Raw genomic sequence first — 55,414 nt, forward strand, 5'->3', positions numbered from 1 at the left:
TCATCTGGTCGCGTCATTTGGTCGCCGGCCGTCGCCTCTTCTCCGTCGGGTAAGTGACAGAACTCTGAGATCTTCATTGTTGGCTTTGATTTTGAAGGATTTGTGATAATTTTTTATTCTGATTCTGATTCCTAGGATTCTAATGTGTTAAATTGTTGATTCTGAAATTTTTATTCCTTACTTTGATTCTGAGTTAGGTTAAGTAAAATTTTTATTATATCCTGCATATGTATACAAGAGTTTGTATATTGCTGCATTGGCTCATGATTTGTGTATCTCATTTTGAAATTCTAACTTCAATTGATACAAAGACGTTAAATAAATTTGAATTTTGTATTAAAGTTGATGTGTTGATGGAAAGAGCATTATGCTGAGATTTCTGTAACTTTTGTTTTCTGTATCTAGGTTAGTGGCTAAGTGACAAATTCAAACCTATCGATACTATATAGGAGTTTGTGTGTGCTGTGAACTCATAACAATCACTCAGTGCCTCTATAATGACCGAGTGGTCCATTGTTTAGGTGTTGTAATTTTTCTAGTTGATCCTCAATGTTGTGTGAAATCTTTAGTTTTTTGTTTTATAACAATTTGTCATAAACAACTCTAGTGTTCTATTTATTCCACCTGGCTACAATTATTGCTGAGCATTACAAAAATGGTACAAATGTTGAGAGGTTTTTATATTATTGATTTATTGAATTATTATATGATTTTAACTTTAAATTGTTTTCTTTTCGATGTAGAATTTAAGTAAGTCAGAATCTACTATCACTACCATTACGGGATAAAAGGAGGATTGAGATTTGAGAATTATGTTTTTACAATGTGATGAATTTTGTTTGGTTGTTCATGGATATGGTTGGTTATAGATATGTTTGGATGTTTATGTTTGTTGTTATTGCTATTTAAGTCATTAAATACTATGGATATTATGTTTGTAATGACAATTGAGGATATCTTTATTTTTTTTTAATTTTTTTTATTTTTTTAATTTTTATTAGTTTTTACAAAAATTCGCGAAACCCAAGTCTTCGGCAGATACGGGGTTCCGTTACCCATCGTGGGGACGGGGCGGAGACGGAGACAGATATTGGGGGCGGGAGGCATGTTCCCGCCCCATGGGACCCGTTGTCATCCCTACTACTTTTACTTGGAATGTATGAAAATTTTCTAGCCTTTTACGACCACACATAATATCATCTATCTTTCTCTAATTATAATTTATTTATTTATTATGTCTCTCATTATTACAAATAAAATATTGCTAACTTATTTATTAATCATTGAAGTTGTCAATTGATACGTTGTGGCTCGAGTTTTGATAACTAAAAACTATATACATACAAAACCGAGAGATATAAAAGTAATTGAATAGGATGATGAGCTACTCACATACACAATAAAATAATAATCAATAAATGCATTATACAAGCAACCCAAGCAGAAGAAGAAACTAGAAGAACAGAGGAACAAAGATGATGAACAAAGGTGAGAAGATCGGTGAAACAATAAGGAGGCGAGCGATAGGAAACGAGGAGCATGATCGAGGAAGAGACGAGAACGACGAGGAAGAGAATAGTGCAATCGAGGAACATTAGTGGCGAAATCTCTGACGTGGCGGTGCAGAGCATGAACGAGGATGATGGTGGTGTTCGGTGATGGTAAGACTGTAACTTGGAGAGGGAGTGAGATGTAGTGTTGAAATGCAAAGCGATTTAGGGTTTGTTGGTTAGGTTAGGCTATATTATATTTTAACTATATATATTATTTATTTATTGCAGATATACGGATCGGATTCATGGGTATCCATCTCAAATCCGTGATTTGATCATTTGAGTATGCGGATTGGATCGGATCTGATTTAATGGCTTTGCTAATCGGATCTTATCCGTAATTTTCGAATCGAATAAAACACTACGGACCTACGAATCAAATCTAATTCATGTACAACCCTACCTATCAATTCTTCTTCTGGAGGCAAATTATATTTGCCATCGCAGTTAACACATTTGCTATTTATCACATTCCCAGATAGTACATTGTTCAATCAAAAGAATTATCGTGGCTAAGGTTGTGTTCTAATGACAAAGTTGTTTGCCTCCGAAGATGCTATACTAGGTTCGATATCTAGCCGGGGGTGATCAAAGAGCCATATATTTTGTGTGTGTGTGTGTGTGTATGAGCATGTGTGGGTTATGACAAAAAAAAAGTTACCATCCAAAGCCATATTGCTAGAAAACTCCATCGTGTTCTTTCTGGTTTTGTCCCGCTCAGACATAGTTTTATTATTTTTTGGGTCTCGACAGACATGCTCTCACTCGAAGCCTTCATACATTACACAAAATTTGTCAAATACCGTCAGATTTAACATCTCGTGTTACTGACGAATTTATGGACGATTTTAATATAGAATTCGTAGCGTCAAATTGTTACCGGCGGATTCACTTATCCGACGGTAAATTCGTGGGTAATACTTGGAGGAAAAAAGGATGGAATAGGCGCGAACTTCATCGTGGAATTTACCGTCGGAAAAATTCGACAGTAAGCCAGTTTAGTGAAACGACGCATTTTGGTGACACGCTATGGGTTACTGTCGGATAAATCCGAAGGTGAATTCGACGGTAATCAGCCCTAAAATTGAGATGGAGGGGTTCAATGAGGAAGAGGAATAGGGTGTAGCCGCTTAGGGTTAGGTTACAGCGTTAGACATTTCAGTTCTCACTATTATGCTTCGGGATTTTTTGTTTTAATAAATAAAATAAATATAATAATTACTAAAATAAATAATTTTAAATTTTATTACCGAAATCCATCACCCTCTCTTATCTCGTTTACACTGTGAATGAGATAATTTTACATGTATCTCGTTTACAGTATAAACGAGATAAGACACGTGGAAGTGACACGTGTATATCTCGGTTACACTGTAAACGACATACATGGAGGATTATCTCATTCATAGTGTAAACAAGATACGTGTAAATGTATCTCGTTTACAGTGTAAACGAGATACAGTGAGACCATTTTTCACCAGCTATAAAAGGATGTCTAATCCTTGGCATTCTCCACATTCATCTCATATCTTCTTCTGTCCCGTTTTTCTCACAAAAAGAAGGCAACAATAGTCAGTAATAGCGTATACATAGTTGTGTGTTTTTACCCCTATTGTCGTATGAGAAATGGCGACAATGGGGTGATATTTGGGTGTGAGAATCCGATTCTGTTGCACACTCAGCATGTAAGTTCGTTGTCCGAGTTGAAGAGTTTGATTTTGTGCAACCTTGGTGGCACAAAAACGAGGGAGGTCAGAAGGGTGGGGTATAGGTTGCTGGCAACCGTTGGGTAATTGAGTTTTCCGGTTTCGACTATTTTGGCTTCTAGGGGACGAGCATGTGCAACTTATGTTTGACATTAATGGGAGAATCATGGCGGAGCAAGTGATTGAGCTTTCTCCCAAGGTTGGAGATGTTGGTGGTGGTGGTTCTGTACACTTGACCTATGTACAGGACGACCGACCTCTCGCACCACCACCCATTCATGTCGTCATTCCAATGGAAGACATGGAGATGGGTGAGGAAGACTCTAACAAAGATTACGTTGCCGATAGTGGCAACATTGATTCTTTTAAGGGGGTGATGACGAGGAGTTTGTTTCAGAGACGCCCGCCGAGGCAGCTGTGCGCTATGTTTTGCCCCCTCCCCCCACCCAATTCTGGCGCTATCAGATGTACCAAGTCACTATCATACGTTGAATCTGGATGCCATGCATGAGAGAACTCCCTTTTTCCAAATGGGAGAGGAGGATTACAACCTAGACGGTGGGGTAGAGTTTTGGGTCGGCCACAGATTCAAGTGCCGAGATGTAGTGATGTAGGGTGTGAAGAACTACAGTATTCGCCAGAGTGCAGAGTATTGGGTGATCGAATCGAATCGATTAAAATACCATGTGCAATACCGTCAAGCTGCAAATGGCTGTCCATGGAGTCTCTATGTTGTCCTTCGACAGAACATCGAATACTGGTGAGTTCAAGTTTAATTGAGGCGTACTTACTCATTTATGGTTGCCATATATTAAGTACTTTTGAACCATGACGCCTAAACATGGCTGTTTTATTTCGTCAAGGAGGTCTGGAGAGTTGGTGGAGTGCACACTTGTTTAGCACCCACCATGTCCCAGGACCATCGACAGCTGGATAGAAGTCTCATCTACAAGGTCATCTTGCCGTTGATACAATCCAATCCCTCCGTCAGCATTCCTGTCCTGCAAGGTACGGTCCGACAGAGCTATCACTTCAAACCCTCCAACAGAAAGGTGTGGATGGTGAAGAAGAAGGCAATTGCTCAGATCTACGGGGATTGGGATGAGTTATACAACAAGGTGCCGAAACTACTTCAAGCGCTGCAGAGTTATTTCCCAGGAACTATTTGTGAGCTACGGGCAGTACCGTACTACGATGGTCACCTTCTGGAACATATTTAGAACATAATTAGATATTTAGTTACGTATTTTTTAGAAAAATATTATTCTGTTAGTTTTAATATACTTGACATAAAAAAAATCTAATTATAAAATTAAAAGGAGTATAATAACTAAATTAAAAAACATAAAAAATCTAATTATAAAATTGTCGAAACTAAAAGAAATAAAATAGAGTTCCAAAATAAAAATTATGTAGTAACAACCTAACACAGGTGAAATAAAACAGAGTTCCAAATTTCTACCAGTGACCTATTTCTAACTATACAAACAATATTCTAGTTCTTTACGACTACCCTAACCATGACTACATACACACATATCTATATGGGACTACATAAAATTCAACAAAGCAGAACTCACCGCAAAGTCGGCTGCCCCAGCGTAATGTAAAGTCTCGTTCAGCCTGTTGATGTCTCCGTCGTTACCAGCTACGCGCGCCATCGTCGTATTTATCGGTTATATGGTCAGAAAGGGGTAAAAGGGAGGAAAAAGTGGTTGAAAAATTCAAATTGGTGCCCGGTCAAACGCTGTCAACGAGTTGTATATATAGCCGTCGCCCTCTTTTATCTCGTTTATACTGTGAACGAGATATGTAACACCCCAACTTTGACACATCATGACCAATGTCAATTGTTTAGGTGTTACTTGTCGTAAGGACCTACTTGGCTCTAGACTCGGATTTCATAAGCAAATAGTAATATAAGCTTTTATCGGTTCAGTGTAATTAACTTACTTATCATGAAAAATCATTCAGTTGCTCGCAAGGTTAATACTTAAAGCCATATCATAGATAAATACATGGTAACAGCAAATATCATATATACATATATACAAATATACACATGAGTAAGTTTGGAGATACATGTCATTCTTCATAAACCGAGAAATACACCAAGATATATATACATATATAAAAGAGGAAGTCAGACCCAACCCTCATACAGGTTTTCTAAACTGGAACCAAACTACTAAGAGGTCCTACCCTTCTAAAAGTACGACAAAAGCGAGGGGAAAGTAATACTACTGATCATCAAAAGGAGTAAAAAGTCAGCTAGGTCAATCTCCGAAATGGTCTTCAACTAGAGTGAACATGTACGACATGCCGGGATCAAAATGTGGGCGATGTACCAAAACCCAAAACTCAACAGACTTCTCTGCCGATCCCATCTGGGGAGGGGAAAAATAAAGAGAAGAAGGGTGAAAACCTAGAGTTCCCAGCAAGGTAAAAAGGGGAACCTAAGGTTTTTGTCTCTAAGTTGTCGTGAAACAGAAAAATAGAACAAACACAGAAACACAAGGCACAAAATATATATATAACAAGTAAATAGAATAAACAATCAAGAAATGGCAATAAATAATTCATAAGAAATTCATATGCGCAAACAAGATGATGCATGCCTATTCCTAGCGCAGGCCATGAGCTCATGCGTCGGTTGTCTACCCGCAGCCCGATATTATTCAGGGCGAACCCCAAATATGGTCTCTTTACTGTGTCAGTTAGGCACAATTATCATCATGAACAAACCCATGTCAATTAGGATATCTTGGCATCACGGAAAGAGAGAGGCTATCAATTAGGCAAACATTCTCGCATTAGCAATCTCAGGCTATCAGTTAGGCGGGCACTTCTGCTTTAGCAATTTGGCACAAGGCCCATTCAATATACAATTCTCAACTTTCGTTCATTCATTGTTTCTCGTTTTCTTTTATTTTCTTTATGCCTCCACATCATCATTTACTTATACTTATCTCCGCATCACCGTTTCATCATACGTACCTCTGCATCACCATTTAACATCAACTCTTTTAATATAAAACCTATCATTTTCTTTTCCTTTAAATAAGGACATGTATGCTGCCAAATCTGGACATGATCCTTTGAATTGAAATTAAAGTTTTATCGTATTTGGATTTTAATTGGATTTGGTGGCAAACTTAATGAAAATCTACTACTGCCTTAAGAAGATTTAGAAAAAATATAGCAGGCAGCTCTATTTTTGAAAAATTTATGATAAATCCAATTCTAATATGATACTTCCAGATTTTGGTGAGAATACACTTAACATCCTCAAGTTTTAGGACAAATAAATTCCAGATCTATAGCACCTAGTTTGGTTAATTAAATGTCAGTTGGAAGTGCCACCCTGTTTCTTTAAATTGGTTCTGAATTTCTTGTGAACATCTTAGCTTCCAAGAGACATAACTAACTCTACAAAATAGCAATGGATATAAAATTTGTACTCACTTAAAATACACTGGTAGGTCTTTAAAATTCTTTTAAAAGAAACTCAAAATTTCAAATAAATCAAAAGTTATAGCAGCTGGAAGTTGGTATTGTAGAACCAGAAAACTTGAAAATTTTGCAGCAACCACTAAACTTCAAAATTTCATATCTTCCAAACCACTTGGCCAAATTTCTTGAAATTTTTATGGAGTAATCTTGACTTCTTAAAATTTGATAGAAAAATAGATTGATTCAAAAATCATATCTAGATTGCTCCCATTTTTATTTTAAGTTGCTGTTCAATATGTTTAAAAATTTCTGCAGCAAAGTTTCTTGATTTTCACTAACCAAATTCGACCCCCTAAGTTCCTAACTCATACCAATAAAAAATTCTCATTATTTATTTCCATTTCTACAAGAATTATGTCCTAATTTTTTCCAGGAGCATCAGATCTATAAATATAAAAAATTTATACGATTCACATAACATGATCACATTTTCACAACATTAAAAATATGCACTACATTCAGCAATAATAATTCAGCCACTTAACAGAATTTTCAGCAGCATCAATCAAGTTAATTTGTCATCATCAATCAAGATTACATCTAACAATTACCTATAACTAATTTACATTCTTAACCCTTACCTTTTTTTGAAGTTAAAAATTCTATTTCTGCTTCTTCCCTTAATCAAAACCCTAGCCACACAGAATTTGACCTTCGACCTCTCCTTCAAGGACAAACAGTCGACCTCAGCTTGAGCAAGAGAAGAGTTCTTGTTTATGGTTACTACTGTTGTAGCAATAATTGAAATTAGAACGGCATTGGTGGAATAAGGGGAAGAAGAAGAAGAGGAAAAAGGAAAGTTGCTGGTTCTCACCCAGCAAGGATGCTTCGAAGATTCAGAGTGATGAGAGGTGGGGCGCCTATCTTCTTGCTGTGGATTGCTCTTCCTTCCTTTCTAGCTTCGTTTTGCTCTCTTCTCTGTTCTTTACCTTTGTTTTGTGTGTGTCTTCTATTTGAAGAGAATGAAGAGCATTAGATTCATTAGGTGGAAGAAAAGGAAGTCGGGTGAGGTGGTGCAGAGACTTCGTGTCTTCTTTTCGTTTCAACACAGCATCAACGCAAGTCTTGAGGAGGTGTAATCAGAATTTCAAATGGTGCTGAGAGGGAAGGCAATCAGGGTTGGGCTTAATTAAAGGAAGCTTGGTTCAGTTGAATCGGGGGAAGGAAAAGAAAACTGTGACTTTGAAAGAGAGGAAGAAAAAATCGGGTTAATAGTTGGTAACGCATTTAGGATAATTTTTCTACTAATTCATTACTTATAAATTAGTAAGAGGTAGTTAATTTTAAAAGAAATAAATTAACTGTAGCGGTAATTATCTAATTACCAGGATTCGTCACTCGGAAGCACTAAAAAAAAAATTTTAGCGCTACGTGTTTATTTAATTTTAATTCGTTATCTATGCTATATATATATAGCATATGAGAAATCACAGGCCTCGTGGGGTAGGGTAGTTACAAGATAAACCTTCACATATCTCGTTTACAATGTAAGCGAGATATACACGTATCACGAGATACGTGTAAAATTATTTCGCTCACAGTGTAAACGAGATAAGAGTAGATAACAGACTTCGATAATAAATTTTAAAATTATTTATTTCAGTAATTATTATACTTATTTTATTTATTAAAATAAAAATTCATTATGCTTCGTCACTGGCATCTTTGTGAATATTACCTATTTGCAAGATTCTATTTTTTTTTATATATATTTCAAGATTCTAAACTTCTTTTATCTTTTGGTAATCCAACGAAACAAAAGCCCAAAAAAAAAAAAAACTATTGGGCACTAACTATCCCAATTTTCTAATACAAAAAAAAAGATTCTAAATATCTAATACAAATCAGAGCGGAGAAAAAATCATATAGGACTAATTCCCATCAAGAAAAAAAAATATTCTTGCTCGGCATACCTAATTTTCTGTTAAAATTGCAAAAATATAAAGTAAAATAATTTCTATATAAAAATATAAAGATATTTTATATACACTCAAATTTAACTATAATTTATTTATGTATATTTATTTAGAGTAAATAGTCATTTTGGATCCTATAAAATTTGCTTGCGAACAAAAATAATCATAAAAAATTTAAACTAATGATGTACCATAAAAGATGAATATCATTTGATAAAAATAACTAATCGTTAAAATTAAAGTTGACTCCGTTAAATTTATTTGAAATTTTTAATGTTGCGTTGTTTTGTGGATAGGACATAGAGATATGAACAGTAAATATCTAAAAAGTATTTAAACAGAGAGATATAAACACCGACATAGTGTCTTTAGGAAATTTTTCTTCACTTTTGTGTCCACTTTTAAACAAAAGACAGTGATGATCATGAAATTTAGCAAAATAAACACGAATTTTTTAATAATTTTTTTTCCTTTTTACCTATAGATATTTTTATTATTCCACTATTACCTTTTTTTATTCTCTTACTAAAAAAATCCTAATTTAAACTTTTTTCTGCAATACTATTCTCAAAGAGGTACTCTCTTCTCTATGCTTTGTCTCTATCTCTATCTTCTTCTTCTTTTTTCCCAACTACTTTCTTTTTCTTGCTCTCTCTCTCTCTCTCTTTCTCTCTCTCTGTTTCTGTCTCTATATTCTATATTCTGCTTTGTTCACTTCTTCTTCTTTCTCTTCTTTCTCAGGTAATGTCTTTTCTTACTCTCTATCTCTGTCTTCTTCTCAGTTTTTTTTCTCTTCTGATTCTATATCTTCTCTTTTCTAATTCTATATCTTCTTTTCTTTTTTTTTCTTCATTTTTATTCTGTATCTTCTTCTCTTTTTCTTTTTTTTCATCATTAGTTTTTTTGTGTGCAGTTAATCTAATAACAGGATTTCAGCCGCCAATTATTGATTCTTTTTGTTACAATTTTTAGAAGCCTCTTGTTCTTCTCTTTCTTAGTCATATAATTAGGTATTACTCTGCCTCTTCTCTTCTTATTTTTTTATTTTTGTTTTTATTTTTCTATTTAAAAGAATTTTGTTTCTCTTTATCCTTATCTTTTTTTTTTCTATTTTTTATGATTTGTTAATCTAAAAATTATATATGAAGATGAGCTACATTTTTTTCTTTTGACAGAATCTTAAATTTTTGCAATGATACTGTGAATGAATGAATGAAAAAATTGTTTTGGATTTTAATATATTGATGTATTTTGTTCATAATGAAAGAATGAATAAAAAATATTGTATTGAATTTTTCTCTTGTTATTAGTTTGAACTAAAAAATAAAATAATTAGTGGGTTATGTTGTTCTTATGGTTGCTGTTCTTATTATTGTTTATTATTTTTAATATGTGTTAATTTAATAATTTATGAGTTTTTTATTTGTTGATTAAGGAAGAATGGAACTAGTGGATCGCTCTGAGTAATTTAGACAATTTTTTTATTTTATGATTCAAACTGAGCTTTAGCCTTCAACGCCGAGCTATAAGTTGGGATGAGCTCTTCGTCCAGAGGGATATCACGTCACGGAGAGTATGAACAAATGGGGAGTGTACCTGCAAAAGGCACTCCGATACTTAAGTTAGTACTGAGAATTCTGTGTACCCTTTGAGGATAAAATACCATACCTTTATAGGTGAGGTGAAATAGGTCAGTTACGTTTCTGATGATCATCTGAATTGAAGAGCAGTTATTAGGTTTTAATGAGTGATAATGCCTGGTAGGACATTTTTATTCCAGGATGTAGTCCGTTGAGTCTGATTGTAACGTATAACGCCGAGTTATAACGTAAAGTGCCAAGTTATTGTATATAATGCCGAGTTATGACATCGGATTTGTAACGGCTGTATCATATCCCTAAGCTTAGCCTGGGAATATGTTTTAATGAAGCAGGTTGAGCTTTTAATGAATCATAAGTCGGCCATTGAGTGAGTACATAACTCGGCCATTGGATTAGCCTTGGAGCCTCCAGTTCAAGATGCTTTATTAAAACAAGGAACAAAATCTTTTGAATTTCAGACGTTATTTGAAGTTAACGTGTATTGGAAAGTGTAGTAGTATTTGTCATTGATTGTGCCTTTGGTCTTTTTTTTCAATGTAATTTTGAACCCTTGATTTAATAGATGCAATGGTTAGGGTTTTTCATGGAACTGAATGGTTAATTGGTTGGGCGAGAATATTGCGTTAGTTCACCTTTGTTTGGTGATTTGATTGAAGATTAAGTTTGATTGTGCATGTGTAAACGATGCGACTTTGAATTGAAAAATTATCGCGAATGGCGATAAGAATGAATTGGTTGGGTGAGAATGTTGCGTTAGTTCACCTTTTTTTGGTGACTTGATTGAAAATTGAGTTTCATTGCGCATGAACTTTGAATTGAAGAATTATCGCAAATGGATAATTGATTGAAGATTGAGTTTGATTGCGCTTGTGTAAATGATGCAACTTTGAAGAATTATCGCGAATGGATAATTGATTGAAGATTGAGTTTGATTGCGCATGTGTAAAGGATGCGACTTTGAATTGAAGAATTATCGCGAATGGATAAGTGTTTGTGCTTGTATGATATGTGATTAATTGAAGATTGTTGATAGTCATAGTTCGGAAGATAGTTGATATAGATCTGATGATAGTTGATATAGATTTGATAATGACTGATAATGATTGATATAGAAATGATTGATATAGCTCGGATAATGATTGATATAAATCTGAAAACAGATAATAGATATAGATTTGAAAATAGAAAAATAGATATAGATCAGCAAATAGAGATAATAGATATAAATAGAAAAATAGATATAACAGATATAGATTGGAAAATAGAGATAACATATGTAAATCAGAAAATAGAGATAATAGATATAGATCGGCAAATAGGGATAACAGATATAAATTGAAAAATAGAGATAACATATATAGATCGAAAAAATAGAGATAACAGATATAGATCGGCAAATAGAGGTAACAGATATAAATTGAAAAATAGAGATAACAGAGATAGATCGGCAATAGAGATAACAGATATAAATAAAAAAAAAATAGAGATAACAGATATAGATCGGCAAATAGATATAATAGATATAAATTGAAAAATAGAGATAACAGATATAGATCGGCCAATAGATATAACAGATATAAATTAGCAAATAGAGATAACAGATATAAATTGGCAAATAGAGATAACAGATATAGATCGGCAAATAGGAATAACATATATAAATCGGAAAATAGAGTTAATAGATATAGATCGACAAATAGGGATAACAGATATAAATTGGCAAATAGAGATAACAAATATAAATCGGCAAATAGAGAGGATAGATATGGATCAGAAAAGAGATATAACAGATATAAATTGGCAAACAGAGATAACAGATATAGATCGGCAATAGGGATAACAGATATAAATCGAAAAATAGAGTTAACAGAATAGAGATAACAGATATAAACCGGCAAATAGGGATAACAGATATAAATTGACAAATAGAGATAACAAATATAAATCGGCAAATAGAGATGATAGATATAGATCAACAAATAGGGATAACAGATATAAATCGAAAAATAGAGTTGATAGATATGGATCGGAAAATAGATATAACAGATATAGATTGGAAAATAGATATAACAGATATACATTGGAGAATAGAGATAACAAATACAAAGCAAAAAGTAGAAATAATAGATATAGATCGGCAAATAGAGATAACAGATATAAATTGGCAAATATAGATAACAGATATAAATCGACAAATAGAGATAACAGATATAAATCGGCAAATAGAGATGATAGATATAGATCGAAAAATAGATATAACAAATATAGATTGGAAAATAGAGATAATAGATATAAATCGGAAAATAGAGATGCCAGATATTGATCGGCCAATAGATATAACAGATATAGATTGAAAAATAGAGATAACAGATATAAATTGGGAAATAGAGATGACAGATATTGATCGGCCAATAGATATAACAGATATAAATTGAAAAATAGATATAGCAGATATAAATTGGCAAATAGAGATAACAGATACAGATCGGCAAATAGGGATAAAAGATATAAATCGAAAAATATAGTTAACAAATATAGATCGGCAAATAGGGATAACAGATATAAATCTGAAAAATAGGGATAACAGATATAAATCTGAAAATAGAGTTAACAGATATAGATCGGCAAATAAAGATAGCAGATATAAATTGGCAAATAGAGATAACAGATATAAATCGGCAAATAGAGATGATAGATATGGATCGGAAAATAGAGATAACAGATATAAATAGAGATGATAGATATGGATCGGAAAATAGATATAACAGATATAGATCGGCAAATAGAGATAATAGAGATAATAGATATAGATCTGCCTTTTTCGGGCCTTAATGATTTAAAATATGACCTTTGTTTACAAAGGTGCAGGTAAGTTTGAAGCCATTAGAAGGAAATGGGGCTTATAAAAAGAAGGGTGTTTATGTCGAGGCCCCACGGTGGATGCCAATTGTTCTTGTGTACGTAACCTGGACGTAACTCGGTTTCTGAGATTCGACGCCGAGTTGTTTCCTTCAATGCCGAGCTATAGACTTGAAAGATCCGAGCTCTTCGTCCAAAGAGATATCACGTCACGGAGAGTGTGAACAAAGGGGGAGTGCACCTGCAAAAGGCACTCCGATGCTTAAGTTAGTACTGTAAATTCAGTGTATCCTTTGAGGATAAAATGCCATACCTTAATAGGTGAGGTGAAATAGATCAGTTACGTTTCTGTTGATCATCTGAATTAAAGAGCAGTTATTAGGTTTTAATGAGTGATAATGCCTGGTCGAACATTTTTATTCCAGGATGTAGTCCGTTGAGTCTGATTGTAACGTATAACACCGAGTTATAACGTAAAGTGCTGAGTTATTGTATATAATGCCGAGTTATGACATCGAATTTGTAACGGCCGTATCAGTTACCATATTAGTTTTGATGTTTGTATGTTTGTATTTGAGAAATAAGAGAGGATAACGTTTGTTGATTAGAAATAGAGAAATTAATACTATTCTCTTAAGACAGAATGTGTTAAACTGCATAATAGGAAGGGGGCGATAGAAACTATATTTGACAATTAAGGATGAGTATAGATGCATTAGAAAGATTGTGGGAGTTACTTAAAGTTTAGGATGGATTAAGCGATGAATGTCGTGTAAGTATACCTAAGCAAGTGATTACATTTTAATAATACTAGCTCATCATAAAAAGAATCGCACACTTCAAGTTAGATTTTATTAGTCACGAGAAACAATAAGTAGGTATTTGATAATATTATAATTTTTTTTCTAGAAACAAGGACAAAAGTTGTATATTCCAAGAAAGTCTTTTCCCTTTTATCAGTGTTTAGAGAAAATATTTTGTAAAGAAAGAGCAAGTGGGGTTGCTGCTGTATGCGGCAATGACGCTGAAGAAGTGCAAAAAGATGGAGATGAAGAAATAGATGACGAAAATTTTGATATATTTAACTCAAATAATGATTTTTATTGAATCTCTGCCCTAACAATCTAATTCTGTTGCTTTATTTTCTGAGAGAAAATAATGAAAGAAGCCATACTCATCTAACGCGGCAAAGGACACCAACATGATAAAGGCGCTAACTAACACCCTAAAATACGTGTTTGATCAACAGGGAAAGTGTTTGGATGATTTTGCTCAAGCTATGATAAACACTCATGAAAAAAAATTGGTGACATGTTTAGCGAGCTTGGCTTCACAAATGATAAAGTTATTTCTTATGCACTCAAGTTCTCCACAAATCCTTAGTTGGAGAAAACCTTTATGTCACTGGGACATAGTCAGAAAGCTGGATTTGTTAGAGCTATATTGCATTGTTAGAATTAGAATGTGTTTGATCAACAGTTTTGGAATTTATTTCAATTTTGTGTTGAGTTTATGTTAGTACAGAATTTCAATGCAGAATTTAGTTTATGCAAATGCAAAACTTTGTTTATATTAGTGAAGAATTTTGAGCTCTTTTAGTGCATACTTGATGCAGAATTTGATTTATGTTAGTGGATCCTTTGCTTATGTTAGTGCATAAACTTATTTGCCCAATAAGTTAAATTAGTGCATATTAGTTTCAATTAGTTTGGAATTTTGTTTCAATTTGCATTGAGTTTATGTTAGTGCAGAATTTTGTTGCAATATGTTAATGGATCTTTTGATTATGTTAGTGCGGAATTTGTTTCAATTAGTGTACAATTTGTTTCAATTTTGTTTAAATGGTGACGAAATCTAATTTAACTCCGCGTATGCTACACATGTAGTACGTAGCCAGTCTCAAGCCCCGATAAAGGGAGAGGGTTTTGTTAGGCCTTCGACAACCAATAATAATGAGATTTTAAGGTCAAAGAAGATGTCAGATGAGTGGAAAAAGTACACCTTGGTACCTATCTACAAGAATAAGGAGGATATACAGAGTTGCAGAAACTATAGAAGAATCAAGCTCTCGAGCCATACCATGAAGTTATGGAAAATGGTGATAGAACGGAGGCTGAGATAAGAGACACAAGTAACAGAGAACTAATTTGGTTTTATGCTAGGCAGATCCACTATTAAAGCTACATACCTGTTAAGAAGAATGATGGAGAGGTATCGTGGTAATAAAAGGGATCTACATATGGTGTTTATTGATTTGAAAAAAAGCGTACGATAGGTTCCAAGGGAGGTCTTATGGAAGGTCTTAGAAAGGAAGAGAGTAAGGATCACATATATTTGTACAATTAAAGATATGTATGATGGAGCTACAACTAGTGTGAAGACTCAAGGTGGTATGACAGAGAAATTTTCTATTGGTATAGGATTACACCAGGGATCATCCTTAAGTCCATACATAGCATATCCAAGAGCCTGTGCCATGATGCATGCTTTTTGCCGATAATATCGTCCCTATGGGAGAGTCAAGGGAAGACCTAAATAAGAAGTTGGATTTATGGAGAGAAGTTATAGAAGTATATGGTCTGCGCATAAGTCTTAGCAAGATAGAATATATGGAATGTAAGTTCGACCGCTGAAGGAAAAACCCTAATACAGAGGTGAAGATTGGAGAAAACATCCTACAAAAAGTTAAAAGTTTTAAGTATCTTGGGTGCATCATTAAGGATAATGGAGAGATTGAATAGGATGTAAATCATAGGATCCAAGCAGATTGGTCTAAATAGCGGAGTGTGTCTGGTTTTATATATGGCAAAAAAGTGTCTTTAAAACTTAAAGGTAAATTCTATCGCACTGCTATCAGACCGGCTATGCTTTATAGTACAGAGTGTTGGGCGGCCAAAGGGGAGCACGAACATAAGTTAAGTGCGGCAGAGATGAAGATATTGAGATGGATGGTTGGTCATACGCGATTGGATAGAATAAAGAATGAAGATATAAGAGAGAGAGAGAGTTAGAGTAGCACATATTGTGGAAAAAATTGTAGAATCACGTCTCAGGTAGTTTGGACATGTGAGAAGAAGATCGACAAAGCACCTAGTTAGGAGTGTGGATGAGATGGAAGATGGACAAGGGGTGAAAGGCAGAGGATGACCTAAGAAGACCATCCATGAGGTTGTGGAATCACCAACTTCTTTTTGGTTGTGGCTTAGGTTACTTTAGTTGAGATCATCAATTTTCTTCTCAACAGCAATGTAATTGATGCTGTTGATTTGCCTTTGCCCCAAATGAAGTGGAAAACTATTATTTTTATAGCATATCTCGATGGCGTGGCCAGGCTTATCACATAATGTGCATTGCAATCTGCTTCCTCATCCTCTTCCAGTAGCCTGGTATCTACCTCTCCTTCTGCCTCTCCCTTTATTTCTCTCATCGTTTGACTGCATGATTCTATTAAAGAAAACCTTGGATTCATTACATTCATTGAATTGTTGTTCTTGTTGTGTTAACATGGAGAAGGCAGTATCAATCTCAGGTGTGGGATTCATCAGCATTAGTTGTAATCTGACATTAGCATATTGGTTATTCAGACCTCATAGGAACCTTGTGGTGTAATCCTCTTGCCTATGCTCTCTGATTATGTTCAGTCCACATGAGCACACAGAAGTACAATTTGTGAAATTAGGAATGGGTCTGAAGTTGTTCAATATTTCCAAATAGACTTTAGCTTTGTGTAATAAGCTGTAATAGTAGCATCACCTGGTTTCAATCGAAACAATTCTTCCTGCAATTTTGCCACCCGAAACTTGTCACTATGATAGTATCTATTCCTCAGTTCCTTCCAAATGTCTGAAGCGTTATTGTTCCATATCATGCTTCCTGAAATTTTAGGACTTAATGAGAGTGTTATCTAAGACACTAAGTAAGTTTTGCATTTTTCCTAGGCTTCGAAAAGTGCAGCATCTTCGTTTGGCCTTATGATTGATCCGTCAATAAACTTGAGTTTGTTCTTTGATTCCAAGGCCAACAACATAGCTCTGCTCCAAGCACTATAATTGCTCGCAGTCAAAATAACTGGAATGAGAGGATTACCAGGACTTTCGCTCGAATGAAGAAAATAAGGGCTCGTTGGATCTTGCGACGGATTGACTGAGTTTTTTGCCATCTGAGCTTGAATTGATGACATTTGTTTCAAGAAATTCGCAATTGATTGAGCATCCATCACATTGAGATTCAAGAGATTCAACGGTTGAGTAGTGTCCATTGCAATTTATTAGGGATTAATGAAATCGAGAAAGGGATCTTTCAAGATGATAGAAAATAGAGACAGTTTCACAATGAGGGAAAAAAATGGAATTCAAGAATATAATTGGTGAGTTATTGAATCTGCTTTGTTACCAGATTTAGATCTTCTACTCTTAGTTTCGTTGATCGGAACAGTGACATTTTTTCTACGCTCACCACACCATGTGAAAACGTACTAGAGAGAGGATCATGCTCTGATCAAGTTCTATCGTGCAAGTCCAAGAGTAGAGGGTGTAAAAATTTGAGATGAGACATCAAGCTTCATCCATAGTAAAGCAAGATGAGAGAGAATGTGATAAAAAAGAGTGAGAGAAATAAGGGTTGAACTTAGAGAGATATAAATGTGAAAACTGCTAAATTGGTAAGTACATTATTAGTTTCACAAGATGTTTATATACAAACTGTATGTAATAAAATGAGAGTCACTAACTTAACCACCTAACCATAATTTCTAACTAACTATACCACCTTGCATTCCTAATTTCTATTTAGAAATGTGCAATAAATTTAACTGCCAAAATCACTCAAGTTACACTAAATTCTAATAGTATAAAAATAAAATATTAACCCAAAATATGAGATAATATTAATAAAAAATATTAATCACCTAATATTTCTCATTCATATTTTGTTATTCAACCAATCTAGCTTTGTAAAGCACATATTCATGTTGTATAACTCAATACAATAGAAAACAGAGAACCTAGATAAGAGTCAATATAATTTCCTGTAATATCAAATAAACACTAATATACTGCATAAGCAAAAGTAACTAATCAGGATGAGTAGTAACACAAATATTAATTCTTAGAGCTAGAATTTTCTTCGACAACAATAAAGCCTCAGCGTTATTTTATTATAGCAATCCATATTATGAAACAACAAATAGAAGAAAAAATTGAAATAAACACAAATAATTTGCCAATTTAATTGTAGTTGAAACCCTTTAATCCTATTTAAGCGTCACTAAGTAGGCGATAAGTTGGCCTACATAGTAAGTGCTTACTTCTTGGTATAGAGAGTCTAAATTTCTCAGTCATATCTAAATTCTCTGGAGTCATACCCAATGGAAGTTCCCAACTAAAACAATGCACTAATTGTGCTATAGTAATCTTAGTGGTAGTTAAACCCATATTCATCCCAGGACACCCTCTACGACCTGACCCAAATGGTATGAGTCTAAAATCATGCCCCTTAACATCTACATCGTTGTTCTCAAATCTTTCTGGAAAAAACATGTCACTATTTTCTGACCAAACTCTTGGATCTCTCCCTATTGCCCATGCATTCACCATGATCCGTGTATTTTTCTCTATAAAATAACCATTTATGGTAACATCTTCTGTAGACTCGTGCGGCACAAGAAATGGCCCAACAGGGTATAATCGTAATATCTCCTTCACAACCATGTCAAGGTAAGGCAATTTTTTTAAGTCATTTTCTTCCACTCGTCTATTCATTCCCACAAGGCCTTCAATCTCATTTTGAAGTTTCTTCATTGTTCTTGGATTTTTAAAGAGCTCTGACATAGTCCATTCAATTGCGGTTGAAGAAGTGTCGTATGCTCCAGCAATTAAGTCTAATACGATAGCCTTTATATTGGTTCTCCCAACTACATGTCTTTGTTCATGATCATGTGGGTCCATTGGTTGATTCATGTAGCTGAGTAATATGTCTATAAAATCCTTGTTATGTTGTGGAGATTCAGCTGATGATGGGTGATCGTGATCATTGATGATGTGCTCTAATGCTTCATCAATGGCCTTGCTTGCTTTCTTTGTTCTTCTTTTTAGTCCCTGGTTTACCATTTTTTCACAATCATACAAAGTATGCACGTCATTCACTTTTGTTACGTAAATATTTTGCAGGTAAAGTATAATTTGCCTCCAAAAGAGTAAATTATTAAAATGGTACTCGAAAATTTATTTTATTGACCAAATAAATTCACAAAAAATATTAACAATAAATAAGTTTTCGAAAGATTTAAAAACAAAACAAAAAAAATAGATATTAAATATATATTATAAAAATAGATTTTAAAGATCAAATTTTGATGCAAATTTTTGTAATCATTATTAGAAAACGAGATTTTTTATCCTTAAAATTTGATAATTTTATATCCAATGAATTTTTTTAATTTTTTTTAGTGCGAATGACCACATTTTTTTTAAAAAGAAAAAAATTTAAAAAATCAAATTTTGCTTTTAATTTTTTTTTGCACTTTCTAAATATTTATTCAAATCACAATAATTCGGATCAAATGGATAAATCGTTTGTTAAATATGAGTTTATTTTGTCACTTATAAAAAGTATAATATTTTTTTGTTATGATTGTCGCATTTTCAAATAATTAAGAAGTTGTTTTATCAATAATATATTTTAAGGATCTTTTTAACTGCGATTAAATCTTTTAGGTACTGAATTAGTAGTTAAATTTTTTCGAAAAATTTCAATAATACTTGTCATGATTAATTTGTTTCAATTTATTTCTAATATTTCAAATAAATTTTATTGAAAAATATTAGAAAATTAATATCTTTAGTGTAAAAAAGTTAACTAGTGTTGGTTCAAATATAAAAGATTAAAAAAAAAAAGAAATGACAGATTGGTATTTTAACAATATAAATATTTGTGAATAATAAAAAATCATATTAAAGTAGCTTAAAATTATTTTATTTATATTTCATAATTATTTTATTAAAAAAATTGCTAGAGGACCATCCATAAATTCTGATGGTTCATACCACTACTCTTTTAGTTAATTAAGAGGTAACAGGGACATACCTGAAGATCAAATGAACCTAAGATAGGCACATAATCTGCAAGATTGAAGGCACCAACCAAGAACATAATCTCATGAATGAGGCCCTTGAGGTCAAACCGATTATCCTTGCTACGACCCAATATCATGTTAAAAGTGATATTTTCAGCAAACTCCCCAATCATCTGACTAAGATCCACAACCTCACATGAATCCGAAGCCTTCTTAAGTGTATTCACCAACACTCCCAACTCCTTCTTTCTCAAAGGACCAAACATCTCAACCTTTGATGCACTTAGAAGTTGCAAGGTGCACAACTTCCTCACGTTGCGCCAATAACCACCGTACTCCGTAAATACCAACCCCTTTCGGCCATAAGAAAGAGTTTCTACTACCTGCCAATAAAGATTAAGGCAACTACTCAAATAATGAAGATGCTAAAAACATCTTTTTATGAAGATTCTTGTGTTAAAAGTGTACTTTGTTTGTTTAGTCACACTTTAAAAAAAATAACATTTTTGTAACACATCAAAATCAAACCATACATTTCATCATCTAATGATAAAAAAGAAACATCTTCATATGAAGACAATAATAAAATCTTCATGGTAGTATCCACCAAAGATTAATCCATGTATTTTAGTTAGTTCGGTATGAGATCCGCCTTTTTATATTTAAATAATTTTTATTTTAAATTATTATAAAAGAAATCTATGATTTTGTGGAGAGAAAATATAAAAAAATTAATTTTTAGTTAACCAACAATTATAACCAATTTTAATGTTTTGGTTTATCATTTAGAATTTAAAATAAAAAATTTAAAATTTAAATAAATAAAATAATTTTAAAAAATTAGTTAATATTGAATTAAAAAAAAACCTAACATATTAATCTCATAATTTTGCGCAGAGTTTAATTTTGGATGCGGTGCTATAAAGAAAATTCAATTTCAGAGACATAAATATTTTGTAAAATCTATTTCAGTTAAATTAAGAGATAATGCACAAAAACATAATTTTTTTTAAAATAATTTAAAATAAAAAATTATTTAAATAAAGAAAGTCAACTCATTTTTTATTAAAATTAAAAATTTGATCAATAATAATATATATTATTTTTATATGAATTATTCTAGTATAATTATATTATAGTAATTATAATATTTTAAAAAATATTACTAAAATTAAAATAATATTTTTTATTATTAAACAATATTTTTTTAAAATATTATTTAAAAAGATATTATTAAAATATTAAAAAAATTTAATGTTAACAATATTTAAATAATTACCTAATCACTATAACATACTCGTACTAAAATTCACCCATATAAATATACTTCTATAGTTCTATTTCTTTCGCTAACCTGAACCTTAGGGCGGTTTGCGAAAACCAAGTCATGAGTTTTCAGAACGAGCTCAGCAACTTCTGGAGAAGAAACCACAACCACAGGGACTTGTCCTAACTTTAGGGACATTATGGGTCCATATTTAGTGGCAAGGGCCTCAAGGGTGCGATGTGGGAGTTTTCCTAAGATGTGAAGGTTACCAATAATTGGTAAAGGTTTTGGACCTGGTGGGAGTTTTTTGGTACTCCCATTTGCTGGATTCAACACAAATGGTGATAGAATGATGAATGTGAATAACACAAGGAGAATTACTGCAGGGATAGCTAATACTTGTGGTAGCATTTCTGAATCCTTGAGTTTTTTGTGCAACCTTTTTCTTTTCGATTGTTCGGGTTGGCAATGCGGTGCTAAAGACTAAAGAGGTAGATATAGATATATAGTAATGTGCGTAGAGGCACCCAAGTATCCAACTATGTCTTATTTGGATTATAAAAATGTATACATTGAAATCAATTATTAAAATTAATTATTATATATTTATATATAAATATATATAATTTAATTTATTTTTAATATATAATTTATATTTTAATATTTTATATTAATAATTAATTTTAATATATATCTAATATAATTATTTTGACTATTTTATGTTGTTTGACCTTCTTACTTTAAATTATAATTATATATAAGATCATGATTCTCAACCATTTTTTTCTGATTCTTATGTATATGAGTTTTGTCCTATTGTTGATTATTTTTCACCTGAAAAATATTTTTAAAATGTTTAGTTTGGTATATGTTACGGGTCTGGCCCACGGATCCTATACCCGGAACGGTCCCCGAATTCGGTTACCCGGGTCCGACCCACTTCGCCCTTCCAGAAGGCCCGGAACCGATCCATTAGAGCTCCTAACCAACTTTCGAATTCAAACGTCTCCCTTATCTTAATCAAGTAAGATAAGATAAGATAATTCAAACGTCTCCCTTATCTTAGCCAAATAAGATAAGATAAGATATTCACCATCACCTATAAATAGAGGACCCAGGTCCCTCCAGGTATTCATTCATTCCTCACACCTTATACCTCTCAGATCCATTCTGACTTGAGCGTCGGAGTGTCTTTGCAGGTACCTCCCCCCATTGCTCCAGTCAAGTGATCTGGCATCTGCCTCAACCTGCAAGTTCTCGATCCATCTCTCAACCCGTACCAGAGACATCTTGTACATTGGCGCCGTCTGTGGGGACTTTGCAACGTTGTGGCGGCATGGCGGATAACCCAGAAGAGAAATCATCAAACTCAGATTTCTTGCGTGTAATTGAGAGCAAAAAGGAATAATGTTTCCTTAACTTGCATCACCTTTGCAGTGATAACACACCTTCGCCCTACTCCAACGGCGAAATCCAAAGGAATAATGTTTCCTTAACTTGCATTACCTTTGCAGTGATTACACACCTTCGCCCTACTCCAACGGCGAAATCCCAAAGGAATAATGTTTCCTTAACTTGCATCACCTTTGCAGGGATAACACACCTTCGCCCTACTCCAACGGTGAAATCCCAAAGGAAGAATGTTTCCTTAACTTGCATCACCTTTGCAGCGATAACACACCTTCGTCTCCCTTTAGTGGGACACCTCCACCTCTTGGACTCTCTCATTCACCACTCCCTCATCCGTCTCTCCAAGCGTCATGGCCCCATCTTCTCCCTCTATTTTGGCTCCATGCCCACCGTGGTTACTTCTTCTTTTGAACTCTTCAAGCTCTTCCTCCAAACCCACGAGGTCACCTCCTTCAACACCAGGTTCCAAACCTCTGCCATCCGCCGCCTCACCTATGACAACTCTGTCGCCATGATTCCCCTTCGAACCTTACTGAAAATTCATAAGGAAGCTCCTCATGAACGACCTCCTTAAACACTACCACCATGGCCAAGCTCAGACCTCTCAGGAGCCAAGAGATCAAGAAAGTTCTCAAGGTTCTTGCACAGTTGCGGGGGACAGCCAAATCGTGAAGGCATGACGGAGAACCTCGAGGAGCAATCCTCCACCCAACACCCCAACTCCCGAACTCCAAGATAACACTCCTCCCACCCACGGGAGGATAATAAGCGCGGCACATCGCCAACCAACCCCAACCTAGCAACAACCAAAAGAGGACAACCGTCCTCCCACTGAAGCCCGGCCACCCGACGGCCTAGGAGAGAAGGCGGTCCAGATAATCCAAGAGCTCTGCCTCAGGGTGCAAGACCTCAAAGGCCCAGTTACACCCAAAGAAAAGCACAACGCCAAAAACGGAACTCACGCAACCTCCAGATCAAGATCTCGCCATGAAACCAGGCACGGCGGATCGCCAGAACGGCGACATGCCAAGAGATACAATTGTAGCATCTCCCGTGACCACGGACATGACAGGATGCCTGAATGACGACACGGAAAAAGGTATGATCGCAGCGTCTCACACAACCTGGCTCATCAACATGACACGGATGACGACCGACGACATCGAGAGGCCAAATGCACAAGAAGTGACCACGTCATAATGGGAGCCACTCCCTTCATTGAAAGAATCCTGAAAGAAAAACTCCCTAAAGGCTTCGACAAACCTACGGATATGAAGTACGACGCTACCAAGGAACCCCAGGAGCACCTAACGGCCTTCAAGGCCAGGATGAACCTGGAAGGGGCCGCTGACGCGGTCCGAGGTAGGGCCTTCCCGGTAACCCTAGCCGAGTCAGCGATTAAATGGTTCAACGCCCTCCCCAACGGATCCATAACTGGCTTCCACGATATCTCACGGAAGTTCATGGCCCAATTCACCACCAGAATCACCAAAGCTAAACACCCCATCAGCTTATTGGGAGTCACCCAGAGACAAGATGAGTCCACGAGAAAATACCTCGATCGCTTCAACGATGAATGTTTAACGGTCGACGGACTCACAGACTTAGTCGCAAGCCTTTGCCTAACTAACGAGCTCATGAATGAAGACTTCCGAAAACACCTCACTACCAGACCGATGTGGACCATGCACGAGATCCAGAGCGTCGCAAAAGAATACATAAACGATGAGGAAGTAAGCCAAGTCGTAGCCGCCAATAAACGACAGCACGGCAGCACACGACACGGCAGCACGGCACCTCAACATAACCCCCCACCAAGAGAAAACTATAAAGAATATCCCAAACCAGCAAACGTAAACCAACCCCCCAGAATCGAAAAATTCTCTAACTACACACCTCTGACGGCCCCGATCACCGAGATATACCACCAAATAGCCGATCGAGGTATTCTCCTGAGGGCCCGATAACTCAAGGAAAGAATGGGCGGCAACAAGATCCTGTACTGCGACTACCACCGAGGATGCGGACACAGGACACGAGATTGTTTCGACCTAAAAGACGCCCTCGAGCAAGCCATACGAGACGGAAAACTCCACGAGTTTGCCAAAATCATCAGGGAACCAAGACGCGCAGAAAAATACAGATCACCAGAAAAAGAAGGACGTAACCCGAGGACACAAAGACAAGCCTCTAGGGAAAGCCCTGAAACAGATCCGACCATTATCGTGAACATCATCACAGGGAAAGACACCCCAAGAAAATCAAAATCAGCACTGAAGAAGGATCTCAAGATCCTGGAAGTTAGAGACCAAACCCCAACCGCCACCACCAATAGAGCGATAACATCTCCCCTGAGGATTGCCAGCATGGCACCTCGGCAGAAGATGCCCCCTTCGTCATCTCGGCAAAGATTGGAACCGGGCTAGTAAGAAGAATACTGGTGGACACGGGAGCAGATTCCAACATCCTCTTCAGAGAAGCTTTCGACAAGCTCGGACTCCGCAACGACAACCTCCAGACACACCGCAACGGAGTAACTGGACTCGGAGACAACTTCCCCAAGCCAGACGGTTCCATCATTCTTCCCCTTACCATAAGGACGGGAAGCCAGAGGAAGACAATCCTGTCCGAGTTCGTGGTCCTCAAGAACTCCACCGCTTATAACGTCATTCTCGGAAGAAAAATAATCAACGACCTCTCCGCCGTCATCTTTACCAAATACCTTCTAATGAAGTTCACGGCAGAAGATGGCTCCGTCGGAACCATCCATGGAGACCGGAAAACCGCGGTAGAATACGACAACACCAGCCTAGCCCTACACAAGAGATCCCGAGACGTGACAGGCATCTTCCTTTCCGACCTCGATGCACACCAAAGTCCATGCAGAACCATGGGAGGAAACGACAGAGAAGCAAAGTAGGGCCTTGCAGACAAGGTCAGGAGTATTGCACACCTACGGGAGCTAGCCCTAAAATAGAGAATAAGCCTAAGGTATAATGGCAACATGGTACGACGAGACTTCAGACCAGGAGACCTTGTCTTACGACAAAACAACATCGGTCTACCCACTCCTAGAAAAGGGAAGCTCACGCCCAACTAGGAGGGTCCCTACCGAATCAAGATGGTAATCGAAAAAGGAGCCTACAGGCTCGAAAGACTAGATGGGACCAAGCTCCCAAGATCCTGAAATTCCACCAACTTACGGTGCTACTATATGTAGAAACATCCTTCCAAAGCAACAAGATCGAGGTCGTTTAAGACTATCTCTTTACCTTTTATATTTTGCCTTCTTTACTTTCATTTATTGCTTAAGTTATTCAATCGTATATTTTCTTACTGGGCACTCTTTCCTACCCACATCGGGAGGTTTTAACAAGGCCCAAACCACAAATGAAATTCATTATTTCAAAAGCATTGCCCCGTTCAACGACACGAACAAAACGCGGCTACACCCAGGGATCGATCACCCCGAGGCCAACAAAACAGATATCCAAATAACAAAACGGGTATTCAAATAACAAAAAATGGCGACCTGGGGATCGATCACCCCAAGGCCAACAGAATGGATATCCAAATAACAGAACAGATATCCAAATAAGTAAACGGCTACCTGGGGATCGATCACCCCGAGGCCAACAAAACGGATATCCAAATAACAAAACAGATATCCAAATAACAAAACAGGTATCCAAATAACAAAAAATGGCGGCCTGGGGATCGATCACCCCGAGGCCAACAGAACGGATATCCAAATAATAGAACGGATATCCAAATAAGTAAACGGCTACCCAAGGATCGATCACCCCGAGGCCAACAGAACGGATATCCAAATAACAGAACGAATATCCAAATAAGTAAACGGCTACTCGGGAATCGATCACCCCTAGGCCAACAAAACGGATATCCAAATAACAAAACGGGTATCCAAATAAAAAATGGCAGCCCGGGGATCGATCACCCTGAGGCCAACATAACAGATATCCAAATAACAAAACGGATATCCAAATAACAAAAATAGTGACTCATGAATCGATCACCCGCAAAGCCAACAAAACGGAAATCCAAATAAGCTAAATAAAAAAAATTCTTGAAATCGGCCCACTAAGAGGTCTAAAATAAGTTCACAATAACGGCCCAAAAAAAGGCCACACAAAACAAGCATGAGGACGGGCTTCCAACTTGCAGAAAGCCAGACTGACCAACATCATCCTACCAATTGGTGCAGAATGACGTCACGCCTTTTTCAGGCCCCTCATAGTCTCCCAAACTACAGAGGATCAGACTCTCCAACAACTTAGCATTGAGACCAAGAAAGCATACTCTCATGCTCCGGGGGCAACTGTTACGGTCATCAAACCCGGCATGTGATGAAACGCCCAAACAACGCGCTCCTCGCCTGGCAATGAAACTACCAGGAACTCCCCAAACCGTCGACCTCGACCGGAAAAACCAAACAAAGATCTCCTTGCCAAACCATAACGGTAAGGAAAAGGTTCCTCCAGCGATGAGACCGAGCACCCTCACTCTCTCGCTCCGGGGGCAACTGTTACGGATCCGGCCCACGGATCCTATACCCGGAACGGTCCCCGAACCCGGTTACCCGGGTCCGACCCGCTTCGCCCTTCCAGAAGGCCCGGAACCGATCCACTAGAGCTCCTAACCAACTTTCGAATTCAAATGTCTCCCTTATCTTAATCAAGTAAGATAAGATAATTCAAACGTCTCCCTTATCTTAGCCAAATAAGATAAGATAAGATATTCACCATCACCTATAAATAGAGGACCCAGATCCCTCCAGGTATTCATTCATTCCTCACACCTTATACCTCTCAGATCCATTATGGCTTGAGCGTCGGGGTGTCTTTGCAGGTACCTCCCCCCATTGCTCCAGTCAAGTGATCCGGCATCTGCCTCAACCTGCAAGTTCTCGATCCATCTCTCAACCCGTACCAGAGACATCTTGTACAGTATAAAGTTTCGTTATCTATTAGTTTATTTATTATTATTATTATTATTATTATTATTATTATTATTATTATTATTATTATTATTATTATTATTATTATTATTATTATTATTACTTTATCGTTATTAAATCAAATTAGAGTAAAGTATCGTTTTTGTCCCCAACGTTTGGAGTAAATCCTATTTGTATCCCTAACGTTTGTAAAAGTGATTCAATGTTATTCTGCCGTCAATTACACATCAGAGCGCTTTAGTTTGAGTTTTAAAAATTTATTCTTGAAGTTAGAATACAAATGTCTGGATAGAATCGATGATCTACTCCAAAAAATAGCTCATCAAATGTTGAAACTAATTCCTACAACATTTACATAATTCACTTTTCTAGGGATATAATTGAATCTAAACACAAATAGTGGGTATAATATTAAAATCGAACACATCCAAATAAAACATAATTGAGAATGAATACATCCAAGTGAGAATAATTGAAAAATATAATCTGATTTGTTAGTATAATTGATAGTAGGATAACATTGAATCACTTTTATAAACGTTAGGGATACAAATAGGACGATTTAAACGTTAGGGACACAAATAGAACTTACCCCGAACGTTGGGGACAAAAACGATACTTTACTCAATCAAATTATAAATTCCATTCTTCTAATATCTAAATGTTTTTATTATAACATTTTAAAGTGTCTAAAATTGACAATTGAATTATATGTATAAATAATAATATTGTTCATATCCTGTTCCAAAATATAAAATCAGGCTCAACAAAGAAGGCTCATCCAAAAAAGAGTAGCCACTTTGCCTACTCGACCTATTAGGAGGTCAGACGCGACTAGGAAGGTAGATATCAACAAACTCTCAAAATAAAGGGAATGGTCATTCACCAACAAAGGTGGAACTACTCCAAAAGGTTGTTATATATTCTACTATAAATACACTGACACTCCCTCAACTATATTCACGTCTCAATCTACTAAAAACCTACTTAAAACTCTTGCTAACTTAAACATCGAAGTCTCTTGTAAGTACCACCCCCTACCTCCTCACGAGGAGCTCGAACGGCGGCACTTCGGCACCAGCACAAGTCGGACGCTGCCTCAGAAAGATTCTAGACCTCACATTCAGTCCTAAATCACTGTTTCAGTTAATCCTTGAAACATTTGCGCTGGTGTCGAGGACCTGAAAGTCTACATCCGAATATGACGGATAATCAATACGAAGACGGTCACACGGCGTCTGAGTCGGAATCAAAACACCACCATGACGACTTGACGCTGGTATTACCTCCACCTCGAGAAAGAACGAATGTGTCCTATGGAGAAGGAACATCAGGAAACCCTCAACCATGGTGGATCAATTCAGAGATTCACCCATTTGAGGACGAAAAATCACCCCATCCAACAGAAATACTGGGGTTAGTTCATGGCCACCGTAGACGACTAGAACAACTCGAATTGGAAGTTAAACGACAACGAGAAGCAGAACGGGAATTACAAAGAGAGGTACGACGACGAAAAGAGCCAGAGAAAAAGCTCTTAAGGTTAGAAGCTAACCTCCAAAAATGGAGCAATTGGGAAGAACGGAAGGAAAGTCCTTTGGGAGGAGAAGATCCGTTTGTTGAAGAGATCATGCGAGCTAGGGTTCCCAAAAATTTCAAAACTCCCGATATGGATCTCTATGATGGAACGACCGATCCAAGGCACCACCTCAGTAATTTCAAGAGTCGGATGTACCTAGTCGACGCCTCTGATGCAATTCGTTGCAAAACCTTCTTGATAACTTTGACCAAAACCGCAATGAAGTGGTTTGATAACCTACCTCCCAAGTCGGTAACTTGCTTTGATGATCTGACAAGGAAGTTTCTTACCAGATTTTCAATTCAGAAAGACAAAGTGAAGCATGCTCTAAGATTGCTAGGGGTTAAATAGGAAGTTGAAGAGGCACTCCGAGACTATATGGAAAGATTCAACAAAGTCTGCTTGAAAATACAAAATTTGCCTACTGAAGTAGTGATAATGGGATTAGGGAGAATTACAAAATCATGCTATTTCATTTAATAAATGTGAGATAAGTTGATAAAATTCCCTAAATTTAACACAAGATAAACCACAAAATTGGAGTTTATCCGTGACTCAATAAACTAGAAAGCAGTGCACTTAGATAAGAATCAATCAGTCAATGTAGCTTCCTGGAATATCTAGTTTATATTAATATACTGCTTAAGCAAACGTTACTAATCAAGATTAATAATAACACAAATGTTAATTCTTAGAGCTAGGACAGCAATAAAGCATCGACATCATTTTATTACACGAATTCATATTATAAAACAAAAATTTGAAGGGAAAACTGAGAATAAACACAAATAATTCGCCAATTTAATTGTAGTTGAAACCTTTTAATCCTAATTAAGCTTCACTAAGTAAACGATAAGTTGGCCTACCTAATAAGTGCTTACTTCTTGGTATAGAGAGTCCAAATTTTTCGGTCATATCTAAATCCTTTGGGGCCATACCCAATGGAAGTTCCCAACTAAAACAATGCACTAATTGTGCTATAACAATCTTAATGGTAGTTAAACCCATATTCATCCCAGGACACCCTCTACGACCTGACCCAAATGGAATGAGTCTAAAATCATGCCCTTTAACATCTACATGGTTGTTCTCAAATCTTTCTGGGAAAAATATGTCACTATTTTCCGACCAAACTCTTGGATCTCTCCCTATTGCCCATGCATTCACCATGATTCGTGTGTTTTTCTCTATAAAATAACCATGTATAGTAACATCTTCTAATGACTCGCGTGGCACAAGAAATGGTCCAACAGGGTATAATCGCAATGTCTCCTTCACAACCATGTCAAGGTAAGGCAATTTTTCTAAGTCTTTTTCTTCGACTTGTCTATTTATTCCCACAAGGACTTCCATTTCGTTTTGAAGTTTTCTCAATGTTCTTGGATTTTTTAAGAGCTCTGACATACCCCATTCAATTGCGGTTTTAGAAGTGTCGTATGCTCCAGCAATTAAGTCCACTACAATAGCCTTTATATTAGTTCTTCCAACTACGTGTCTTTCTTCATGATCATTTGGGTCCATTGTTTGATTCATGTGGCTAAGTAATATGTCTATGAAATCCTTGTTATGTTGTGGGGATCCATCTGATGAAGGGTGGTCATGATCGTTGATGATATGCTCCAATGCTTCATCAATGGCCTTGCTTACTTTCTTTGTTGTTCTCTTTAGTCCCTGTTGGTTCACAATCATACGAGCGAGGTATGCATGTCATTTATTTATTTTTGTTTTGTAAATATTTTGTAGGTAAAGTATAATTACTAAACGGTGAAACATTAATCATAAAACAATATATAGAAACTAATAATATAGTGATATCAGTTCTGTGAAATAAATTGAGAACTATCATATGCCAATTGGTCCAATTATAAGAATAACTAAAAAATTAAAAGAAAGTTTTATAAACATGGATAAATTATTTGTTTAAGAGATGTATTAAGAATTGGACAAGACAATGATTAATGATTATGGAAAGTCATATATCTTATTATTTACAAGTTATATTAAAAACTCTCATTAGTCAAGTTAAATCAAATAAGCATTACTTTCTTAGTATTTATTTTAAAACTTATTTTATATTTATTTATTTTATTTTGTAGTCATTTTTTTTTTAATTTTGATAAATAAAATTTTTTTTGAAAAATTTGAGTGTAAATAGGAGAGATAGTAATTTTCTTAATTATTACATTAAGAAATCAAATTAAGTTAAATGAGTCTTTTTTTTTATTTTTTATCTTATTCTAAGTTTTATTTTATATTATTTGGTATCAAATTTCAGGTATTAAATTAATTTTTATTAATTTATGTTTATTTTTCTTGTATTCTTATCACAATATTGCGTTCCTGTTTTATGTTATTTATATATATATATATATATATATATATATATATAAACTCACAATCGTATTCGTTTCTTGATCGTAGTATCCTTGTTTTCAATTACGTCGTCAGTCAAGTCACCAAAAAAAAAAAAAAAATTACGTCGTCAGTCTTGTCTCATAATCCTTATCCTAATACCACGTATTTTTGGATTTTCAATTTTGATCATACCTTAGAATTTTTAATTACGTATGCACAATTTGGTTTTGTCCTTGTTTTAATACTAAGTCCCTTTATATTATCCTTTACATTCCAATTCAAAGTGCGGTAACCTGCACCAACTTAAAAAAAAACTTGTTATTCCCCGCAAAAAAATCTTGTTAAAAAAAAGAACAAAAAAAAAAAAAAAGAAAAAGTTTCAGTGTAAAAAAAAATTATTTATATTCATATATTTTTAATATTGTTATTCCATTTTTTTATTGTATTTTTATTAGTTTAGTCCTTATTTTTATTGAGTTATATTTTACTGTTTTTTTATTATTTTAATTATTCTTGTGATTTAATTCTCCTTTTAGTGATTGAATTCTTCTTCTTTTTGTTTGGTTTTTAAAGTGTAACAACTAAAGAAATTCTAAGAATAGTAAAAATAAGAGTGGTGAATTTAATAGAGACTAACAGTCATTTTTAAGAGTAAACACAAGTATTTATCTTTAAGTAAAACACGCGAAAGAGTGATTGTGAAGTTATTTTTATAATATTTTTGCAAGTTTATTGCTATGACGAGCCACTCAAAAAAAAACTCTAATTGACATGAGAATGATGCAAAGGGCTATTTAACATTTAACTAATCGCTTGAATAAATTGAAAAAATAGAGGTAAGAGATGACACAAATATTGTCCAAGAATATTAAACAAGGAACTTTTTGAAATCGGCATCAGAATCATATACCTTCTGATGATGACTCTGATGGGGCTATAACCCATCGACGCAAGAGTCAAGATAGCAATATCAATGCCATCAAGATGCAAATTCCACCATTCAAAAGGAGAAACAATCTTGAAGTTTATTTGGAATGAAAATGTAAGGTGGAAAGAAATTTTGCTTGTCATAATTATTCTGAGTCAAAGAAGGTTCGTTCGGCAGCAGTTGTGTTCTCTGACTACGTCTTGCTTTGGTGGAATGAACTAGTAAAGACAAGATGACAGAATGACGACCACCCTATAAAAATTTGGGATTTTATGAAGCGCCTCATGAAGAAGATATTTGTCCCTTCGTACTACTATAGAAAAGTACATCAGAAGTTACATCGGTTGCCTCAAGTCTCTAAGTTCGTTGAAGGCTACCATAAGAAAATAGAGATGCTCATGATCACTACCAACATAAAAGAGGATACTAAGGTTACTATGACACAATTTATAGGTGGTTTGAATAGAGCAATTACTAATTTGGTGGAGTTACGTCATTATGTGGAGATAGAGGATTTAGTCAGTATGACAACGAAAGTGGAGAGGCAATAACAAAAAAGAGCACCAAGGAGATTGTCTCATACTAATCTAAAGTGGGAGTTCTGTAGTGCTGACACATTAAAGACTAAAGATGTTGAATTCAAGGAGTTGTTTGATGTTATAAAGAAGAAATATAATTCTAACTCTTCTTCTGCTACTTCTAGGCACAGAGATATTAAATGCTTCAAGTATCATGATATGGGTCATTATACTAGTGATTGTCCAAACAGAAGAATGATGGTTATTAGAGGGAATGATATTGTGTCTGATTCTGATCATGATGATGATTCTAATTATAATAGTATGCCACCTTTGAAGGATCATTCTGATGGTGATGTTGAGTATGCAGTCTATATGGTGAATCTTTTGTTGTTAAACGTGCTTTGAATTTGCAGGTGAAAGAAGATAACTTAGAGCAATGCTAAAATATTTTTCACACTAGATGCTTGGTGGGTGGAAAAGCGTGTAGTCTTATTATTGATGGCGGGGTTAGACTAATATGACTAGTACATTGATGGTGGAGAAATTGAGTTTGACATGTGTTGGATATCCTAAATAATATACGTTGTAGTGGTTGAATGATAGTGGTGAGATCAAGGTTGACAAGTCGAGGTTATTGAGGTTGATGAAAAAATAGTGAAAGCTATTCGTGAATGGCCAACGCCTAAGAATGCTTCTGTCATAAGAAGTTTTCATGGTTTGGCTGGTTTTATAGGAAATTTATGAAAATTTTTTCTATCATTGTTGAGCCTCTCACATAGGTTATAAAAAAAGATGTTAGATTTAAATGGAAAAAGAAACAAGAAATTGTATTTCATACCCTAAAAGATTGTTTGTGTTCTGTCCTTATTCTTATTTTATCTAACTTTAATAAAACCTTTGAGATCGAATGTGATGTTTCTGAGATTGGTATAAGTGCTATTTTGATGCAGGAAAGGCGAGCCATTGCCTTCTTCAATGAAAAGTTGAATTTAGTTCAGTGCATATATTTAACTTATGACAAAGAATTATATACTTTGGTTCGCGTTTTGGAAGTTTGGCAACACTACCTCTTACCTAAGAAGTTTGTGATTCACACGGATCATGAATCATTAAAGTACCTAAAAGGACAAGGTAAGCTTGATAAAAAAATGTTGAATGGGTGAAATTTATTGATATATTTTCATATGTGATTGCCTTTAAATAATGTAAAGAGAATGTAGTTGTTGATACTTTATCTATGAGGTATGCTTTGATTACTATACTTACTTCTAAGTTGTTAGTATTTGAGTTTTTAAAGGAGTTGTATACAACTAATTCTGACTTTTTGGCTATTCATGCCTCTTGTGAATACGGTACACATTTAACAAATTTTATAAACATGGTGGTTTTCTGTTTTGTGATGATAAAATTTGTGTGCCTGCTTGTTCTATTAGGGACTTACTTGTTCTGGAATCACATAATAAAATTTGATGGATCATTTTGGTGTGCATAAGACATTGAATGTGTTATCTGAATATTTACTAGCCACACATGTGTAGAGATGTTAAATTTTGTGCTAAGTATATTACATGTAAACAAGGTAAATCTAAGTCTTTACCACATGATTTGCATACTATTTTACCTATTTCTCTGCATTCGTGAATTGATATTTCTAAGAATTTTGTTCTTGATTTGCCTCGAACTAAGAAAGGTAGAGATAGTATTTTTATTGTGGTAGACAAGTTTAATAAAATGACTCATTTCATTGCATGCTATAAAATTGATGATGCAACAAACATTGCTGATATGTTCTTTAGAGAGGTTGTGCGCTTGTATAGTGTTCCTCAAACTATTGTTTCTAATTGTGACGTAAAATTTTTGAGTAATTTTTGAAAAGTGTTATGGGATAAATTGGACACAAACTTATTATTATCTACTACTTGTCATCCTCAAACTGATAGTCAAAGTGAAGTAGTAAATTGAACATTAGAGACTTTATTACGTGTTGTTGTTGCTAAGAGTATGAAAACTTAGGAAGATTATTTACCTTTTATTGAGTTTGTTTATAACAAAACAATTCATTATTCTACAGGTTTTTCTCCTTTTGAATTTAGATATGGTTTTAATCCTTTAACTGTTTTGGACTTATTGCCTTTGTCTTTGAGTAATCTTGTTAACTTAGATGCAAAAGGTAAAGGTGAAAAGGTTAAAAAACGCACTTAAAAGTACGTGAATTGATTGAAAAAAATAGGTTGATAGCTCAAAGGGTGAATAAAGGTCGAACACAACTTGTCTTTGAACCTGATGATTAGGTATGGGCTCATTTGAGAAAGAAGAGGTTTCCTACTTAAAGAAAATCCAATTAGACCCTAAAGGTGATGGTCCATTTCAAGTTCTCAAAATGATCAATAATAATGCTTATAAGATTGACCTTTCAGGTGAATATAATGTGTCGGCTACTTTTAATGTCTCTGACCTTTTTCCTTTTTATTTGGATGTAGATTCAATGACGAATTTTTTCAGAAGGGAGAAAATGATATGAGCTCCATGGGACAAACTGAAAACTGTTATATGCCAATTGGTCCAATTACAAGAGTAATAACTAAGAGAATAAATTTTTTTTTGCAAATATAGCTAAATTATTTGCTCAGGAGATGCATCAAGAATTGGACAAGACAATGGTTAACGATTATAGAAAGCCAAATATCTTACTATTTACAAGTTGCATTGAAGACTCTCCTTAGTCAAATTGAATAAAATTGGCATTATTTTTTTAGTATTTATTTTAAGACTTATTTTATTTATTTTATTTTATTTGTTTTAAGCCCAATTATGATTTGATCCATTTTTATTTTAGTGAACTTATGAGTTGAGATTTTGAATATAAGAGGTAAAAAAATTTTAAAATCTGGTAGTTATTTTTTTCCTTAATTTTAATGAATAAAAATTTCTGAGTTTCTTTAAAAAATTAGGTGTAAATATGAGAAGTAGAGTAATTTCTTTAACTATTGTATCTAGAAATTAAATTGAAGTAGAGAAATTCTTTTTATTTTTTATTTTTTATCTTATTATAGATTCCATATCATGGAAGCTTCTAGCATGAAAAAAAGATTTTAAGGTCCTTAAGGAACCAAAATAAATTAAGAAATTGTGAAAAATATAAGGGTTGTTTTGAAATATAATAAAAAAAATAATTAACCTCCACATGACTATACTCATATGATCATTCGTGTGTTCAAAGAAAATTAAAAAAATTCATATTTTTGAAGAGCCCATGTCACCCTCCATGCGTGTTAATATCAATAATAATAAAATTTATTATAATTATAATAAAATTTTTTGTTTCTTTAAAATAAATGTTAAAAAAAATATTTTATTTTTTTTTAAATGAATTCGGTGTAAAAATTTTAGTTTTTTATAATAAAATTTAAATATTAATTTCTAATACAATCAAATATCTTTAAATTCAAAGGATAGTATTTTTTAAAATTAATATTAAAAATTTATTTTTATTTAAATTTTAAAAAGAATATCTTAGTCATTTAAAATGAATATTTTAGTCTTATTAAAATTAAATTTAAATTTCTCATTTCTAACACGATCAAACAATATGAATTAATTCTATAATAATATTTTAATTTTTTTTAAGATTAACCTTAAAATGTTATTTTGTTTTTTTTTAAATTAATTATATGAATATTTTAATTAGTTCAAATGTTAAATTTAAAATTAACTGTAAAATGTTTTAACCTTTTTAATATTAAATTAAAATTTATAATTGCTAACAAATCAAATAATATTAATTATTCGTATAAAAGATGCAAAATCAATGATGTTTTTTTAATTAATTTTTTTAATTTATTTAATAATAATAATAATAATAATAATAATAATAATAATAATAATAATAATATATTTGTCTAACTTAATTTACAATATTTCTATGTTAATCATTCTATTCCTAATTATATTATTAAATAAGTTATAAAAAAATTATATTATTAATAATTATTGCAGAATATTTAACAAAAAAAATATTAAATTTTTAAACAGGGACTAAATGCTTCCAATTCACTATATTTCTTAAAAAAAAAACTTTTAAATATCATAAATAACAGTATGGCGTCATTTTCCACTACTAACGTGAAATCTGAGAGTTTACTTCTTTTTTTTAACCAAAGATAGGTGACTCGAATCCGTAACCTCTTAATTAAGTATGGGGAGACTATGTCATTTGAACTATAACTCATTCGCTGAGAGTTTACTTCTTAAAGATCCACTTTTTACTTTTTTCATTGTAGATAATTTCGCATATCATATAGTCACACAAAAAAACTAATAATATGCTATTTTCTTAAATTTATTATTAAATTATTAATTTTTTAAAATATTTAGTTATATATCATTATTTTGTTAGTGATAAATTTAAAATATCAGTGTAATAAAAATAATGACAAATAAATAAATAATTTGAAAAAAAAAATGATCATGCAATTTGATAATAAATGATGTTTGGTATGTTAGCAAGGGTTTGGAAATCAAATGAGATAGAATTAGAGATACAATAGTTTAAAAATTCAATTAGAGTTAAATAAATATAATAAAATAATATATTTATATAAAATATATTTTTAAAAGTTATTTTAAATCGATTAACCCAAAAAAAATAAGTAAATCCAACTGATATACTTGTTTTTGAATGACTTTTTAATATTTGAAAGATTTACTAATAGTCTGTTTTATTTTGAATCAAATCAGCTTAGTCTAAGTCACCAAAAAAAAAAAATCAGCTTAGTCTAGTCTCTGAATCACGATATTAACCACCTATGCTTAGAAAACAACGTGGTATATAGATTAATTAAAATCAAGTTATTCTAAAGTAAAAAATTGATAAATAATAAATAAAAATTTAATTACTATTAATTAAAATAATAAAATTCATATATGATAAATTTTATAAATTTAATAATAATTAATCCTTTATTTTATTATTTTACCAATGTCCTCAAGATCTAAGTTCAGAAATTAAGAGGAGACAGGGGCATACCTGAAGATCAAAGGAACCTAAGATAGGCACATAATCTGCAAGATTGAAGGCACCAATCAAGTACATAACCTCATGAATGAGGCCCTTGAGGTCAAACCTATTGTCCTTGCTACGACCCAATATCATGTTAAAAGTGACATTTTCAACAACCTCCCCAATCAACTGACTAAGATCCACAACCTCACGTGAATCCGAAGCCTTCTTAAGTGTATTCACCAACGCTTCCAACTCCTTCTTCCTCAAAGGACCAAACATCTCAACCTTTGATGCACTTAGAAGTTGCAAGCTGCACAACTTCCTCACGCTGCGCCAATAACTGCCGTACTCCGTAAACACGAACCCCTTTCGGCCATAAGAAAAAGTTTCTACTACCTGCCAAGTAAAGATTAATCTATGTATTTTAGTTCATTTTTGCCTTTTGGGACTCATATCTCCCTTTTTTTTATTTATTTGAATAATTTTTTCTTTTATGTTTTAAATCATTGTAAAAAAGAATTTGTTTTCGACTTTTCGTGTATTATCTCAAATTTTGTGGGGAGTCTAATCACTACAAGAAAAGAGAGCTATTTTAATATGATTTTTTTTAACAGCCATAGTTAAATGTAAAAATTAATATATATTTTTGATAAATATCACAAATGTCAAATTCTCTATATTTTTTGTATGAATAATTTGATTGTAGAAAATTACTCCTCAATTTTGATATTCATTTGTTTTCAACTTACTCTACTATTCCTTTTCTTCGTTGAGCTCCGTCAATTTTGGCATCACACTGCTCTCAGTTTAGGATCATATTACTCATTCTTCATCTTTAAAATCTCAATTTATTCTTCAATTTCAAGATCTCATCTCATTCTTTGTTAAAAATTTTTGTTGAAAATTTTTTATGGTCAATAAGTGTCAAAATAAATAGTATTTTTAACGGTTAATAAGTATCACAAAAAATATATTCTCAAATTTTTCTAATAAATTATTTTTGACGGCCAATATTTATCAAAATAAGATTTAAACATTTTTTTACAATTACTTATATGTTAAAAATATTATTTTTGACCAAATTTTTATTAACATATTTTCATAGTTAAAATAGTGTCAAAATTTGTTTTTTTGACAAATTTTAATTTTTTTTGACACATAATAATCCTAAAAAATAATCTATATTGTTGTAGTGAATTTCGCAAATTGTACTAGCAAAATTAAAGAAAAATCAAATTTTACTGCCACGAAAAGTCAGGAAAGTCTAATTTAACGAAATTCAAATATAATATACAAAAAATATACTTTCTTCTACAATAATTTAAAATAAAAATAAAAAATTTATTTGAACAAAAAGTCAGCTCATATCCTATTGAAATTAAAAAAAAAATTGATCAATAATATATACTAGCCAAAAATTAAAAAAAAAATCCAATTTTGCAAGCATGAACAGCAAAAAAGCCTAACTAACTTAACCAAATTGAGATATAATGTATAAAAATATATTTTTTTATAATAATTTTAAAAAAATATATTAAAAGATTAACAAAAATTTATTTTTTTAACCATCGTTTTTAGTCATTAATGTAATTTTTTTAGTTTAGTAATCTAACAACATATTTTAGTCTACACTTTTAAATATTAATGGCTAAAAATAATAAATTGTAATGATCTCTTAGTACTTTTTTAATTTAAAATAAAAAATAAAAAATTATTTTAATAAAAAAGCCAACTCATATCCTATTGAAATTCAAAAATTTTGATCAATAATATATACAATTCTTAATAATCTAACTATTTTTCTTTATATACTTTTATTTCTATAGCTGACCTGAAGCTTAGGCCGGTTTGCAAAAACCAAGTCGTGAGTTTTCAAAACGAGCTCAGCAACTTCTGGAGAAGAAACCACAACCACCGGGAGTTGTCCTAACTTTAGGGACATTATGGGTCCATATTTAGTGGCAAGAGCCGCAAGGGTGCGGTGTGGGAGTTTTCCTAAAATATGAAGGTTACCAATAATTGGTAAAGGCTTTGGACCCGGTGGCAGTTTTTTAGTACTCCCATTTGCGTGATTCAACACAAACGGTGATAGAATGATGAATGTGAATATCACAAGGAGAATTGCTGCAGGGATAGCTAATACTTGTAGCATTTCTGGATCTTTGAGTTTTTTGTGTAACCTTTTTCTTTTCGGGGGTTGGAATCGGCAATTCGATCGGTGCTAATTAAATAGGGTGGAACGGTGGATATAGTAATGTGCGTAGAGGACCCAACTCTGCCTTATCTTGACCATTTTATATTGTTTGACCCTCCTACTTTAAATTATATTATTGTTAATTATACAATAAAATTATTTATTAAAATTATTTATTAGTATAAAATATATATTAAAATATAAATATATATTTTAATAAATTAAATAATATATATTTATATATAAATATATTAATAATTAATTTTAATAACTGATTTTAATATATAAATAATATTTTGTATAATTATAGATAAGATGACGGTTCTCGAACTTGAATTTTCTTATTCTTAGGTACGTGTCTGAGCATTGTCGTAGTGTGTCGTTTTTTATTACCTGAAAAATATATATTTTTTAGATTAGGCTGATGATATAAAGTTTCATTATCCTTTTAATTTATTTTATTTTACAATATTATTATTTATTTGCACATTACATATGCACTAACTTTATCATTATTAAATCAAGTTATAAATTTCATTATTCCAAGGATAATTTATTTATTTAAATTATTATTAAAATACTAAAATTATTTGATTTTTTTAAAATTAAAATTATTATAATTTTATTCTTTCACTTTTAACATAAATTGTAGAATTTATAGAGGTTTTAAATTAAAATGTAAAACTAGGACATTATCCAGAATTCATATTAACTGGATCTGTGTAAATCGTTGTTTCACCTTAGGTTTTAAGTTCTTCAAAAAGTTTAACTAATCTCCATATACATATACTGATATACCACGATTTAGTTGAAAAAGGTGGTGTTGTAGCTTAAAACACATGTAGCACCTACGATTTATTGCTTCAATTTAATTATATATTCATGTTCGATTCAGACACACTTCTATTTGTCGGTGTAAAATATGGATTTGTGTATATTTTAAACCCTATTCATGATCCCATGTGATGTCCAGAAAGAAACTGGATGCGGACACAAAACACGAACACAACGATATAATATGAGATATGTAGGCATATAAATTTAAAATTTTTATAAGAGATGAGAATACGATAATATATATATATATATATTTTAAATTATTTTTAATGTATTTTTTAATTGTATAAAATATTTAAAATATTTTTATTTTAATAATTAATATTTAATAATATATATTGTTTCTAAACTTATTAAGAATACATGTTAAGAATAAGGATGGACATGTTGACACGTGATGGTATTTAGATGTGTGCAAATGTGTCCAGAAATTCTTTTTATTTTTTATTAAGACACAATTAAATACAGAAATAAATATGCGTGTCAAACATATATCGATGAGTGTCATGTCTGAAATGTGTCCAACCTACAGAAACAATAAATTAAAAAAGTGTCCATACTTCATGATTACCTGTGCCAAGTTCTGTTAACCTTCGAATTTCTGCTTTCAGTGATTCTTTGATCACTATTATTTCGACTATAGTAAGGAGTTGAGGAGGTAGATTATTTTGTTTTTCTGCCATTGATTAATACTTGCAAAAGAGGGTAGGTAATGAGACAGAAAAGATGATAGTGAAGTTAAGTAAACTCGATCCCACAATGGGCGCCAAATGTTCTGCGTGGTAAGCCTCGGATGGTGTATAACTCATCCTGTTCAAAGATTGAGCTACCTTCACCTGAGACATATGAGGTATACGTCGACTTCAAGAGGAACGGCGGTGGTGCACTACAAGAAAAACATCCATTCAGCCACACTTTTTTAAACTACATTTGAAAAGCGTAGCCTATTCATAGAATAGGCTACGCTTTTCTCTGTGTTACCCTTTTATAAGAGAATAGGAAACTCAATTATGGCATCATTTAAAAAGTGTCGTAGCCTTAGATACAATAAAAATCACTTATAAAGCGTAGCCTTATGTTAATATCTATGGGTACACTTTTCGTACCAAAGAGAACACTTTTAAAGAGTAGTCTATCTGAAATGTTTTGGGTGCGCTTCAAAACTGATGCCTAATATATTCACATATACTTAATGAATTTTGTTTTTCTTTTCAGAAACCCTCCTTCTCCTTCAGAAACCCGCGCCTTGCTCTTTCTCTTTTAGAAAGCTTCACGCCGTTTTCACGCCACCACCATTCACCTTCGCTAACCACTATTCACCGTCGTCCTTCCCCTTCGTCTTCACCTTTGCTCACCCCCACTCACCGTCGCCCTTCTCGTTCGTCTTCTCACCTTCGCTCACCAGTCACGGCGCTGCTCCTCATCTTCTTCACCTTCTCTCACCACTCATTGTTGCCACTCCTTATCTTCCACTACAAAAAAAAAAAGGCCTATGGTCACGGTAAAAAACCATGACCATAGCTAGTAAAAAGGGTGACCATAGATCTATGGTCACGGTTTTGGACCTATGGTCACGGTTTTTTACTGTGGCTTATTCTCTCGTTGCCATATGTCTATGGTCACGGTTTTTTTATCTATGGTCACGGTTTCAATTTTTAAAATCTGACACTTTAGGCCACATTTTTTTACCGTGACCATAGGTTAATCTATGGTCACGCGTGAAAACCGTGACCATAGCCTTATCTATGGTCACGGTTTTCACTGTGACCATAGCCTCTATGGTCACCCCTCCTTAAAACCGTGACCATAGCCTCTATGGTCACCCCCCTTAAAATCGTGACCATAGCCTTATCTATGGTCACGGTTTTCACCGTGACCATAGCCTCTATGGTCACCCCTCCTTAAAACCGTGACCATAGCCTTATCTATGGTCACCCTATTTAAAAAATCGTGACCATAGCTTACTTTATTTTATAAGATTTATTTTTTTAAAGCATAATCACATCCCAAATTTATGATAATCAAAAAATAAATCTAAAAATGAGAAACTCAAAAAATCCAAATCATAAAATTTATATTATAAACTGGATATGTTTTTAGTCCAAATAATACAAATAAAAATACAGTGTAATTTATTCATTACATGTAAAATGCATAACACATCAAAATATAATATATATATATATATATATATATATATATATATATATATATATATATATATATATATATATATATATATATATATATATATATATATATATATATATATATATATATATATATATATATATATATGAGACCCATCTCATCTCATATTACTATAGAAAATGTTTTCTTCATATCATCCCCACTGTGTTCAGCATTGTGCTAAGCACATCGCTCAACTAGCCTCAAAACAAAATTTGGCATCCCCAATGTGTTCAGCATATCCAATGCTTTCCTATGAGCACTCTGCAGAATCATTTAGTGTTAGCATTGCTAGAAATGAAATCTAAAGCAACATTTTAAATTTAGCTTTTCACCAAAGAAGAGATAGAAGTTACACTTGTTCAAAACCAACTTATTAGTCACAAATGAAATCTGCAAGAAAATGAACTATTTCTTCAAAGAGTCCTATGTAAACAACAGTTTTGACAACTATATATAACTATACAAAAAGTAAATGAGATGTCTGTTTCAAATTTGTTATGCCGTTCCATTAAACATCTTTTAAAAACTAGTTGTTTACGTGAAAGTTCAAAAAGTATACTAATACATATAATCTAACATTCATAACAGATAATAAAAAAAGGAGATTATAGCTAAACATAAACAATAGTTTTAATCTAAGTGTTTGTTGATCCTATCTTTCATATCTTTCTGGCCATGGATCAGGTATATCATCATCATATTAAATGTATGAAAGGAAGGCAAGGGAAGAATGAAAATACCTTCAAGCGTTCCATTTGCCCATGTATTGATGAAAGGATGGTTTCTCCAAGTGCAGTAGAATTCTGCAGCTCAAGCCTTGAGTTTCAAACCGATTGCATAGCTTGTGCCTCCTCGTCAAAGATCCTCAAAACATGGCTGGAATCCCCATTCTGCCACATCAAATTAATTGATAAAAGGTTAGAAAACATTATAACTTACAAGTATATACAAAAATTTAACAATCAAAGATGATACTTTTAAAAAACAAGCTCAGCTCAAAGGTTCAAGTGTTTCTAGTAACATTCGAGTGAAAACAATTTATCAGAAAAAGCATTTCAGCAAGTTATTGCCCTATAAATAAGTGTTTAATTTCAGATGATAATGCATTGTGCAACATCATAGACCCTTTTAGGTCACCCCCAAAACCGTGACCATAGGCCCTTTTAGGCCACCCCCAAAACCGTGACCATAGACCCTTTTAAGTCACCATTTTCTGAATAACCGTGACCATAGACCCTTTTTGGTCACTGTAAAAAACCGTGACCATAGACCCCTTTAGGTCACCCCTCAAAACCGTGACCATAGACCCTTTTAGGCCACCCTTTTTTAAAAAACTATGACCATAGGTACTCTATGGTCACCCTTTCCAAAAAAACCGTGACCAAAAAAACCGTGGCCATAGACCCAAAATGTTGTAGTGTTCTTCATTGTCCCTCACCACTCACCGAGACATTGAAGTTCTAAAGTACTTCTCTCTCTCTCAAAGAAAAACCCTAGCCGTTGCTCTCTTCTCCAAGCTGTGTAGCCGCCGTCGAATCTGGTCCAGTCACCGTCCCCACTCCTATTGCTCCAGCGCCGTCGTAGCTTGTCTTTATCGTTGCGTTATGTCGCCTCTGTTCCACGGCCATTGTCTGTTCCTGTTCCATCGGCTGTGCTCACTGCTCCTTTTTCCTCATCTCGGTTTGAGTTCTGGCCCGCATCTGAGTTCGAATTCCGTCTGTTATTGTTTTTTCTTGTTTTTATTGTCTTGTTATGATTGTGTAACTTTTAATTATTCCTGTTGGTGTTATGAATCTGAATAACAGGAAATGATGACATGTTGATTCTAAATCTGAATATTATTGATTAAGAGAAAAGCAATAATTAGAGTTTGCTTCCTTTGTTAGAATTTGCTTTTTGATTTTACATTTTACTTTATGATTTTGCATATTGCTTTATCAGGATTTGTTGATTTTATTATATTTTTCTGATTGAATCCATATATATAATTGCCATAGTTTTTTTTCCCTTTGGCTAGTTCAGGACTTAAGATTTTACACTCTAAATTTAGCTAATTTAGGCCTTGACATAAATTTAAATTCTATTAAAATATTCTAAATTATTATTTGCACGTAGTTTACTTACAGTGGTCTTGAGATTTAATTTTGATTCTGGTCTTCATTCATTCCCTGTGTGTTCTTTCAGGACTTTACATTATTACTACAAAGAATTCATTGATGATGCATAAGAAAAATGTTCATTACAAATCTGAGTGTTGATTTTGTGTAACGAATATTTTAAATTAATATTTGATGATAAATCTCTCCACATAAGCACACTTAATCATATTATAAACCTAATTGAGTTATCTGTAGTGATATATAATTGGCAAAGATTGTAGCACTTTTTGGAGAAAATTAATTAATTTTTATGTTGATTTTTTTATTTTTTTGATTCTCTGACTGCATTATAACTTGTGAATCCCATTTTCTTTTTGATATTCAATATTTTGACAAACTGCCATGATTTATAATCTATTGATACTTGCCTTTTTCATGCTTAATCTATCTGATTTAGAGATATTTTGGAGCTGGCTAAGACTTTTAACGTGAAAGAGGCTGAGGCAAAGGCATATATATTTGAAATCCAAATTACCTTTCTTTCTCCAATATTGAATGAATTGCAAAAGTGAGTGACTATGGTCTTAATACTTCTCTTTTCAAATGATTGTTCAATTAATTCCAAATTATTGGTTATGCATATCAAGATATGAAGACGTAGAACTAGTATCTAATGAATAGCTAGGATTTTGCATCTAAATAGAAGATTTTGATTTTTTAAATGGACAAGAGAGAACTAGAATGACCTTGCTTAACCAATGGTGAAAGGATAAATACTATATGCTTTACTTATTTAAATATTTGAAAATCCCTCAACTTGCTTATTGTTTGGCTGGATTTTTGGCTTGGAATGATTCGACATTCTAACTTGTAATCGGTATCCAAATTGTTGTGCTTCTTTTTATCTCTATCACTCCTTTTGAACTGTATTTTGTTACAGATATTCAACTCAAAGATCAGTTTTCAACCGCAAATGATGGTACTCTCAATGTTGTGGTTAATGATTGTGATTAATGATGGTGGGTGCTGTGAATGTGGTTATGAGAAATGCTCCTGAAATTGTGGATGCTTTACTTACAAGTCCTCAGGTTCTGTCAGCATGAGATTTTAAAAACATATTATGTTACAGGTATAATTGATCAGCTGAATAAACTTTTTCACCTTATTTAGATACGCAAAATCACATTTACATGCACAACAGTTGTAGGAAAGAAATTGATGGCAGGTTCTGCTGAGACAGTAAAAAAAAGTATGCTAAGATGTTCAGATGAATTTTTTTCATATAAATGATCTAAAAAATTTTATTCAAATGGATTTCTATCCAACCTGATATAATATTTATTAATTTTTTTCTCTTAAACTTTTAGGTATTTCTGTAACTTGGTGGAAATGAACCATGCATAAATTTTGATGATGCTGAAATTGACGTTGCAGTTAAAGAAACTGTAAGTTAAAGGATGAAATACATGTTGGTTAAAATGATAATTTTGTTTAAGCTATTATTTGTATAGATATGATGTGTCTGATCTGGCAACAAGGACTGTATGTAATGCTTGAGCCTGAGACATTAAGGTGATAACTCTAACAGTAGTGGATAATTCTTGAATTCTCTATGTTGACTCAAAAATAATCTATGACAATATTTGAACTGCAGAAGTGTAACAGCAGTGTTCCTATTTGTAGTTGTATCTGCTAACTTGAAAATTGAGGGTTGCCCTTCTTTGGTCCCACCTCTTTCTGTTATGAAGATATTAGTAAGCTTAACATTTTTTTATATTTTTTAATCTTTTTAATTTTTTTCTAACTTCTTTTTATTGTAGCTTGCAGCAAAGTACCGCAATAGTGGACAAACATGTGTGTGTGAACAGAATTCTTGTGCAAGAAGGTTAGGTTAAAAGAATAGTATTGTCAATATCAACATTATAATTGTTTGTCTGATGTGCCACCTCTTAACTCTTTAGTTGACATGAGCATATTCATGATTTTGAGTTTATGTCTTCTTGTTGGATATCAAATACTTTGGTGTCTCGAAAATACTTGCTAGTTACTTCTTCCAACTTGACAAAGTCTTGATAATGTCTCATACATACTAGAAAGTACCAGGTATATCTCATATAGATGACATTAGATTTCTTTACGAGATTCAAGTAGTATTTGTAACCTTTCTTATTCTATTTCAAATAACAGGTGATTTAGGTTTTGTTCGTATATTTCGTTATTATATTTTTCCTCATGCAATCTTGTTTTAAAGATGCCATTCCTTCTTATCTATTATTTAATTTTGTTATTATTGCCTTTTGTACCTCTGAAATCTGATGAAATTTGGATGATGGTATTTTTTCCTCTAGTGATGGTGAAATAGTCCGCATGGCAATATTGTTGCTGGGGTTGTTTTGGTGAGATGGTCTATAGCACTGCCTGACATTCTTTTAGTCAGCGTGATTGTATTATCCTGTATATAAAACTCTGCGCAGGAATGTATGGTAGAAAAAAAGTACCAGATATACTTAAAGAAGATCAATCATAAATGAAATACAGACTGATAATCTATGACGAAATATAGCGTGTCCAATGTTGGTAAATGAAATAATAAGATAAATAAAAGTAAAGTGATTCAAGTATATAGGTTAGTGCATACCTTACAAAAGGCCATGTCGTATTGAAAATTAAAATAAAAGACTTATATAAATAGGTTAGGTTATGCGTACGCATAGTGTTACCGGGGTATAATGCCTTATTGATTTGATCTGTTGCAGTTATTCACCTTTTAATTGTCTTCCAAGTTAATTTTGTATTTTTCTTTTTGTATAGTAGACACATATTTTAAATTCGACGGTTAAAGCTAAAGCTAACCCCCTTATTATAGGAGCAAAACAATTTGAAAAGAATGAAAAAAAACTTGAATAAAATAGCATGAACTAGATACTGAGCAATCAACGTGCGGTTAAAAAGCAGAATAGTAATTATAGCAATAGCAATGTAAACAACAATGAGAGAAATTCATTGTAAGTTGGCTTAGATTTATACATGATTCGACTCTTGGTTATATATCAGAAATAATAAAATCAATTTATTTTATCAAATGCTTGTATAATTGTGTTAATTTAGAATTTTTAATGAAAATATTAGAACTGAAAATACTTTATATGTAGCTAAAATTATGTACCATTAGATAATGTTACTAGAGCATTTAGCAGAATTTGTTTTCTTTATTGATGGGTTTGGAGTGACTATTACCACGATGGTGTGGTCATCACCACTGTCACCGTTACCAAAACTTCTCTGGTCCTACTTTATCACCTTGTTTGTTTTGGTTCAAAAGTTCGATTAATCTTTGAATTTATGCTTTCAGTGATTTCTTGATTACTAATAGTTCAGCTATAGTATAAGGAGTTGACGAGGTAGATTATTTTGCTTTTCTGCCATTAATTAAAACCTGCAAAAGATGGTAGGTAATGGGACAAAAAACATGATAGTAGGGTTAAGTAAATTCGAACCCATGGTGGGCGTCAAATGTTCCTGTATGATAAGCCTCGGATGGTGTATAACTCATCCTGTTCAACGATTGAGCTTGCCTTCACCTGAGACAGATGAGGTATACATCGACTTCAAGAGGAACGGCGGCGGCGAACACCTGCAAAGACACTTCGACGCTCAAGTTAGTAAAAATAAAAAATGAGTATAATATCACTCAGAGTAAGTAGTGTGCCTTTTACGAAGTTGGGGTTTGGTATTTATAGAATGTTATCACTTCAGAGAAGTTCAAATATTTGCCTGATCTTTTGGTCATCATTTGAGTTTGTTTTTGAGTGGGATGTTATGAGCGAGATTCTCTCTAACTGAAGATAAACTACGTTTGTTATTGGATTTAAATTCCGATTTATAGACATAGTTAGAACGGGTTATAACTACCAGATAAACATATATACTAACTTTATCATTATTAAATCAAATTATAAATTTCATTATTCCAATGATAATTTATGATATGGTAGTTATGAATACGAGTTATAACTCGGTATCATACGTTATAACTCGGCTTAACGAGCTATAACTCGACTAAACGATACCCACAATCCTAACGTCCGACCAAACAGTACAATAATCGGATATGTTACCTATCTTCTCCAAACCGAGCTAATTGCTCAAACTGTAACTGACGAAAACCTCGCCATATAAAAACAAGGTAAAGTATTTTCTTCCTTCACGACTAAAACATAATACTGACTTAAGCATTGGAGTGCCTTTGCAGGTAGGGGTGTTCAGATCCAAACCGGTCAAAAAAAATTGCAAAACTGGACCGATCCAAACCAAAAACGAATTAAACCGCTCTATTTTGGATTTTTTTAGATTTTGGATCGGTTTTATTGCGGTTCGGTTCAGTTTGCGATTTCACTCTGCACAACCGAACCGCATATATTACAAATAATAATAATAATAATAATAATAATAATAATAATAATAATAATAATAATAATAATAATAATAATAATAATAATAATAATAATAATAAGAGTTAAGACCCTTACCGTAGCACACTAGCGTAGTAGCGCCGCTTCCCCAAAGGTTTGAAACCCTAATCTAAAGAAAGAAACCCCTCTGCACTCTCTTAGTCTTCGTTCTTCACTCTCACCATCACAGCATCACTCACTCTCACCATCACAGCATCATTCACTCTCAGTCACTCTCACTGTCATACGCCGACGCCGTACGCCGCTCCTCTTCTGAATGATGCGCTTCGTCGCCTCCTCTTCACGGTGACGTCGTTGCTGCCTCCTCTCCTCGGTGACGCCGCTGCTGCCTTCTCCCCTTGGTGGCGTCGCTGCTGCCTCTTCTTCAAGGTATATTTTTACTTGCTTTTGTTTATTTTATTTTGTTCTATTGTTTTAAAATTTTGTTTAATTTTAATTTTTACTTGTTAATCTGTGTTAAACTGTTCAAGGTATATTTTACTTGCTTTAATTTTTACTTGTTTTAATTTTTATTTGTTAAACTATGTTTTAATTTTATTTTGTTCTTGTTGTACTATTATTCTTGTTATTAAAATTTGTTAAACTTTGTATTAAATTAAGTATTTTGTTCTTGTTGATTGAAATTGAATTCTATTTTTTTTATCTTCTGCAGATTTTATATTTGTTCGGTTGATTTTAGCTTTCAATTTGAAGGTCAACAATGTCAGCTTCATATCCTGAGGTAATTTTTTTAGTGTGTAATATATATGTTGGTAACAACGTAACTCAATATGTTGAGTTGTTGATTAATTGAAAAAATATTAAAATAACATAAACTGATTAATTATTCTTTGTTATCACAGGATGTTCAAAGTAGCGAGCCAAGATTTACCAGTGCTACTCCATCCACTTTTGAATCAGTCAGATCTTCAGGATAGTAAGAGTCAATGCCGCCTCCACAGCTGCAGTCGCAGCCACAAACTCTGGTGATGAATCTGATTAGTGATCAGTGCATCACCTCTCAGTTTGGAGTTTTTTATGTTATGTTTTTATTAAGATTTTGCTATGTTATTTGATTTTGTGTTGTTGAGACTTGTTTAGTTGTTTTGATGCTGAAGGATTATTATTTTAGCAAGACTTGTTGAATATGTTGGATTGTTAGACAATTGGACATGTTAGTTTATGTTTTATGGGATTTTTGTTTTATTATTATGTTGGATTGTGTTTTATTATTATGATGGATTGTTTGACAGGTTATAAACTTTATAAATTAAGTTATTATTTTGTATTTAAAAAATCGCAGATCCAAACCGATCTAAACCGCTTGTAATCGGATCGGATCGGATTTCCAAAAAAAGTTCATTCAATCGAAACTACACCGTACATAAATTAAGTGTTCGGATCGGATGACTTTTTTCTTTAAAATCGAACCAAACCGCACCGCAAACACCCCTATTTACAGGTATACTCTTCCCTCCTCATCGCTCTCCAGTTACACCTCATTAAAGGAAAAGCTCGGATTAGTAAAGCTAACAATTCGACATCAAAGACGACAGCTCGGCAATCGTCCATCATCGAGAGCCGACTTGTTCCCAGAACGTATAGATAGGCAAGAACAATTTACTTGTTTAAATCATTATAATACTAAAATTATTTGATTATCTTAAAACTAAAATGATTATAATTTATTTTATTCTTCTATTTTTAATATAAATCGTGAAATTTATAGAGGTTTTAAATTAAAATGTAAAATCAGGATACCCACGATATATATTAACTGGATCTATGTATAAATCGTTGTTTCACCTTAGGTGTGGAGTTTCAAAAAGTTTAACTAATCCCCATACAATACCACGATTTTGTTGAAAAAGGTGTTGTAGCTTAAAACACGTAGCACCCAGCCACCACCGATTTATTGCTCAACTTGATTATTAATAATGTTCAACTCAGACTATTATATTTGTCGGCGTAATAATGATTTGTATATGTTTTAAATTTAAACCCTATTGATTAATAATTATCCCACAACAGGTTTCTTAGAAGTTAAGTTGCTTTTCGGTGATAAGTGATAACGACGTTACCGAGGTATAATTTGATCTGACTAATTAAGTGATTATGTAGACTAAACTTTGATTAATTAATTAATGAGATAAGTCTTAAAGTGGTTTCTGAAGTTGTACTCAAATTTTATAGTAGTCTCTAAACTTAAAAGTTATCTATATTTATCCCTGAAATTGCACTCCGGGGCCCAGATTCGTCTTTCCAGCACATTCTGTCCACCTGGCACCATCGGAAAGCTGATCTGGACTATTTCGTGATACGCTGGCCAGGTAACGGCTAGTTGACGTGGATTAGTAAACTTTTATGGTATAATTTGGTCCCTAAATCAAAATTAAAAATTTTAATCCCCAAATTTAATTATCATTCTCTTCTCTATAGTAGTAACCCCTCTCTTTTCTTTTTTCTCTTCTCTTCTCTATATGGATGTGAAAGAGACTACAAATTATAACTTCATTGAAAGCACGCATATGTTTTATTAATTAAAAGTCATATATTATGTCTTTGTATTTAACATTTTATGCACTCATTTAACTCTAGTTTAATTAAAATATTTTACAAAATTCAATTTTTTATTTTTATATGATTTTACAAAAATTTATCTCTTGTATTTACGGAATTAAAAAGTTACATCGTTATTATTATATACTACATTATATTTCTTTTCGAATCATGTTCCAAAATAACCATGCATCATGCTATAAAATAATAACTTAGAATCATGTATATAATTTTAATTATATATAGTGGCCATTATAGATAAATTATTCAATTTAATTATAGAAGTGATACTTAGTTTTGTAACTGAAATTTTTAATAATTGTCAAAATAGTCATTGACTTTTAAAAATAATCAAATTGATCCTTAAATTTATAAATAGTAAATTTTTATTTTTTTTAATTTAATTGTCATTCACATAGTATTAATATAAAGTGTTATATTATGACATTTTAAATCGTATGACATCTCCATTAAAATGACGTGTCTAAGATTTTATTATAATTAAATAAGTATTTTAAATTAATTAAGGGTAATATTAGAGAAATAAAAAAATAGCAAAAATTTACCTAATTTAATATTTATTATTTTAGTCTCTAATTAATAAAAAACTAATTAAGCAAAATAAATATAATTAACTAATTTAAGACACTAATTTGATTATATTAAAATATTAATCATATCATCTTTTTGTTTGCAAATGTCATGCTGACATTTTAACATTTTATATCAGAGATGAGTTGAGATTCACAATTTATGAATTTAGGAATCAATTTAGTCATTTTTAAAAGCCAACAAATTTTTATGAGCGTTCACAATTTTAGAAACTAAACTTTGCATTATTTCTTTAATTATATATATCACATAACTTTTTTTATGTTATAATCTCACCATCTTTCTTACAGAAAAAAAAGGGATAAAAACGGATAAACTTGTTCAAATAATAGTTATTAAGAAGACTTTAGTTGTTGTTGTTGTTATTGTTATAAGATACTTCAACTAAAAATACACAAAAAGAAAAATTTTGTGAATTTTGGATATGAATATCTATGCCTGTAGAGAAAAGAGGGATTATTGTAGAGAATGATAATTAAATTTGGGGATTAAAATTTTTAATTTTGATTTAGGGACCAAATTGCACCATAAAAGTTTGCTAATCTACGTCAGCTAACCGTTACTTGGCCAGCGTGTCACGGAGGAGTCCAGATAAGCTTTTCAATGGTGTCAGGTGGACGGAATGTGCCGAAAGGACGAATCTGAGTCCCAGAGTGCAATTTCAGGGACAAATATTGGTAACTTTTAAGTTCAGGAACTACTATGAGACTCGAGTGCAACTTCAGAGACCACTTTGAGGCTTATCTCATTAATTAATTGATTAACTATATATTAATTAACTTAGCCAATAAGAGATAGTATCGGTAATTAATCTATCTACTTAATATACTAAAACTGTGTTTTCTCCCAACTAATGAATGTGAGGTGTCGATCCCTCATGACTCCGTTTTCCCTCCAAAATGAATGCATTTTTCTCTATTCTAAATTATTTTATACAAAATATCTTTATTATAACTATATTATAATTAATATTTAATGAATAATACATAATTATACTAATTTAGGAACATATCTTCATTATAATTATGTCAAATCAATATTTAATACATTATTAAATTACTTATCAATTCTCAATTAAAAATACTTTTAATCATTTTAATAATAATAATAATAATAATAATAATAATAATATATGATAATAATATAATAATGGCACCAGTCGTCGTAAGAATATTTGATTCTAATCATAAAATGATCAAATCTTATGATATTAATAACGCACATTGATTTTAAATATTTTTAGTCATTTTAATTATATTAATTTTAAAATAATAATAATAATAATAATAATAATATAATTATATGATAATGGCATCAATTATTAATAACCAATTTATATTTCTCTAAATAAATTTATTTTAAAAAAATATCTTTATTATAATTATATTACAATATTACAATTAATATTAATGAATAATGCACAATTATACTAATTTAAGAAAATATCTTTATTATCTATCTATTCTATTATATAAAAATCATATTTTTGCACTTAATAACAAAACTGATGCCACAATATGCTCTTAAGGTGTTTCCTGATTTATTTCATTTAATTCGTTAAAGCAAATTAATTATAATTAATTAATTATATCAATTAATTAATTTGATTAGACATTCAAATTTCACCATTTATTATAATTAATTATATTAATTAATTAATTTAGTTAATTATATTAATTATTTGAGTTGATTGGAATAAATATCGAATTATTTAATAAATAATAAATATGATAACGAAATATATGAATTAATTTAATTAGTTTATTTTTTTCAATACCCTCTATTTATACAAGATCAAATATTTTTTACTCATTCGCTTTCTTTTCTCTCTCCCTCCCTCTCTCTCGTGTTTAGGTACAATTTTTGTAATTTATTGAATTTTTGTTTCTTTTATCTTTATTTATACATTTCATTTTTTATATTTTTTAAATTTTTTTATTTTAATTGTTTATTATTAGGCACACACTTTTTTTTATTTTAGCTTCTAATTAACAAAAAAAATGTGTGATTTTTATGTTATTTTTAAATAATTTTACTATAATTTTATTTTATAATATTCTATTTTGTCATGTGTATTTCAATATATATATATATATAGTCTTTTTTTGTGATTCACAATTAATATATACATTGTTCGTGTATGTGGTTTATATGTTAATGTTTTTATTGATTCTCTTTATTTTATTTTATTTTTTTTGTGTCTCTTTAT

The 55,414-nt window shown here is 32.8% G+C and overlaps 4 protein-coding genes across 4 annotated transcripts; 2 read left to right on the forward strand and 2 right to left on the reverse strand.

Moving 5' to 3' along the window:
* Positions 1-18,403: 18,403 nt before the first annotated feature.
* LOC112751149 (cytochrome P450 CYP736A12-like) lies at positions 18,404-21,898 on the reverse strand. Its single transcript, XM_025800204.3, has 3 exons — positions 21,575-21,898; positions 20,232-20,603; positions 18,404-19,243 (listed from the first exon to the last, which is right to left on the reverse strand). The coding sequence occupies exons 1-3, from the start codon at positions 21,896-21,898 to the stop codon at positions 18,404-18,406; spliced, it is 1,536 nt and encodes a 511-aa protein (XP_025655989.1).
* A 2,198-nt stretch (positions 21,899-24,096) lies between these two features.
* On the forward strand, positions 24,097-24,864 carry LOC112749192 (uncharacterized). The gene has a single exon (XM_025797453.1). The coding sequence runs from the start codon at positions 24,097-24,099 to the stop codon at positions 24,862-24,864; it is 768 nt and encodes a 255-aa protein (XP_025653238.1).
* Positions 24,865-24,876: 12 nt separating this feature from the next.
* Positions 24,877-25,817, forward strand: LOC140179393 (uncharacterized). Its single transcript, XM_072218267.1, has 2 exons — positions 24,877-25,197; positions 25,263-25,817. Exons 1-2 carry the CDS (start codon positions 24,877-24,879, stop codon positions 25,815-25,817), a joined length of 876 nt encoding a protein of 291 aa, XP_072074368.1.
* A 4,310-nt stretch (positions 25,818-30,127) lies between these two features.
* Positions 30,128-40,527, reverse strand: LOC112751148 (cytochrome P450 CYP736A12). Its single transcript, XM_025800203.3, has 3 exons — positions 40,092-40,527; positions 38,285-38,656; positions 30,128-31,125 (listed from the first exon to the last, which is right to left on the reverse strand). Exons 1-3 carry the CDS (start codon positions 40,410-40,412, stop codon positions 30,286-30,288), a joined length of 1,533 nt encoding a protein of 510 aa, XP_025655988.1. The 5' UTR covers positions 40,413-40,527; the 3' UTR covers positions 30,128-30,285.
* Positions 40,528-55,414: the final 14,887 nt, after the last annotated feature.

This window comes from Arachis hypogaea, chromosome 15 (genome assembly GCF_003086295.3).
Source record: "Arachis hypogaea cultivar Tifrunner chromosome 15, arahy.Tifrunner.gnm2.J5K5, whole genome shotgun sequence".
Taxonomy (NCBI): Eukaryota; Viridiplantae; Streptophyta; class Magnoliopsida; order Fabales; family Fabaceae; genus Arachis; species Arachis hypogaea.

Bases quoted from the DNA above. Each gene is read 5' to 3' on its own strand.
- LOC112751149 (XM_025800204.3), bottom strand. From the start codon at position 21,898: ATGCTACCACAAGTATTAGCTATCCCTGCAGTAATTCTCCTTGTGTTA. The intron at 20,604-21,574 runs GTTAGCGAAAGA...CTTTATTGGCAG, and splicing joins CAAACCGCCCTAAGGTTCAG to GTAGTAGAAACTCTTTCTTA. The intron at 19,244-20,231 runs GTATGTCCCTGT...ATGGTAAACCAG, and splicing joins TAGGTTCATTTGATCTTCAG to GGACTAAAAAGAAGAACAAA.
- LOC112749192 (XM_025797453.1), top strand. From the start codon at position 24,097: ATGGGAGCCACTCCCTTCATTGAAAGAATCCTGAAAGAAAAACTCCCT.
- LOC140179393 (XM_072218267.1), top strand. From the start codon at position 24,877: ATGGGCGGCAACAAGATCCTGTACTGCGACTACCACCGAGGATGCGGA. The intron at 25,198-25,262 runs GTTAGAGACCAA...GAGGATTGCCAG, and splicing joins AGGATCTCAAGATCCTGGAA to CATGGCACCTCGGCAGAAGA.
- LOC112751148 (XM_025800203.3), bottom strand. From the start codon at position 40,412: ATGCTACAAGTATTAGCTATCCCTGCAGCAATTCTCCTTGTGATATTC. The intron at 38,657-40,091 runs GTCAGCTATAGA...TTTACTTGGCAG, and splicing joins CAAACCGGCCTAAGCTTCAG to GTAGTAGAAACTTTTTCTTA. The intron at 31,126-38,284 runs GTATGCCCCTGT...GTGAACCAACAG, and splicing joins TAGGTTCCTTTGATCTTCAG to GGACTAAAGAGAACAACAAA.